Source organism: Nicotiana tabacum, chromosome 8, assembly GCF_000715075.1.
Source record: "Nicotiana tabacum cultivar K326 chromosome 8, ASM71507v2, whole genome shotgun sequence".
Taxonomy (NCBI): domain Eukaryota; kingdom Viridiplantae; phylum Streptophyta; class Magnoliopsida; order Solanales; family Solanaceae; genus Nicotiana; species Nicotiana tabacum.
Window position 1 is genome coordinate 160911821 of NC_134087.1, and position 72089 is coordinate 160983909.

Genomic DNA, 72089 nt, shown 5'->3' on the forward strand with positions numbered 1-72089 from the left:
TTACACAGGTTGTCCTGATAGGTGCTCATGAATTATTCTAACATAATATCATGACCAAACCTGCCAACTAAAATTATTTAGGCAAGAACAGATCAACAAAAGAAACATGAACAGAACCTTTAATGAGAATCATCTATGGAGCTAAACCAATGCAACATAATATCATATGCAGGAAGATCAAGATAGCACACTGTTGCAGGTATGAAGGTCTTAACAGAAATTTAGGAGAAGTTCAAAGATATGATTCAGTTAACTTAGTTAACATATTAGTATAAATATGGCTATTACTTAATCAATAGGGATGGACCACACATATAACTATTAACATAAGGTCAGTTAAACTAACTATGAAGGCTCTACGGGATTCTTCATGAAGATAACAACAGTGTAGAATTATTTAACTAGCTAATCATGAAAAATAAAGTTCAATAACCATCACATATTGAATAACTACACAAAGAATGTATAACTATCAGGAAATACCACTAATCTTAAAAGAACAAAAAGACATGAATAGCTGGACATAGTAAAAGAGCAACATATTACTGGTGTACATCATGAGCAATAGGTGATTAATAGGTAAACATCATAAACAGAAAGTTGTATAACTAGTTTAAGAATAAAAGAGGGAGGTCAGTGTTCACTGACCTTCTTCGGAGTAGCAAATCAAGTAAAAGAGATTAGTAGCCATTTAGGAATCCAACCTTACAACAATCAACTTAAAGCAATTGAACTCGAGCAGGAATGAAAGAAAGGAAAAGATAAATTAGATGAGATCTTATGAATATTTAAACTAACAGAAAACTCTTAAGTTTTAATGCTCTTCTACGTATATGATTAGTGTTTTTCCGGTAAGTTAGGTGAGAATATTCAATTTTCTATTTATAGTAGCATTTAATCCATTAGGGTTCCATTTGAATTCGAGAGATAATGGATGATGATGAGTGATTGATGATGATATCAAAAAGGGGGAAAACATAAGAGAACAAAGGGGAAATCAAAGTTGTTTTACCTTGAGAAGACCAACCATTGGAGACCAAAGAACTGTTGGCCAAAGCCCCCTTGTCTAGAGGTCAATGCGTTTGACCTTTGGACAAAGAATAATGATGATGAGGTCAAAGATCATGGCCATGTATTCTCTGATTTGAACGGATAGAGGAAAGAACGATGATATTCCTATTGCATCGTTAGGTCTAGGGTTTCGGGGATTCGAGATTCAAATTAATGCGGTGAAAATATAAAGAATCCAGTGGGATTGTCGGATTGAAGGGACAATAGGGATGATATAAGTGACATTGCATGATTTTGTGCTAGGTCGGGGATCAACGGGGTCTGTGAGCTTAAGAGAAAATGGAGAGGAAAGTGAAAGAGGGGCGGCGGGTCATGTGAGAAATGATTAGGGTTATGATTAGTTTTAGTGGTCTTCGCTTAAGTTAAAAGTGAGAGATGTGAGATGAGTCGTTGGATCATCTTATCAGCGGCTCCGAATTTTTGGAGGCTGAAAAATAGATAAAAGATTTAATTGTGAAAAAATAAGGACTGTTGGATCCTTTTGATTCAATGATTGAGATAAACAAACTGAAGGATTTAAACAAAATAGAAAAGTTGGTGTTAATTTGTTGACCATTGATGGCTTTAATCAACAATCCAACTTGCTTGTGTTTCTTATGTGAGTGCTGAAGAATGAGCGATGTGGTGCACTGTAATTGGTCTAAAATAGATGGCATGGATTGCCAACTTGGACGGAGACGGGGGTTCCAGACCGAATCATGAAACATTGGGCTTGTGTTTTGGGCTAAATAAGCTGGAGTAGAATTGAAGTCAAAGCCACATTGAGTTAAAATTAAGCAATTGCAATTGTAGCCTATTTATGTTTTAACCCTTTTAATCATTAAATTAATTAGACTTAATTAATCCTAATAAAATTATAACGACCCAGCCATTTTTTGTGTATTGTAGCATTGTTCCTTTATTTATAGCCTCTTCTATGTGTATTTTTTGTTACGCGGCTTGCCGGGTAATTGGTTAGGTTTTGGGTGAGTCTTGTATTAATTTGGGACACTTAGTCCCAAGGTTAGAATCTTAAGCTGAAAAGAGTTGATCGGAGTTTGACTTGTGTGTAGACAACTCTGGAATAGAGTTTTGATGGTTCCAATAGCTTTTTGTGGTGATTTTTGACTTAGGCATATTTCCGAATGTTGATTTGGAGGTCCGTAGGTTGATTTGGTATTTTTTGGCGGATGTTGGAAAGTTGAAGGTTTGGAAGGTTGACAGGTTTGAACGAGGATTGACTTTATTGATATCTAGCTTGGGTTGTGATTTCGGGAATTGGTATAGGTCCATTATGTCATTTAGGACTTGCATGCAAAATTTAAGGCCATTCGGAGTTGTTTAGGCTTGTTTGGTGCAAGTTTTGAATTCGAAAAAGTTCATTAGTTTATTTGGCTTGAATTGGGGTGCGATTCATAGTTTTGATGTTGTTTTGTGTGATTTAAGGCCTTAAGTAGGTTCGTATTGTATTTGGGACTTGATGGTATGTTAAAACGCGGTCCCCGAGCCTGGGGTATGTATCGGGTTAAGTTCGAACTAATTGGAGACTTGGAGGTTTGTTGAATCCTGCTAAAGTCTGGTGCTTTTGCACCTGTGATAGTTGGGTCGCAGATGCGAATTTGGGCTAGGGGGAGTTGGGTTCATAGGTGCAGAGAATCACACGCAAGTGCGCAACCGCATAAGAAGAAATTAGTCTGCATAAGCGGATGTTGGGCTGTTGATAAGGGACCGCAAGTGTAGTGGTTGGTCTGTAGAAGCAAAAGCGTTGTTGTGCCTCTAAGTTTGGAGAAGCGGAAGCGCAGATGCACCTTTGGGTCCGTATAAGCGGTATTGTTGAGTATTGAGTGAGGCTGCAATTGCGATGATTTTCTGTAAATGCGACTATTGGTCTGTAGATGCGGAATACCTGGGCAAATTAAAGCTTGGACGAGGGTTTTATTTCATTTAAATTATCTTGAGTTAGAGAGCTCGATTTTTGGAAATTTTGGAGGGGATTTCACGATTTGGATTGGGGTAAGTGTAAGAGGCTTGGCGTACTGATTTGCAGATTCTCGATTTACTTTACAACATTAGTATGACCGGTGGTATGGATGTGCAGACCTGTCATCTGATGTGGAAGGTTGTGGGAGTGTGTCCCACAGGAAGATTGTATAAGTGTGACATGTTGTCACTTGATTGATTAAAGATTTGAAACCAAGTGTGGAGCTTTTTGGTACTATCGCTAATGTGAGAATTTATACCTGAAGGGCACTTGGTCATTTGGTTATGGACTGTGGAAGTGTTTCCTGGATAATGGATGTTTTTGTGTGTCAAGGGTTATTGTGGATCCTTGAAAGGTTATTTTCCCAGTGCGGTACAATCAAAATCGGCTTAAGGTTCATGGATGGATCAAAAATATGAATGTGGGCTCTATATCATGTTGGATGTGTTCATTTCAGCATAGCGCTCCTTATAGAAGAGTATCTGGACGTTGGATGTTGTTTCTTCGTCGGCTATTTCATGTGAACTATATTATGTCGTGTGGGAATGTGAAACAGCTTGATTAATTACATATATGTTGATGTTCCGCGTAGCGATGGTGTTATGTGAGCAGGATGGCTCTCAAGATGCAGATCATATATCGCGCCTTAGTCGTGCTTGAGTTTGTAGCGTATGGCACTATCTGTCTCCCCAAGAATTGCATTATGCACTTCGCCTGCTTATGGTTGATATTCGAGTATTTCACAGGTATGGGCATTTTAGCTCGGTAAATAATTCCTTTATAGACTATTATGTGAGGATCGGGTGGCACACCTCCACGGGTACATTGTTTGGATCGGGTGTCACACTGCCAAGGGTATCATGGTTGGATTGGGTTGCACGCTACAACAGTATTATGTGTGGATCGGGTTGCATGCCGCAACAGTATGATATTAGGTAACAGTTTCCCATATCTATTCTTGTGGTATTGTTTCTCATTCTCTGAGGAAGGTTCATAACATCTTTTCGGATGCTAATTAGTTACGTGGATTGAGTAGTTCTTTTTGGAGTTCGTTTCCTTATGTATCACATTCGTGTCTGTAGCTTGTTGGCACATTGTGGCATCGTATGAGACTTTTGGTAATGTCTGAGGTGGCTTATTGCTTGAGCAGCTTGTGCTGAGTGAGACGAGATTATTAGACTAAGGATCAGTGAGACCAGGTTTATATGAGGCACATTGAAGAGTAAATATCGATAATTAGTCCAGAATGAGGTAATGGTTCTTGTCAAGAGGAAGAACTCAATGAATTGCCGACTCGGCAGTTGGTTGTACATTTCTACACATCTCTTCCATCGTGGTAGCATTACAAGAGTTGGAACAGGACTTATATGTGTCATGAGGTGTGTTGTGAGCATCGGATTCGTGGGATTTTGGCTATTACTATTAGAGGATGTTATTATGGTCATGTGAATTATGCGGTGCATGGTGTGGATTTGGCAAAGGTATGAAATCAGGTATTGGTGGATCGTGTAGTGATTGATACGGTGTTCGTATGATGGAAACAGGTATGGTAGAGGATTTCGGATGTTGGAATTGGGCTTTAAGTCTTATTTAACTAAGAAAAAGGGATAACCTTCAGACTGGCTCGAGCGAGTGTGCTCAACTGAGTTATGGTAGCACGGGTAGGTGCACGAGGTGTTAAACAGTGGTTTCAAACAACTCCAATGCAGTTCTTAGGGCGTTCGAGGACGAACATATGTTTAAGTGGAAGAGAATGTAACGACCCGACCGGTCGATTTGAGCCCTAACGCGTCGTTCAGTTGTTTGAGTCCATAAGAAGCTTCACTTCATATATAATGACTTGTATGCATGGTCGGAATTAAATTTTGGGAAGTTCGGGGTTGATTTGGAAAGAAAATTCTCATTACAAAAGCTTGAAGTTAGAAGAATTGACTAAGGTTAATTTTTGAGTAAACGACCTCGGAATCGGGATTTGAAAGTTCCAGCGGGTTCGTATGATGATTTCGGACTTAGGCATATATTCGGATCGGATTTTGGATCACCCGGGAGCATTTCGGCGCCTATTGTTGAAGTTAGCCTTTTAGAAGAACTTCATAAATTTGTGTTGATGTGCATTTCAATGTTCTCGATGTATGTTTGGAATTTTGAGCCTGGGGATAGCTCCGTATGGTAATTTTGGAATTAGGAGTGCGTCCGGAAGTGGATTCGGAGGTCCGTAGGTCATTTTGGGGTCATTTGGCAAAAGTTAGAAATTTGAAGGTTTTTGAGAAGTTTGACCGGAAGTAGACTTTTTGATATCGGGGTCGGATTTCGATTCCGGAAGTTGGAGTAGGTCCGTAATATTGAATGTATCTTGTGTGCAAAATTTAAGGTCAATCGGACATGATTTGATAGGTTTCGGCATCGAATGTAGAAGTTTGAAATTCTAAAGTTCATTAAGCTTGGATTGGAGTGCGATTCATAGTGTTAGTGTTGTTTGGCATGATTTGAGGACTTTGGCAAGTTCGTGTTATGTTTTTAGACTTACGTGGGTGTTCGGTTTGGAGCTCCGGGTGCTCGGGTGAGTTTCAGAGTGATTTGTTAAGAAGTTGGATTGCTGGTTCTGGTGTGATTGCATTTGCGATATATTGGTCGGAAATGCGTCCATCGCATTTGCGAGATAGTGTTCGCATTTGCAAACCTGGGCTACTGAGGGAAAAGTTCGCATTTGCGAAAAGGTTGTCGTTGTTGCGATGCTGTCAATTCGCATTTGCGAAGAACCTGGTCGCAAATGCGACCTGGGTAGGGATGGCTTGGCTTCGCATTTGCGGTGCATTTTTCGCAAATGAGACCATCGCATTTGCAAGCCAGATGTCGCAAATGCGACATTTGCGACTGGAGCCAAGGGCTTTTTATTCCGAGACTTAGCTCATTTCCCTCATTTCCTACTCGGATTAGGCAATTTTTGAGAGCATTTTGAGAGGGGTTCCATCATCATCAAGAGGTAAGTGATTTCTACTAGTTTTGATTTAAATACAAGGTTTATATATGGATTTAGACATGAAAAATTGTAGAAGATTTGGGATTTTGAAGAAAAATTTTGAAATTGGTATTTTTGGGTTTTGACCACGAATTTGGGCATGGAATTAGAAATAAATTATATATTTGAGTTCGTGGGGTTGTGGGTAAAGTTTATCTTCGAAAATTTTTGGAATCCGAGCAAGTGGGCCCGAGGGTGATTTTTATCGACTTTTCGAACGGAGTTGGAAATTTATTGTAAATAGGATTATAATGAGTATTTGAGTACATATTTATGGAATTGCTTATTGACTAGTTTTGGAGCATTGGGCATAGAAATTTGGAGCGATGTAAGTCTCCTTTCTAATCTTGTAATAGGGAATTAACCCCGTATGTAAAATAATCCAATATGTGCTTCTATTTGTGGGGGCTACGTACGTACAAGGTGACGAGAGTCCGTGCGTAGCTACTATTATGCTTAAGTCCGGGTAGTCTAGGACCCAAATCATGCTATACTTGCGATATTTGCCACCTTATTGTTAATTTAAATTTCTAAAATCATATTGAACTTGGTAAATGAATTTTTAAAAAGTTAAACTTCGTTTTCTTGACCCTTAAATGAGAATTGACATTTCCTTGGATAATTGCTCCCTAATGAATTTTTGATTGGCTGTTTGATTGTATTTTTCTTTCGTGGAGCAGGCCGAACGCCTCGGAAGACTAAATAAATGCATCTATGGATCGTGTCGCTCGACCCTCGGCTGTGCACATTTTATATTTATATGTTGGATCGAGCCATACAGCCTCGGCATGATTTGCGCATGATTGGATTGATTGCCTTGGAGTTTATAATAAATGATATTGCCTCATTGGCCTGAGATAAATTGTTGAATGATGAGAAATCAATTTGGAGATTTCTTAATTATAAAAGAATTGCTTACTTACTTCATAATATTGAGCTTACAATCGTTCTATATAACCCATATTTAAATTATATCATTAACATTTTAATTATAGCCCATAGTAAGTGTTGGAGTCGACACCTCGTCACTACTTCTTCGAGGTTAGACTGGATACTTACTGGGTACGCGTTATTTACATACTCATACTATACTTGCTGTACATTTTATTGTGTAGGCACATATATATTTAGCAGCCTCATAGGCACAACAGCGTGGTTAATACGGGGACTTAGGTGAGCTGCATTCTGTATTATGACCCGCAACCAGCAGATTCTCCTTCAGAGTATTTACATTTTTCTTTCCTGTCCAAATTGTATTCCGGACAGATGTTGTATTTCATTTTATTTCCTAGTTGACGCTCATGCACTTGTGACACCGGGTTCTGGGTGATTATGGGTTATTCAGTAATGTGATTGTTAAAAATGTTATTATTTACTCTGAAATTTTCATCTTCTACTATTTAATTGAAGGAAATTATGATTTCAAAAATATTAAAATGAGAACTAAATTAACTATTTAGTGTTGGCTTGCCGGACAGTGGTGTCCGACGCCATCACGACCTTTAATGAATTTTGGGTCGTGACAGTGAATGTGCATGAATAACAATGCATGGCTCCCGAATAGCCGCTATTTGGGGTCTTTGGGCGATAGGATGTCGTGGATGGGTGTTTGAATCTGACTTGAACGTTAGTCAGGCTGTGTACCGTTCTGAAGTTGTCGAAGCATTTGAATCTCCATGTGATGGGAGTATTCGACTTTTAATTTCCTCGCGATGGGAATATTCGACTTTGAATTTGAATCTCCACGCAATGGGAGTATTTGAATTTGAATTTAAATCTCCACGAAAGGATTATGTAAATTTGAATTTGAACCTCCGCAGAACTTGAACCAAAATGTTATAATGCTTGTAAGCTACAAAAATAAAACATTAAAACATTCTGTGTAAAAGAAAAAAATAAATGCATGCCCAAGAGGTAATCTTGGCTACAAAACTAATTTGCGCCCGTTGATCGGCAGAACGTGTGGCGAAAATGAATGATCCATCCTTCGATTGGCAAAGTTGGCGACAAGGTTTGCAAGGATCTACTTGGGATCTCTAATTTGGCGATGTGACAGTGCAATATGTACAAATTGCTTTAATCTGCGGGGTAGACGACTTGATATGTACTAAATGCTCTGATTGACAGGGCAGACGGTTTGATATGTACAAAGCACTCCAATTGGCAGAACAGACGGTTTGATATATACAAAGCGCTCCAGTTGTATCAGAGGCTTGGCTCTAGGATAAATTAAAAGTTAGTTCTTAGCTATATGAGAAAATGAAGTGAACAATAAAGGTGAAATCTGGGCTCATGAGGTTGTAGCGGGTCTGGCATTGACTCCGGTGTGATCTGGCGTCCTTCAGTTCATGTGGATCCTGCGTTCAAAGAAAAATTCTTTGTAGGAGATAGGCGTTGATTTGTGTTGATTGTGGACCCGGCCTTGATCAGAAGCTAGTGGGTTATGCCGTGAAGTTCGGTAGATGGAAAAAGTAGAATTTTCTTAAAAGTTGTTTTGAAAGTTTATTTATGTTTATGGCAAACGTCGTCGTTGCGGATTATGACATGTTTAGACGTTTCCTCCGATGCGAGTATCATTTCTGGATGGCTTCGCCTTGTTGATGGTGCTTTCCTGTATATGCCCCATGACGACGTAGTTTCCTGCTGATGCGATTACTTCCTAATTTAGGTAATGCATTACAAAGGCTTTTCCTAAGATGATGACCGAACCCTTCCAGGTTGCATATGTATCCAAACAAAATCAGGTCTAAACGTAGTTGGAGGATATGAAATAATGAAATGATGAATGAAACGAAAGTAAAAATAGCATGGTATAGCCATTTTTCGGACTGGTCCAAAAATAACCAGTGTTTACGAAGTCAATGAAAAATAGTCACTATTTTGCTGCAACAGAGACCAGTCCAGCATAATATACTGGAGTTCGATGCACCTGTGTATGAACTCCAGCATATTATGCTGGACCGATATACTTTGCTGACTCCAGTATAATATACTGGAGACTGGAGCACCGGTGCTCCAAACTCCAGTATATTATACTGGACAATTATACTTGTTGGAACTCCAGTATATTATGTTGGAGTTCTAGTGTAACTTATGCTGGAACTCCATCATATTATGCTGGAGTTCCAGCATACTTATCCTGGAACTCCAGTATAATATGTTGGAGTTCCAGGAACTCCAGTATAATATACTGGCGTATTTTTCGGGTTTTGAACAGTGTTTTCGCTCAGATTTATCTTTACATGAAAAGTGGCTAAATTTCGATTACTTTTGAAATTGAACTATTTTTGAACGATCAGTTGAAATCTGGCTATTTTTGAATTTCTCCCGAAACGAAATGACCGAGCCTGACTCACACAGCCTACGTATCCAAATAGAATCAGGACTCAGACCTCTATTAAGTGCAAACCAATAAGGCCTAAATCACCTAAGCCAAACGGACTCCTAAGGGACCCCAAAACAGATGTCCAAACGGGCTCGTGCCCTTTCCGTCCCAAACTAACACCTCAAATCTCTTTAAAATCCCGCCAATATCATAGCGGAGCAAACATTCAATTTTCGAATCCTCTGCGTCTCATCGTTTCCTCGTTCCACGATGTGTATCCATATTCCATAAAATTAAGATTTCAATCCCACAGAGACTACTTCTTTAATTGTTTTTATTCGGGCCTGATCATAAAAGATATCGCTTTTAGCATCAGATTCTAGGGTTTGCTTTAGGGAAAAAAACATGAATTTGGGGGATCTAAACAAGGTATGGGAAATCAAAGCTCTGAAGCGAAAACCCAAACATGAAGAGGCCACCAAGATTCTTGAGAGAATTGCTAAACAGGTTCAGCCCATTATGCGTAAGCATAATTGGAGAGTCAAACTTTTATCTGAATTCTGGTAATAATAATAATAATAATAATCACTTTACTATTAGTAGTATATTTCTAGTAATAATATTCTTTTACCAAATATTGGTTGTGAATGTTGCAGCCCGAAAAGACCAGCGCTATTGGGGTTAAATGTAGGAGCGGGTATACATGTAAAGCTGAGGCTTCGAAGGCCCAACAATGATGAGCAATTTTACCCATACAATGAAGTTCTGGATACTATGCTTCATGAACTTTGCCATAACACTCATGGTCCGCACAATGCCAGTTTCTACAGGCTCTGGGATGAAATTAGAAAGGTAAATTAAATGCAAAATAAGCATGGTTGGGTTTGGAGTTGTTTTTTTCCCTAAGCACAGCATTCTAAATTTTTGCTAAAGCTTTTGTTGAATCCTCCTATGTAACCAATGTTAAATGTGGAGCACCAGTTTGATTCCTAAATGCAGTAGTGGAGCCAGGAATTTATGCAAGGGGATTCAAAAAACAAATGCTAATTGTCACAGTTGGGATTTGAACCTGTAACCTAAAGTAATTATTTAGCCCCCTTTGCTACTACAGAAGAATTTTCCCAAGGATTCAAAAATATATATTTAACAAATATATTATTCACTCATTTTATGTAGTATATTTGCAGAAGAGGATTCAATTAAACCCTATGGCTCTATTAGCTCGGCCCCTGCTCAAATGCTTGTCGAGCTCATGGCCAATAGAGTTCCTATCTTTTGTTTTATGATGAGAATGGCCAACTATTACAAGTTAAATTAGCCATTTAGCCCTTGTTTTGTCCAATTTAGTGCTTAGATTATGAGTGAGTTCTGGTTCAAAATTAATAACTTATGCTTCTTACAAACTTCGCATATGTTTTTTCTTGTTGTTTTATTTTATTTTATTTGAGTTCATTGTATTCATAATATATGTAAGTACTGTTAGTTTAAATTCCTGAAAATTATATCACTTAACTCTGGTTTAGGTTTTTAAGGACTGGATTTAGCCTGATGAGACACCGGAAAACATGATCTTACTTTGGTTACTTGAGGTTGTAATCTACTTTTTGAAGTTATTGAACATCTAACAAAATTTATTTGATTTTCCTCTTCAGATATGTATTTGAATATTCCAGCTCTATGAATAGAAGGCGAAAAAGTAAAAAACTATGATACATCTATACCCTTTTTTTTGCAAAACCAAATTTAAATTCGTTCCAAAGTATGCAGTCCCTTCTTTGTTAACTTTCACATAGGATAGAATCTTTTTGAATCTTGGTAGTAATAAATATCATGAAGCTGCCTCCTGAGGCATTTTATCATCCATACTATCAAACGGCACAATAACTGTAACCTGACTATAACAGAAAAAGGTTGCTGCCTGGTTTTGTTCATCGTCATGCCTTTTCTCTTTCCCTGTGTAGAATGGTTACATCTGTGGGTATAGTTTCGGAAATGCATATAATACTGACATACAAATTTTTTAATCCTATGGATACAATACCAACTGAGGTACTATTATATATTATACTAATGGTATTCATTATCTAGCAATTATCATCAAAGAATATTGCAATAAGCATTATCTAGTTCAATTATGACATAAAGTAGAAGAAGCATCAGCTCTCAGACTTTGCTCCTGGCCCCTGGCAATTGAGGCTTTGATGATGGAAGCTTCTGCCTTTTAATACAAGTACATCTTTAATGGAAAAAATGCATGTTTATTTTGACTTATCTAAAACATAGTACTTATGCTGCTTTCTTTTTGTGTAATTTTGGCTTATTTTCCTTTGTGTCCATGAATATTTATGGTTTTCTTTATGAGTAGGAATGTGAAGATTTAATGACTAAAGGGATAAGTGGCACAGGAGAAGGGTTTGATCTCCCTGGAAGACGATTAGGGGGCCTTTTCCCACAGCCATCTATATCATCTCTCCGCCAAACTGCAGCTGCTGCTGCTGAAAATAGAGCACGTCTTAAGTTGTTGCTACCATCTGGGCCTAGACGTCTGGGTGGTGACCATTCTATCAAGTCTGCACTTACTCCAATTCAAGCTGCAGCAATGGCTGCAGAAAGGAGATTACAGGATAATATTTGGTGTGGCTCTGAATCATGTGACTTATCTGACATTGATGAAAATTCTAATTCATTGCCTGAGCCTTTGCCACCACAGCATACTTCTGATAGACCCGAGACTCCTAATGGGTTTGATGCACTGTCTTCTAAGGTAACATCTCGTAAAAGAAGTCGAGAATCGAATTCTATATCATCCTCAAGGTCCTTGCATGGCACTAAGCCCCTGCCTAACCACGACAAAGAAATTGCTCGCAAAGTTGGTCAGGCAGAAGGGACTTTTCATACCGTGCCATCAAGGGGTTATCCAGGGTCCTTTGTTGATTTAAGTGGAAATGCTTCAAGTTCTACATCCATGCATGGCCATGATGACTTACACGGTCCCGAGGAACCAATGATGTGGGAGTGTTTAATGTGCACTTTGTTGAACCCAGTATGATTCTCTCTTTCTAGTTTAATTTGAGCTCTTTCGCTTAGTTTTCTTTCGATAAGCATTAACTTTTTTGTTCTAGATGAATTTGCGCTTTTGGAAGTTGTCTAGACAAAATATGCTTATACTGTAGCTTTCCTGCACAAGCTCCTAGCACAATAGTCATAGGTTTACAGTTAAGATCAAGTTACAGTAACAATCAATGAAAGCATGAGTTGCACTGGCATTTAAGGAGACTTCTAATCTTGGTGACTTTTAATTCTGAATATGTGGTTGAGGCATTACGATTATATCAGTGCTGATGTAATTTTTTTGAAGTGTCAAACAAATAAGTATTTCATTCTGAATAAGTATTTAATTTTGAAGTGCATAAAAGTGGAAAAAGCTTGATGGTTGTTGACTTCTTGTTTATTTCAATTACTGTTTAATTCGTTGTAAGTTTGTGAAATTGCTAATGTCTTATTTCTCCTGTTTAGTGGCAGAATATTTAAAAACTTTGTTTTCTCAAAGGTTGTGCACTTCCGTTTTTACTATATATGTTAGGTGTTTCAATTAGTTTCTACAATTTTCTGTTACTTCCTGGAGTTGACGTCCTCCCATTTTTTCACCAACAATATGTGCAGCCATTGGCTCCTGTATGTAAGCTTTGTCAAAACCAAAAGCCCAAAGATGTGGATGACAGAAATAGTATGTGGTCATGCAAGCTCTGTACGCTGGATAACAGTCTGAAGTTGGATCACTGCACAGCCTGTGGAGAGTGGAGATATTCTCATGGCCCTCCTATTGCAACACCAGCACCCAATCTTGGCACCTGAGGGGAACATAAATTGCGTGCTACGCACATTTTTTGTGGAAATTGTCACTCCTGTTTGTGATGCGCCAACAGTTGGCCAAATACTCAAGAGGTCAACTAACTTGATAAATTGGAAAAGCTTTCGCTTATTATGCTAAGGTGGTACTTCTACTTTGTGAATCTCCAACATAAACTTTTTAGACAAAAACCACTTTCCAAACACTTGAAAAAAGGTCAGATTAGGCACAAGCATTAAAACTATGTTTAAGAGCCATATCTCAATTTTCTTCATGTCAATTTGTTTTTATCAAGAATTATTCTATTTGCGTTAGGAAAGAAAGAACCAAAGTATCAGCAATGATTTTGTTCTTTCTGGTAGAATTGAGCTCGTCTTGAAAGCTGTATATAGGAGTATACTCTTTGGAAGATATTCACCTCTTCCCCGCAGCAGATTTGCAATATGTTTCTTGAGCACTGGAAAGACTATAGATTCCTTCTGCAGATAAAGAACACTGCCATTTACCATACTCTGGCAGAGAAATGGATGTGCTGATTTTATCTCAAATTTGGAAGTGGAAGTTATTGGCGTGCCTCCTAAAGAAATGGCTGATTGGAACAGAGCATACGAGGTCAATGGGCGATCGGCAAGGCCCATGGCCTAGGTTGGTGACTTTCATTGCACTTTGAAAGGGTGGCCGCCTAAGGTCAGTCCAAGTGGTCGTGCCTACGTCGATAATTGGGGGCCTGAGTTCATGTGGCACCACCAAAAAAGAAAAAAGGGGATATTTTCCAAAGACTATCGCGAAGGGCCTGCATTCGTGTCGCCCCACCAATAAAGAAAAGAGAAGATATTTTCCAAAGACTCTACTAGTGTTGAGGGTGTGTTCACTATCTTCTCTTTCTAGCTTCTAGTTGCCTATGAATTCTTCCATACGTGTTGTGTTCCCATGTGGGACAGTTAACCACTGATTTGGCCTCCATGTTGTATTCTTGTTGCCTTCTGTCTTCCCTCTGCTATGTGTTCTGCTTAATGCTGTAGAGGAAGTCGTCTTTTGTGCCCATCTACAACTGTAGCAGGGTGTTCTCAAATTGGTCTGGTCGCTTCGAATAATTCTCTTTTTTGTGACATCAGCAGTAGCTCTTCTTGAGAATAAAATGAGTCAGACACATGTTTTTCTTTTGTAAAATTTACGTAGGTTGTCATTTTTGATGAGGAGAGTGCATGTGAGAGACAGTGGTGGACCTTCAAGCCAAGTCCGGAACCAAAATGAGGTTCTTTTGGAACAAAAATATGTGGAAAAAAAACTTAGTGACCAAAATATATATAGCATTTTTTTGAAAGACGCTATACCTTAATGGCCGTTTGACTAGTTTAGTATAGCGTCTTTCAAAAAGATGCTATATTTGAATTAATTTAAGCGGAAAAATATAGCGTCTTTTGTTAAGACGCTATATATATATATATAACATCTTAACAAAAGACGCTATATTTTCCCGCTTAAATTAATTCAAGTATAGCGTTCTCCCTCCCCCCAAAATTTAAAAAACCAGCGCCTCCCCCTCCCCCCATTTTTAATCCAAAAAAGTTTGAGTGGAGCCCACCCGTCCCATAAAAAGTAAAGATTTTTGGTCCCACGTGCTAGCTAAGGCATTATCGGACATTGTTGCTTGTTTCGGCTCCAAATCACAAAATCTTCGACTTTCTAATAACTTTAAATCGAGGTATTCTGACTTAATTTTTGTTAAAACTTGTATAAGAAATGCATATTAGTTGTTTTTTATGTGCTCTATATTATTTTATGATTGTTTTGTTCTATAAATTCCCGGTATTCATCCGGAGTCCCCAAAAAATCTCTCAGAGTTTCATCGTCTTCGATGTTAAACTCAGCATAACAAGCAACCCCTTGCGGAGTCACAAAATATGGATATCTTCCGGTTATTTTAAGATTCACCGAACGTTTACTCATACTCATTTTTTTTACATATCCACGATACCAATTTATCGTACTCCATTGTAAGTGACAACTTAATATGAGACTATGGAGACAAACTATAGCTTGCTGAGTTATTCGCCACCACAACATCACCCTCCAATATAATGAAACCTTAATTCTTCGCTCTTCAGACATTATGACAAAATGAAGAACAACTTATCAAAGAAAAATTTTCAGAAGACTTGAAAATGTTTGTGAATGGATTTTTACAAAATCCTTCACCTCTTTAAATAAGGCAAAAATCAGTCTGGGGGTTCAATTATTTGAGGTATAGCGTCTTTTAGAAAAACGCTATACCCAGTTGAATTATTGTTATGTCAGTTAAGCACAGAAAAATTATTTGTGGGCACACTTCATATGCATAACGTTTTACTAAAAAACGCTATATATATAGCGTTTTTTCAAAAAACGCTATACTTAACTGGCCAAACGGCCGTTAAAGTATAGTGTGGTTCCACAAAACGCTATATATACTTGTCAGGCGTTTACTCTTGTCCATGCTCGATCCTCCGCTTTCTTGTCTTTGGGGCATCTTTCCATATCGGTCAAGGGCTCCATAAACTCATATACCTATAAATACATCTATGATTCTGTCTTCTCCAGTTAAACATAGTGTTTAACCAAAAAATAGATTTATCGGTCAAAGTCTGAATTTAGAAGAAAACAGGCTACTGATAATCAAGTTTCACTTCACTTTCACAATGTTATTTAGGAAAAAATAATAAGAATGGTAGCGAAAATATACTAAAAGAAATAAAGAATAAATTGATGGACAATTTATAAAATCAAGGCTGAGAACGTCGATAAAGCAGAGAAGTAAAGAATATATTTCAATAGTACTTGGAATCTGTCCTTACAAATAAAATTATGTGTCTTTATATAGGAGTTTACAATCATAACGGTTTCCTCACATAATTTGGGTTTATTATGGGCATTAATTTTATTGGTTGCCCAGTACTTCAGATAGTTGTAACTGACGTATTCATTGCTATAAATGTCTTATAACTATTCCGAGTCCCCTTCCTTATTTACTTCTGGTTCGTGTATCTTCCTTCTTTTGGTCCTTATTCATTCTTTGCCTTTTCTTTGGCAATTGTCAGGCCCGGTTCTCTTCTCTGTACTGTCTCATGGGTATTTTTCCCATGCCTTCCTCTCTCAATTAATTCTATTAATTGAGAACGCCACTTATCGTTGTATCACTGCTCCATGCGTCGTGCTTCGTCAGCATACTAACATTCCACGTGTAATGCACTTTTTCCACCAATACAGATAGTCCCCCGACTTTCTGATTATTCTCTAATGAATATTCGGGAAGTGGAAAGCTTTTATGGCGGGAATTATCTGCCACCGCTTTTCAAATATAATCATGTCTCCTTCAGAACCGATGCAACGTACATCACATCTATTTAATGCCCATGCTACGTGGCCTCTATCGATTGGTTCTGCAGTTTCTCAGGGGTTTTTCTGCGGCCGCGTCAGTCACAAAGTGACGGTTCCATTATGACGCTTCATAATGACCAACTTTAACAATGGTGATGCATCTTTATAAATAATCCATTCTTTGTTGATTTCTTGGAGTCCTTCCTTTTCCATATCCATCACTTTCTTCTTGCTTTATATTTTTCTGCATCTTTCTTCTGTATTTCTTTGAACAATCATTTCTTCTCTAGATTCCCGTAAGGTTGTGATTGTTGACGAATTTGTTTCTTCTAATACTCTCACTAGAAGTAGGAGGGGTGATAAGCTTCGTAGTCTTGGTTCAATATCCAACTGTGGTTTCTCTTCCCAGAGTAGTGCTACTAAACCTTCTTCCTCTAAGCCTGGGGCTCCTTTAACCCCTAGATCTTCTTCTAAAAATAAAGACTCAACTGATTCTATACGTGAACCCATAGTTGCAGAGATTGTTCCTCAAGAATTTTCTTTTATAACTAATCGTGAAACCATAAGAAACCAAGTTTCTTCCATGTCCTCCCTTAATCCTGCTGACCTTTACCCGAGTTTGATTACTACTGGTCTTCTTTCCCTTGTTCGAAAAAAGTGTTACTGGAAAACAGATTTTCCAGTTTTAATTCCCGGTGCCAACCAGAGAATTACTTCCTACCATGCAGGTTTTTCTTTTGTTTATACTTACCCCTTTACTTTAGGGTTCAAACCTCTTATTGATCAGTGATCCTTGAATTTTGCCATTATTTCAACGTGTATCTTGCCCAGATTGGCCCCATAGTATGAAGGGTTGTTCCATGCCTTCATTATTTAGCAGAAGTGGTTTCCGTGCCTTTTACTTTTCGGCACTTGCTTCACTTATACACCCCAAGCTATTTTGTGAGGGTGTTTTTACTCTCGTGGCTAGAAGTAAGAGAGTTTTGGTTAGTCCTGAAGACGATCAAGACTATGGCTGGTATGCTCGCTTTATCGCTGCTCCTACTAATGGATTAGTGGGCGAAGAAACATGCCTTTCCCGAAAAAATGGAACTTTGCACGTAAGCTTTCTCTTTCATTTTTTGAAATGTCTCAAAATATTTCATTATAATCAGATACCCAACTTTCCAGCATCCATGGAGGTTTTTGATGAAATTCCAAACTTACGTGCTTGGGTAGAAAGGATGTTGACAGTTGCACCTATGGAGAAGAGATCCTGGAAATACCTTTCTCAAAAATTCGGCTGGAAAGTGAAGACGCACGATAATTTTTATCTTTACTGTCCCTTCCTTTCTCTTCCTTGTTTACTCAATAATTTCTCATCTTTCCCTTTTTATTAGGGTTTCCCATTCATGGCATTAGTCCCACGTCTGTTCCCTCAACTAGGCTTTCCACGAGTCTTGCTCAGGAAAGAATTTTAAGTGCTTCTTCTTCTAAAAGGAAAACTCATGGAGCCTATGGCTCTGAGGGTGAAGAAGAGATAGAGGAAGGTTCTTTAGTGCGAAGACCAAGAGTCAGGAGACGTGTAATTTCTGATGATGAAGCTACTCCTTCTCATGATCCTCCAACAAGTTCAATCCCTTTTAGACTCTTGGATGAGCCAGAGAGTGCTTCTTTAGTGGTTTCTGATGATGATGTTGTTGATCCTTCCCCAGGTTTTGTTGATAGATTATTTGCTCATGGCTTCGAGGGTGATGAAGCTTCCGGACTTGTTTCCGAGGAGTTGCCTCCCTTCCCGCTTAGATTTCCATTACCCCCTCCCCCCATGTCTTTACCTGTTGCTTCTCCTGCTGTTATTCCCGTGAATGTGTCCACTTCGTCTGCTATTCCTATGGTTGTTTCCCACGTAGAGACTGGACCCTCTAGCAACGGGATGACAATGAAAAAAGTTGTTGTTGAGGTTCCTAAAGGTGGGAGTTTATTAAGAAAATCGAGTCAAGCTGATGTGTGGTTGAAGCCCTTGATTGGCCCCGTAGAGAAGAAGTTAGAAAGTCATAGCTCATTGACTTGGATGAATGATATCGTTCATTCTTCTTTGAAGATACAGTCTTAATTATACTTCCTTTCTTTTCTCTTTCTTATTCATAAATCTTCCTACTTTTTCGCAGATCAACTTGATTGGCACAGAGCTTATGAAAAGAATTTCTCAAGCGGAGCATCAAGTTGTAGACTTTCGCACTGAGGCTGACAACTAGAATTCGAAGGTTTACAACTGGAGAAAGAAGTTTTGGCAGAAGAAAAGATTGCTTTGAAACAACAAATGAAGATGATTGTTGTTGAATTAGTAGTTGAAAAAGTTTCTTCTAGCCAAGTTGAAAAGGACAAAGATATACTTGAATCTTCTTTTGTTGAACAGCTTTCCAAAGCAACTGAAGAGATAAGGAGTTTGAAGGAACTCCTTAATCAAAAAGAGGTTTTTGCGGGAGAATTGGTTCAAACACTTACTCAAGCTCAAGAAGATCTCCATGCCTCTACCAATAAAATTCAGTTCTTGGAAAGTTCTCTCGCTCCTTTGAAGACAGCTTATGATGCCTCTGAAGTAGAAAAAGAAGAGCTGAGATTGACCAGTGGGAAAATGACTATGACACTCTCGAGGATAAACTATCATTGGATGATAACTGGGCTTTTTTAAACACTCGTCTTGAGACTCTAATGGAAGCCAACCAGGAGGGTTTTGATCTTGATGCTGAGATTGCTAAGGCTAAAGAAGCAATTGATAAAACTAGCAACGTCCAAGATTTTCTTCACTTGAAGATCCCGCAAGTGATGGAAATGGACTCATTCCTGTTGAGGTTGATGTTCATGCCTCTTCTTCTCAAGTTGATCCTTCTTCTCCCGTTGATGATGCTCCCGTGGATGATGCTCCTTAGTTTTTTCTTACTTTTATGTTTGTTCAACTTTTTGGAAGTTTGTTGTTTTGGGAAGGTTATTTTGTTTTTGGTTATCCCTATCTTGTTTTGGGGTTTAATGACAAATGAACACCTCTATTTTTTCCCAAAGTTTAATATATGTGTTTCGGTTAATTTTACCGTTTACTTTGCTCTTTGATATTTGAGCTTTTTCCATTGCATTTAAAAATGCTCTAATAATCAGTGACTTTGATAAGCACGGGTTTTTATAAAAGATGGCCTTTTTATGTAAACGACACTGATGAAGGTGATGTCTCATCTTCATATTGGTGTGAATATATGAAAGACGAAATAGATAAAAAGGAAATAATTTGAGGAAGTTTCATGCTTTGAACTTTCAAATAAATTTCATACATGATTTTCTCTATTATTCGTACAACACTTTCACAACTACTTTCTTTGTAGTAAATTTTCAGATATAAAATCGAGTTTATTATCCCATGACTAAATTTTGGCCTTAACTTAAAGACTCGTAGGAACTTGGAATGTATATTGTATTCTTCTTGCGAGTTCACACCTTCTCAATGTGGCTTCAAAGTTTTTATTCAGGCTTGATTTTTGGCTCTTTTGATTCTTTGTCTATATGTATAGTCCCCCCCTCCCCCAGTGTTAGAGCTTTGAAGTATGAAATCTTAAATACTGGATTGCTCCTTCTTTTTGGTCCATTCCCTGAAAAGAAAAATACACACGGGACTCAGAGATATACGTTTAGATGATGATTGCTTAACCTTTTCTTTCCATCAGAAAAATTGCAACCTAGACCGGGAATATTTCAATATTTCGCATGTCTTTCGGGTCTAATATTATCATTTGGTACGAGCTAGCTTTTTGCCTATCATCTAAAATTGTTACTAAAATTTAAAAGAATAAAATAAAATTATATCTGAGTGATAACTGACCATGTGTACTTCCTTTGTCTAGAAGTAGTACTTCTTCAAATGAACAGTTCCAGTTTGATGGTAGTATGCTGCCATACATGGTCTCCAACTCATATGCCCCCTTTCCAACGATACCTTAAACCCTATAAAGGCCTTCCCAATTTGGATTTAACTTTCCCGCATTAGCCGCTTTCGTTGATCGAAACACCTTTTTGAGGACGAAGTCCCCAATCTTGAAGTACCTCAGATTTGCTTTCCTGTTGTAATATCGCTCAATCATCTATTTTTGAGCCTTCATCCTTATTACCGCTGTTTCTCTCCTTTCCTCTACTAAATCCAGATTCGTTTGCATTTCTTCTTCATTTGATTCCTCAGTAGCATGTGTTTATCTCGTACTTGGTTCACCTATTTCTACTGGAATTAAGGCTTCAATGCCATAGACGAGTGAAAATGGAGTCTCGCCTACTTGTTTTCACTGTTGTGATAAGCCCATAATACCCCTGGTAACACTTCCGGCCACTTGCCTTTTGATTCTTCTAGTCTCTTCTTCAAGTTATTAATAATAACTTTATTCGTTGACTCAGCTTGCCCATTGGCTATAGGATGGTATGGCGCAGATGTAATCCGTTTAATCTGCCAACTCTGAAAGAACTCTATAATATTCGTGCCTATGAATTGTGGGTCATAGTCACACACGATTTCCTTTGGAACTCCAAAACGATAGATAATGTTTCGCCAAATAAAGTCCCTGACTTCGTTTTCTCGCACTTGTTTGAAAGCTCCTGCTTCTACCCATTTTGAAAAGTAGCTCGCTAAAACTAATAGAAACTGTACCTTTCTTTTAGCTTGAGGCAATGGACCTACAATATACACGCCCCACTTCATGAAAGGCCATGGCGAGATAACTGAATGTAAAATTCTGTTGGGCGATGCACGTTATTGGCATATCGTTGACATTTATCGCACTTGGCTACAAAGTTTTCTGCTTCCTCCTCCATTTTTGGCCAATAGTATCCCGCTCTTATTAAATTCTTTACCAATGATCTTCCCCCGACATGATTGCCGCAGTGCCCTTCATGTACTTCCCTCATTACATATTTTGTTTGTGAGGGACCAAGACACCGTGCTAAAGGTTCACCGAATATCTTTCTGTATACGTTTCCACGAATTAAGCAATACCAGACGGCTTTTGGCGAAGTATCTGTGACTTCTTTTTGTCTTTGGGTAAGATTCTGTACTGCAAAAAGTTAACAAACTCGTTCTTTCAATCCCAAGTTAAATTATTAAAATTTGGTTCGTTCTTGTCTTGGTCGAGCGCCAAATGAAACAAATGTATTACAATAGCTTTTCTGCATTTGTTATCTCCGTAACAGACGCGAGATTGGCCAACGCATCTGCTTCTTCATCCTCCTCCCTTTGTATTTGAATAGCTTTCCACGATTGAAATTGTCTGACTAGTTCTCCTACCTTTTCCAGGTATTGTTGCATTCTTGCCTCTCTTGCTATGTAAGTCCCCTGTATTTGTTTAACTACTCGTTGCGAGTCACTTTTGATTACAATCTATTATATGCCGAGCTCTTGTGCTAGTTCCAGACCTACAATCACAGCTTCGTACTCTGCTTCATTGTTAGTGATGGGATACCATTGTATTGCTTGTCTTATGACTTCCCCTGAATGCAGAATTAAAACAATACCTAGGCTCGCGCCTTTAACATTCGAGGAACCATCCGTAAATAAAATCCAAGTCCCTGGATTAGATCCGGTAAATACTTGTAATTCCTTTTCTGCTTCAGGAATTAAATTCGTGCTAAAATCTGCTACGAAATCTGCTAAAACTTGAGATTTTATTGTAGTTCTGGGTTGGTATATGTCGCGCCCCCTTTTTCTGAAAAGCGAAATCGAGTTCATGACATTTGGGAGGACAACTCGTTCCCTCTTGGGAATTGGATTTTTTGAAGAGTCGCCACCTAATGATTAAAGTGCATTAGGACACTAAAGAAGAGTTCGAATTGAAAAATCAGAGTTCGGGTAAGGGCTAGAAATTATCTTGAGGGGAAGGTGTTAGGCACCCCCCAAGATCCACTAGTGTGGTTCCCAGCCATGCTACAATTGTGACTTTGAATAACAAGTAAGCAAATAGAAGTCTCAAGTAGAAGGGGGTTTTCACATAATATTGCAAGTAAGTTGAGAGTTTGACGAAAGTAAAGAAAGCAGAAATTTTAAAGAAATAGTTTGAGAATAAAATAAACAAATAAAGGAAATGGGGTCCTAGGTTTACAAATAATATGGATTACATCTATGCAATACCCGGTAATCACTCCTCAGAAGAGGGGTTACACGTGGTATTAGCGCACCGGTCATCATATCCATATCTACCCTTTCCCACCCCGTTAAGGTATTAAGCGCAGAATAGTATCGTTACTTATTGCATGCTAGTACCCGCCCCAATCCTATCCGTCTCGGAGGCATTTGGGACTACTAATCCTAAAGGGAAGGGAGATTTGGTTTTTTAGAGTTTTAAAGGGATAAAATTCTAGGGCGACAATCAAAACATATAAGGTAGGTATGGGAGAACACATAACAGCTTAAAGTGCTCAAACGGGCCTCCTCATTTAAAGAAACAAATTATTTAGCATGACTTACATATACTGGTTATGGTCAGAATTAAATTTAAAGCATTAGGGAAGGCTGATTTATCACATATTTCTCATATGAGAAGTCCGAATTAGGCCTCCACTGGTTGTAATTATCAAAGACTGATGCAGTTAATTAATTACCTAATGGCTTGCCTAGGTGAAACCTATAGGCATGATATCTAACGATGCTTACTCTGATTTTAAAGAAGGCTTACTGATTATATATATAAAAAACGATCTGCAGATATTAAACGACATTACTACTGATTTTAGACTTGCAAACGATTCAGATTTGGTTAATTACTCCTATAGGCATGCTTTCTAAGCGTCGTTGGTTTAAAACAATTATGAAAGTGCAGGAGTCCTATAGACATGGTATCTATGATGCATTTTGTTATTTTTAACCTATAAATATTTGCCTAATGATGGAGGTATATGCGGAAGTGCAGAAAACCTATAATCATGATTTCTATATGGAGAAGTGCAGAAAAAACCTACAGACAGGATTTCTATATGATATGCAGAAGTGCAGAAACTTATAGGCAGGATTTCTATATGATATGCAGAAGTGCAGAAACTTATAGGCAGGATTTCTATATGATATGCAGAAGTGCAGAAACTTATAGGCGGGATTTCTATATGATATGCAGAAGTGCAGAAACTTATAGGAAGGATTTCTAATGCAAATGTGCAGAAACTATAGGCAGGATTTCTATATGAAATGCATAAGTGCAGAACTTGTAAATAGTAACACCTATGAGCATGTTGTCTACCTTTTGCATACACAAATGACCCTTCCCTTCTTACTTAGAACCCCATAAGTTATTATAAAATATTACAGACCAGAATGAATCAAGAAAAGTAAAATTACATCAGAAATTTAAGCTATAACCAAGGAGCCTAATTCAGACTTAAGGCCTAACAATATGGGATGAACCAACTTCCAGGATCAGATTTCCAAAGCCTTTCTCTCATTTGGGATATGTCAAAGTTTATTAAGATCCTCAAGTGGAATCCGGGCAGTGCTTACACCCCAAATATATTGCAGACTTAAGCAAGTGCAGTGTGGAAGCGCCAGCCCTCAAATGTCCAAGTTCAGAGGGAACTCAAGGTCCCAAAGCAAGGCTCATAGGAGAGGGGCAGAACTTAGAATCTAAGAGAGAGTGCAAGTGCATAGAGGGGATTTAGAGGAAGGCCATGACAGGCTGGTGGTCATGCCCAGCAATTAGGAGTGCTAGCATACCCCTGACCAGCCTGTTAGCCAAAGTTGGGAGATAGGATCCATTGAGGATCAGGTCCAGACCTAAGCAGCAACTTGGATGTTGTTAGGCCATGAACCTTAACTCAAACACATAGAAGGGAGTGGGGGTATAGGGAATTCATAACAAGCAGCAGATGCAAAGAAAAAAAACAGTTTACATAGTTAACATTAATCACTGAACATGAACAGCAAAGTAAACAAGCTTGCAGAAAGTGTAAATAAACACATAGGGGAGTGAGGCAGAAAAGTTAAATTAGAACATACAAGTTTCAGGGAAAACAAACAAGTAAAAGCAGTCTTGAGAAAGCTAAGTTGCAAGCAAACAGTTCTAAAAGATCTCAGAAAGAGTAGAATGATGTAAGAGTATTGAACTCAAAGCAGTATTGTACGTATGTAAGTAAGTCGAAAGTATTGAACTAAAGGCTCGAGGTATTCAACTCGAAGTAGTGGTGTAAAAGTATTGAATTGGAAGTGTGTTAAAAAGTACGGAAGGGTAGTCCCTTTTATAGTGCAGAGAAGCAAGTAAGAAAGGTAAGAAAATAACTTGCAATCAATCACATAGAATTTCCCTTCAGTTAAGGGATTTGATTTCAAACGGGTAGAAGACATTTAAGGAAAGAAATTTTGATTAAAACCTTTTCAAAGTAGCATAAAAGGGGCAAATATATAGAAGTTTATTTAAGGAAAAGCTTAGTGGTACACGACTTGGGAAAAATAAGGAAAAGGAATCAATCAAACAGCCAGGGAAATCAAAGTTACAGGTTTAATCTCGAATGAACCAAGTCAGGAAAGGTAAAGAAGGTTCAATTAGAGAGAATCAGTAACAATCAGTCAAGACTCATTAAAAGGAATTCGAAATCAATCAATTAGTCGGTAAAGACCTTTTGAAAGAAGAGTTCCCATATATAAAGCACACAAACATGTGAATCAAGAAGTTATATAGAAGAGAATTTACTCAAAGAGAGGTTCAGAATCATGAGCAAGAAAGGGTACAGGTCCAGTTTGCAGACTCACAATGAGTCTGAGAGTTCAGGGTCCCAAAGCGGAACCCTAACTCGAAAAAATTTAAAATAGCCAAGAAACCCCCAAATCCTAGGGTTTCATAGAGATGAGAAAGCAAGTCATTGAAACAGGCTCAGTAGCCTCTTTCAAAGACCTATGAGAATCAAACAGACATGATACAAAGAAAGAAAGCTAATTTGAGGTCATAGAGAACATATTTGAGAAACTCGGAACTTAAACAAGTTCAGAAAAGAAGAGGTGATACAGACTTAAATTAAAACAGAGGAAACATGTTCAGCAAGAATGCAAACAGAGTCTAATAGAGCAAACAAAAATCAAAAAACTCAACAGTAAGCACATATAGTAGAAGAGTAAGGGAAACATAACAAGGATTAACAGGAGTAACAGGTATAGAAGAAAAAGAAGAGTAGGAGAATAGTACATGCGTAGTAAAAGAAGTCATACAAGCATAGCATAGACAAATACACATAAAGAAAGAATCAGAAAGATCTTTTTGCAAACTTTTTCAGAAACAATTTTTGAAAAGAAAATTTGGGGTAAACACTTTAGAAGCCCAGTAGAACACGAACATTCCATAGATCTAAGAAAATAAACAGAGAAGAGCCTCGAACAACTTAGGGTTTCGAAGAAACCCTAGAAATGAGAAAGGCTTGGAAGAAAAGTCGAAGAGGTGATGAATCAGGCTCCTGAGGCCTGAATGTGCCGGAGCATTGCCGGAGAAGCTATAGAAATGAAGATCTGAGAAGATCTGGAAGAACCATCGAAGTAAGCCTTCAAAACCTCAAACACCCAAGGTATAATGATGTAGAGGGGTGAGTACAGACCATCCATGGCCTGAGAAGCCATAGATTCCGGTGAATACATGATGAAATAAGGTAGGAGGAGGCTAGGGTTTCGAATAGCTGATGAGAGGATTTGAGAGCGTTTGGGATTCAAAGGTGGCGGGTCAGGTGAGAATAAGGGAGATTAGGGTAGGTCGTATGGTTTAATTATGGAAGGGTGAGTTATGGACGTTGATCTTGTGTGATCAATGGCCTAGATTCAGGAGGGTAGGTGGGAACCGGGTAAGGGTCATTTGGATCGGGTTGTGGGTTTGGTCAAATTAAAAATTGTGCCGGCCCAAATGGGTTAAGATTGGGTCAAATAATGGTTAAAATTGAAAGGTAAAAAGGCTGTATTTGAAATGGAATGAGGCTAGATGTTAAATAGCTAGTTTTCCCTTTTATTTTATAAAAATAGTAAAAAATAATTTTAAAAGCAAACTAAAAGTACTGAGCCAATTAATAATATATAAATTTTAATTTAAAAATACTGGAAATAATTTTACAATTGTAAAATACTATTAATCTTAAAGTAGGCTAGAATTGCAATTATATGCAATTTAGCTATAAAAATACCAAATAAAATTTGTAAAAATATACAAAAATCACCGTAATTATATTTTAGTATAAATATGATAATAAGATAAGTTATTCACCAAAATGATAATCTTGGGAATAATTATTGGTTTTTGTACTGCTAAAGTGGACAATAAATTGATTTTAAAATCTTTTTAAAAAAATTAGAAAAAATACCAAAACACTTGGACATGCTTATATATGCATATCTATGCTATTTCGAAAGTATTTTGTATATAAAAATACATAGGAAAAAATTGGGCATCAACAACTGCCCCTCTTTACCCAGGAAGGATGAAAGAGTTGTCGGGTAAAGATATGATGGCCAATTTTGACCGAATGAAACGATTGTGAAGAGTTTTGACCGAGCTATGGTTTTTGAGCTACCTACGTATCCCTGGTATTAGAGGAATCAGGCCATATGTAGTTCGGGATCTATCGGCGGAGTATGCCGATGGAGATTTTCGAAAAGCGGACGCGATGTTCAGGTTGAGAAAGGATGGTCAGTGTCTGATAGGCTGCGGGAAATAGAGACGGCCATTGCTAGATGGTGTACCTGCGAATGAACAATACCAGCATATATATATTGTGCATAAATTTAAACGTGATGTAAGTTCCCGCTGGACCGTGAATGCTGTCTTTGGACAGTTAGGATGACGTCCTCGGACCATGATGTCTTGGGCCATGGCATGGCGTTCTTGGGCTATGAAAATGGTGCCTCCGAAAAATGACGCCTTTGGACAAATTGGCGATCTTTCAGCCCATGAAAATGCATAAGGTTGCGATCTTTCAGCCGATGCAAAACGTAAATAAAGGGTGGCGGTATTTCATCCATGCAAGAGAAATAAGATGGCGGTATTTTAGCCATGCAAGAGGAATAGAGTGGCGATATTTCAGCCGTGCAAGAGAAATAAGGTGGCGGTATTTCAGCCATGCAAATGGAGGTAGAGCTTAACCTCGGAAGGCAGAAAGGTAGTCTTATGCAATGCAGGAGATGCAGATGGAGGTAGAGCTTAACCTCGGAAGGTAGAAAGGTAGCCTTATGCAATGCAAAAAATGCAGATGGAGATAGAGCTTAGTCTCGGAAGGCAGAAAGGTAGCCTTATGCAATGCAGAAGATGTAGATGGAGGTAGAGCTTAACCTCGGAAGGCAGAAAGGTAGCCTTATGCAATGCAGAAAATGCAGATGGAGACAGAGCTTAGTCTTGGAAGGCAGAAAGGTAGCCTTATGCAATGCAGAAAATACAGATGGAGACAGAGCTTAGTCTCGGAAGGCAGAAAGGTATCCTTATGCAATGTAGAAGATGCAGATGGAGGTAAAGCTTAACCTCAGAAGGCAGAAAGGTAGCCTTATGCAATGCAGAAAATGCAGATGGAGACAGAGCTTAGTCTTGGAAGGCAGAAAGGTAGCCTTATGCAATGCAGAAAATGCAGATGGGGGTAGTAATGAAATCTCTTAGCTAATAGATGATAGCTGATAGCTGATTGCTATATTGTGGCTGCTGTGGATGTCGTGTACGGATAGCAACTGTAAATAGGTGATGATTCTGAGAGTTGTATTCCCGGGAAGTATGAGTGTATAGATATATCTGATGATTTTACAACTTGAGTGCCTGCATCCAAAGAAAAATCGTGAGTTTTGTAAAAGGGGGGAAGGTTAGTTCGTTTCCCCATGAGCTTCACTTGTCCTGTTTGGCATTGTGTATCATTGGGGTAAAGTTGCTAAACAAACCAATTTTGATACCAGACATGCATGATTCAGAAAAAATGTAACATAAATACATAATTTAAAATATTTTTCTTTAGATGAACCGACGAATGCGACGCGGTTCAAGACATTGCAACCTCTCTCGCTCCGGGATTTTGAGGGTCCTCCTTAAAATTCTACCCCAGTTTACTGGGCTGGTGCTTCTAACAGCTGCGTGTGATAAATGGCTGAAATCAACTTCAGAATTTTGAGGGTCCTCCTCACAATTCTGCCCCAGTTTCCAATAGCGGGGGGAAATGAAAATTTTATTGAATTGTTACCGAACCCATAGGGCTGCCTACGTATCCCCTCTTAAACGGGAATCAGGTCAGGCGTAGTTCAAATTACATCATATAGGAAATCGTAAGAGTTACACATAGTATCGCTTCACTGCATCTGAATTGATCGGCTTCAGCCAAACTTCACCGTCCATTTCTGCAAGTATGAGGGCTCCTCCAGTTAGAACCCGGTGAACCATGTATGGACCCTGCCAGTTGGGAGAGAACTTCCCTTTGGCTTCATCTTGATGCGGGAAAATCTTCTTTAACACCAGCTGCCCCAGTGTAAACTGTCTCGGCTTGACTCTTTTGTTGAAGGCTCTAGACATTCTGTTCTGATAGAGTTGACCATGGCAAACTGCATTCATTCTGTTCCCATCTGTAAGAGCTAACTACTCGTAGCGACTCCTTACCCATTCTGCATCGTCAAGTTCTACTTCCTGTATGATTCTCAAGGAGGGAATTTCTACCTCGGTAGGAATGACTGCTTATGTACCATAAACTAACATATAGGGAGTTGCCCCGGTTAATGTGCAAACTGTGGTGCGGTATCCCAATAAAGAAAATGCTAACTTCTCATGCCACTGCTTGTGCTTCTCTATCATCTTCCTTTATATCTTCTTGATATTCTTATTGGCGACTTCTACAGCTCCGTTCATCTGAGGTCTGTTAGTTGTAGAATTCTTGTGTTTGATCTTGAAGGTTTCACACATGGCTTTCATCAGGTCGTTGTTGAGATTGGAACTATTATCAGTGATGATTGACTCCGGAATTCCGAACCGACAAACAATACAATCACGGACAAAATCTGCTACCACTTTCTTAGTAACTGCTCTATACGATGCTGCTTCAACCCATTTAGTAAAATAATCAATTGTCACTAGGATGAACCTGTGCCCGTTCGATGCGGCAGGTTCGATAGGTCCGATAACATCCATTCCCCAAGCGGCGAACGGCCATGGCGAGCTTGTTGTAGTAAGCTCGTTTGGAGGCACCATTATCCTGTCTGCATGTATATGACAGCGATGGCATTTTTGGACATACTGGATGCAGTCCGTTTCCATAGTCATCCAAAAATAACCAGCTCGAAGTATTTTCCTGGCTAAAACAAAGCCATTCATATGTGGTCCGCAGGTCCCTGCATGAATTTCCTCCAATAATCTGGATGCTTCCTTTGCGTCGACACACCTTAGTAATCCCAAATCAGGAGTCCTCCTATGCAGGATTCCTCTGCTATGAAAGAAGTTGTTAGATAATCTCCAAAGTGTGCGCTTCTGAGTAGGATTTGCGAGTTCTGGATATTCTCCCTTCGTCAAATATTCCTTGATATCATGAAACCAAGGTTTTCCGTTTGCTTCTTCTTCTACATGAGCACAATAAGCTAGCTGATCATAGATCTTTACCGAAATAGGATCAATGAAGTTCTTGTCTTGGTGCTGTATCATGGACGATAGGGTAGCCAATGCATCGGCAAACTCATTCTGAACTCTGGGAACATGTTGGAACTCTGTGTTTGTGAACCTCTTCCTCAACTCCTGTACATAATGCAGATAAGAGAGCATCTTGGAGTTCTTGGTTGCCCATTCTTCTCGTACCTGATGTATAAGCAGGTCTGAATCTCCGATCACTAGTAATTCCTGAATATTCATGTCAATGGCCAGCTCGAGCCCTAAGATGCAGGCTTCGTACTCGGCCATGTTGTTGGTGCACGGGAACCTGAGCTTGGCAGACACCGGATAATGCTAGCCGATTTCTGATACTAGGACCGCTCCTATGCCAACTCCTTTGAAGTTTTCTGCTCCATCGAAAAACATTCTCCAACCATTATAGGATTCTGCAATATCTTCCCCTACGAGAGATACCTCTTCATCAGGAAAATACGTCTTTAGAGGTTCGTATTCTCCATCCATGGTATTTTCAGCTAGATGATCTGCCAGTGCTTGTCTTTTGATTGACTTCTGAGTCACGTAAACAATGTCGAATTCACTCAGCAGGATTTGCCACTTGGCTAGCTTGCTAGTGGGCATGAGCTTCTGAAAGATGTACTTCAAAGGATCCATTCTTGAGATGAGATAAGTAGTATAGGCACAGAAATAGTGCCTCAACTTCTGAGCTACCCAAGTCAGAGCACAACAGGTGCGTTCCAATAGAGAATACCGAGCCTCGTACGGGGTGAACTTCTTGCTGAGATAATAGATGGTCTGCTCCTTTCTTCCCGTTTTATCATGCTGCCGTAGAACACAACCGAAAGCTCCATCCAATACTGCAAGGTAGAGTAATAGAGGTCTACCCGGCTCTGGCGGGACCAAAACTGGCGGCGTTGACAGGTATTCCTTGATTTTGTCAAAGGCTTTCTGACAATCATCAGTCCATTTGGTAGCGGCGTCCTTCTTCAACATCTTAAAGATTGGCTCACAAATGACAGTGGATTGAGCTATGAACCGGCTGATGTAGTTAAGTCTTCCCAAGAAACTCATAACCTTTTTCTTGTTCTTCGGTGGTGACAATTCTTAGATGGCTTTGACCTTTGACGGATCTGGTTCTATTCCTCGGCGACTCACAATGAACCCAAGTAGTTTTCCGGCAGGAACCCCAAATGCACACTTGGCGGGATTTAGCTTCAAGTTGTACCTTCTTAGTCTGTTGAAGAACTTCCTCAGATATTCCATGTGGTTAGTGGCTCTCTTGGATTTGATGATAACGTCGTCTACATACACCTCAATCTCTTTGTGTATCATGTCATGGAAAATAGTAGTCATGGCCCTCATGTAGGTGGCCCCAAATTCTTTAACCCAAACGGCATCATCTTGTAACAATACACCCCCCATGGCGTAATGAAAGTCCTTTTATCCGCGTCTTCCTCATCCATCCATATTTGATGATACCCAGCAAAACAATCAACGAACAACTGCAGTTCATGCTTGGCGCAGTTGTCAATTAGAATGTGTATGTTCGGCAAGGGGAAGTTGTCTTCCAGACTGGCCCGGTTGAGATCCCGGTAGTCGACACATACTCTAACCTTCCCGTCCTTCTTCGGCACTGGAACAATAGTGGCTAACCATGTTGGATACTCTACTACCCTGAGAACCTTGGCTTTGACTTGCTTGGTGACTTCTTCCTTGATTTTCAAACTCATGTCGAGTTTGAACTTCCTAAGCTTCTGTTTTACTGGTGGACATGTCGGATTGGTTGGCAGTTTATGAGCTACAATAGATGTACTGAGACCGGTCATGTCATCATAAGACCAGGCGAATATGTCCTCACATTCCCTTAGAAATTCCGTGTACTTTTTCTTTTCTGATGGTGACAGATGAACACTGATACGCGTTTCTTTGACATTTTCTGCATCTCCCAGGTTGACAACCTCAGTTTCGTCCAGGTTAGACTAAGGTCTGTTCTCAAAATTCTCAACCTCTTTAACAACCTCTTCTGGTATATCATCTTCTTCTGAGTCTATATCTATTTGTTGCGTTGTCTCGTTGTATGTCACAATCGTCGGTTCATCAAGATAAGTAATAGTAATGTTGTGTAAATAAAGTAAATGATAAGAGCAAGATTTATAAGAAACTAAAATGCTTTGATAAATTTCATAATTATTTTGAACATTGGAGCTCTTATTTCAATATTAAAATGCGGAAAGAAAGTCAACTAGCGAAAAATAAAGATAATGCATGGTGCTTTGTTCAGCCTTGCTACCCCGAAGATTTTCGGGCCTTGGTGGTTCTGATGGACCAATTGTTGAGGCATACTCCTCGGCTCACAGCTTGTATAGAAGGGCCTTCCTCCCCCTCCTCCTCGAAAATGACGTAACAGTCCATGTTATCATCTTCCCAAAACAAATTGCTCATTGCTGCCAGTGCTTCCTCTTCTTCCGACCCATAGATAACATCGGCTGGTTGAAAAGTCTGTTCCAAGCGGGGTATCGGCTGCTCTAGTGGATAGTAAGGACCGCGCCAAGGTGGCAACCAGTGGTTGAACTCCTCCCAAGTGCATTCATATCCCAAACTGAAAGTGGTACCATGTTTTTTCAACTTGATAGGCTTAGCGATCCCTTGGAGATTCTTGCCAAGTCCCTTGCCAGGTTTGTATCCACACCAATTCAGTATACTTTCAATTTTGTTATCCCACCATTTATCCTTGTCCACGGCGTTGACTCGCTCAATGTGATGGTAGGTTTCTCCACCTATCTTCCTTCTTCCTCCGATTGCTGGGATGGTCTGGCGACTGTATATGGGATTGCTACCGTCGCCGTGAATAATTACCTCTTGGTGATTCCACTCGAATTTCAATACTTGATGTAGGGTTGATGCTACAGCCCCAGCGGCATGGATCTAAGGCCGTCCCAATAGCAAGTTGTAAGATGTTGGGATGTCTATTACTTGAAAATCAACGTCGAACCAAGTCGGCCCCATTTGCGCAGACACAAACTGATTTCCCCAATAGTGGACCTTTGGGACCCATCGAAAGCTTTGACAGTGATGGCTCCATCCTTGATCTCATAGAGGCTCTTTCCCAATGTTCTGAGAGTCACCAATGGACAAATATTGAGGCTAGACCCTCCGTCAATCAGGATTCTGGTGATGAAATAATCTTCGCATTTCACAGTGATGTGCAATGCCTTGTTATGGCTTAGCCCTTCAAGGGCAGCTCATCTTCGTGGAAAGTGATTTTGTGACTCTCCAATACTTGACCTACCATGTTTGACATTTCTCTTCCAGTTATGTTGCTGGGCACATATGCCTCACTTAGCACCTTCAATAAGGCATTCTTATGTGCGTCAGAGCTTTGTAGCAGAGCCAAGATAGAGATTTGGGCTGGCGTTTTGTTCAACTGATCAATGACCGAATACTCTTTGGCTTGTATCTTCCTCCAGAGATCATCGGGCCCAGTTTCAGTGACGTTTGGTCGTCCAGAGGCCTGCTTACTGGACTCAGCTAGATGTTCTAGAGTATAAACCCTACCGGTTCTTGTCATACCCTGTGTTGCAATTGCTTCTCCAGATTTGGTTTTCCTTTTCCTTCATGCCTCGGCGGTGTAATCCCACGGTATGGCCTTTGGGTGGAACGGTGTTACGACTATCATGGCCACCGGAATGGGCACCCTTGCTTTGGGAGGTAATACAGCAACCTCAAATGGTACAGGTGCCTTTGGGAACCCAAAATCGACCTCAATAGGCCCTGACGTCTTTGCAGAAGAAGGTGCTTCGAACTCAAGTGGTATGGACATGTTCACTTCGGCATCTCCAGAAGGTTACATCTGGACCACAATCGGGTTAAGGGTCTTGTATGCATATATATATATATATATGCTATTTTGAAAGTATTTTGTATATAAAAATACATAAGGAAAAATTGGGTATCAACAGTATATGATATTATACTCACTGGGTTCTATTGCCCATTTAGCTAACCTACCGGGTAGTACTTGTTTATGCAATATATTCTTCAGGGGAAAAGCAGTTATTACAAAGATATGATGACATTGAAAGTAAGGTCTCAACTTTCTAGATGCCATGATTAATGCTAAAGCAAGCTTTTCTAGATGAGGATATCGTGTCTCGGCATCTAATAAAGATTTACTAACATAATATATTGGAGATTGTTTACCTTTATCCTCTCGTACCGACACCGTTTACTTACAGCCACTTCTGACACAACAAGGTGGAGAAGTAACCTTTCTCCGTCTTTTGGTTTGGCTAGCAAAGGCGGATTTGACAAATACGATTTTAGGTCCTTGAGGGCTTGTTGGCATTCATTAGTCCATCCAAATTGATTCTGCTTTTTCAATACTGAAAAGAATTTAAATTTTTTTTTGATTATTTTGAAATTAATTTCCCCAGGGTTGCTATTATTCCTGTTAATCTCTGCACTTCTTTTTTGCTTGTGAGTACATCCGGTATTTCCTCGATAGCCTTGATTTGTGCAGGATTTACTTCAATTCCCCTGTTAAAAACAAGAAAACCTAAAATCTTACCTGAAGCTACGCCAAAAGCATATTTTTCTAGATTTAGCTTCATATTGTATTTGTGGAGAATCTCGAAAGTGTCTGACAGATGTTGAAAATGATCTCCCGTCTCTACTGATTTGACTAGAATATCATCAATGTAGACTTCCATAGTCTTTCCCAGATGTTCTTGAAACATTTTAGTTACCAATCTTTGGTACGTGGCTCCAGCATTTTTTAGACCAAAGGGCATGAATTTGTAACAATAAGTCCCGCTGCCTGTGATAAATGAAATTTTCACTTCATCTATAAGATCCATCTTTATCTAGTTATATCCTGAGTATGCATCTAAAAAACTTAACAGCTCATGTCCTACGATAGAATCAATTAGTTGATCTATATGCGGCAAAGAGAATGAATCTTTTGGACAAGATTTATTTAAATTAGTATAATCTACATAAACTCGCCATTTCTTATTCTTTTTTGGAACTACCACAATAGGATATTTTACCTCTCGTATTAACCCAATTTTTAAAAGTTTTTGTACCTCATTTTGGATTACTTGATTTTTGAAGGATCCCTACTTCGTCTTCTTCTGCTTGACAGGCAGATATGATGGGTCCTCATTTAGTTTGTGGGTCATCACCTCCGTTGGTATACCTATCATATTTGAATGCGACCAAGCAAAGCAATATGTGTTAGCTTTTAAGAATTCAATTAACTTACCTTTCATTTATGTGCTCAGGTTCACTCCGATGTAAACTTTTCTGTCTAGCCAGTGTATAAATAGCACTATCGCTTCGAGTTCTTCGGTAGTTGTCTTAATATTTTCATTTTCTTCTGGCTCTTGAATAACATCGGGTCTTGAATCAATATCAGTTTGCCCTAGAATGCTTTCAGTTGAGGTTTGTATTATAACATCCTCAACTGAATTTTGTAACTACTATTTCTCGCATGCAACTTCGTTTACCATGCTAGTAACCCCTACTGAATTGATACTTCTAGAAGCTTGTTGATCTTCACGGATTTGACAAATTCCCCACTGTGAAGGAAATTTGATAACTTGATGCAATGTGGACGATACAACATCTATATCATGAATCCATGGCCTTCCTAAGATTATATTATAAGCCATATCTACATCTATCACCTGAAACTTTGTGTCCTTGATAACCCCTTCTGCAAATATAGCAAGCATTACTTCCCCTTTTGTGATAACACTTGAATTATCAAATCCAGACAAATACCGTGCCTTTGGTATCATTTTGTCGTTAGATTGCATTTCATCCACCACTCTTAGTAAAATGATATTCACGGAGCTACCTGGGTCAATCAAAACTCGTTTTACGTTAGTATCATGTACAAGTAAAGATATTACCAGTGCATCATTATGATGAATCATCAAGCCGTCAGCATCTTCGTCATCAAATGTTATACTTTCTCCTTCCAAGATTTGGTGTATTCGCTTCCCATGAGTGACTGTGACTTTTGATGTCTTCTTTGCAGCTGTATAAGTCATACCATTGACTTCGTCTCCCCCGGTTATTACATTAACTGTTCTTTTGGAGATGAGGGTTTTAGGGGTTCTTGTATGTTCTTCATATATGATTGTCTACCCTTCTCACTAAACAAGTCAGTTAGATAACCTTGCTTCAACAAATGCTCGACCTCTCCCTGTAATAACCTACAATCCAATGTTCTATGGCCATGATCGTTATGAAATTCACACCAATAATCTGGATTTCTTTTGCTCGGGTCTGATCTCATTTCTTTATGTCACCGCACCTTATCTCCCGTACATCTTAAAACTGCCACCAACTCGAAGGTACTGATATTAAAACAATAATCTCTGATTGTCGCATGTGTGCTGGAGTTATCACCTCGTGTATCCCATTCCTTTATGAATCTAGATGAAGAACCCGCATCTTTTTGTCTTAATCTCAATTCAGATCATAAGTTTTCTTGTTTGGACCGAGAATCTCGACATGCAGGACCCATGTAAGGTTCATACCTATTTTTCCCGACTCTTTTTTCTGATTCTGAACATCTTGACCCTACTCTTTCATCAACCTTGGTTGTGCAACAGTATCTTCTTCTATTCACAGCTTCGTGTTGTATCTATTGTACACGTCATTCCACGCTGTTGCTGGAAATTCTTGCAAACTTTCCTTAAGACTCCTCATGGCTTCTGAGCTTTTCTCGTTTAGGTTTCTCGCGAATGCCATGGCTTCCCAATTGTCTGGAACTCGTGGTAACATCATCCTCTCTTGTTGGAATCTATCCACAAATTCTCTGAGTAATTCTGTGTTTCCTTGTTTTACCTTAAAGATGTCTTCCATCCTTTTTTCAACTTTTTGAGCTCCCGAGTGTGCTTTTATAAATGAATCTGCAACTCATCAAAATAATCAATAGAGTTTTCAGGTAAGAGAGAATACCATGTTAATGCTCCTTTCGTGAATGTTTTACAAAATATTTTAACCAAAACCGATTCGATTTCCCACTTGGTTAAATCATTGCCTTTCACGCCAGCTGTAAACATAATTATGTGATCTCGAGGGTCAGTTGTTCCATCATATTTTGGAATGTCAGGCATTTTAAATTTCTTAGGAATCAGCAAAAGTGTTGCACTTGGCTTCCAGGGTTGTTGTGAATATTTATCAATATCTACTCCTTTAATCACGGGAGGTACACCAGGTATTTGTTCTATGCGATCATTTGCTCTTTCAGCTGTTTCTGCAAAGTTAGTACCAAACTTTGAAAAATAAATAGTACCAAACTTTGTAAATCAGAGTTATTTGGTGTACCTGACCTTCCATCACGAGATTCATTGGGATTTCCTCCGCTTCCGGAATTGGCGAGCCCCGAGCGTGGGTTTTCCAGGGTTGCGGTATTGTACGGAGGAGGAGTTTGCGGCGCAGCTAGCAATCCCCTAACAAAGTCTTGAAGAGCAATGTTCACGTGTTCTGCGATCAATTGTTTTAAAGCGTCACAGTCTGCTCGTCCCCTTGATGATCATTCACGTGTGACGTTGACCTTTCAGGTGACCCCTCATGGGACTGTTGAGGAGATCCTTGTAGAAAAGGGAGTGGTGGAGTTTCTCCCTCCCGTAGGTTCGGCTGGTTATTTTCGTTGACAGTCGACATGGTTGGTTGTCAGAAAGAAAATTCGGAAAGTAAAAAGATTATTAGTTTTCCGGTAACAGAACCAATTTGTTTAACCAAAAAATAGATTTATAGGTCAAAGTCTAAATTTAGAAGAAAATGGGCTACTGATAACCAAGTTTTACTTCACTTTCACAATGTTATTTAGGAAAAAATAATAAGAATGGTAGAGAAAATATACTAAAAGAAATAAAGAATAAATTGATGGACAATTTATAAAATCAAGGTGGAGAACTTTGATAAAGCAGAGAAGTAAAGAATATATTTCAATAGTACTTGGAATCTGTCCTTACAAATAAAATTCTGCGTCCTTATATAGGAGTTTACAATCATAACGGTTTCCTCACATAATTTGAGTTTATTATGGGCATTAATTGTATTGATTGCCCATTACCTCAGATAGTTGTAACTGGCGTATTTATTGCTACAAATGTCTTATAACTGTTCCGATTCCCCTTTCTTATTTACTTCTGGTTCGTGTATCTTCCTTCTTTTGTCTTCCTTCTTTTGTCTTCCTTCTTTTGGTCCTTATTCATTCCGTCCTTGCCTTTTCTTTAGCAACTATCATGCCCGGTGCTCTTCTCTGTACTATCTCGTGAGTATTTCTCCCGGTCCTTCCTCTCTCAATTAATTCTATTAATTGAGAATGCCACTTGTCATTGTATCACTGCTCCACGCGTCGTGCTTCGTCAGCATACTAACATTTCACATGTAATGCCCTTTTTCCCACCAATACACATAGAGGTCCCTCATAAAGTCAAAAACAACATAAAAACGAGAAGATAACTAAGGTTCAAACATCTAAATTTAGCTGAAGTTTATCATGTCAAGCATTTGTTCAAGGGATTAAACACAAAGTATTAGTTGTGATGACCATCGAAGTTTTGTGATTGATAATATCATTTCATGTCTAAACTATCAAGCCTTTGAATCAAACAATCCTGAAATCAAGTACGCTATTCATCGCTATATGAACTCGAAGTTATTATTCATCGCGAGAAAATCCAAATTATGTTCGTGATGGTGTTCGTGCTAAATGGTTCACATTCAATATTATGCTCTCAAACTTTTGAAAATTTGAATGATTCTTCGAAAAGAAGAGTGAAATGATATTCCATTTAAAATTTGATTCCAGAAATTTGTGATTGTATTATTCAGTGAAATCAAATAGTGTTAGTCATACGCATATTTAATTGTGGACTACATAAGTGAAAGATATTGGGAAAATACAGTGTCCGTTTCACTTGGACAAACAATCTCTTTATGATCAGGGTCTTTTGACTAACATAAAACTCCAGCAGAAGTAAATAACTTCATCTTTGAGAATCTTAAAGTATAAAGGAAAATGGAAGAACTTGGAAAAGATTGAAAAAGGAGTTGAAAGACTATATTCTTTAATATAAGTATAAATATTCAATTAAACATTTTTTAAAAATAAATAAATTAGGATCACATGAGTACCACTTGTTGGCGGTTTAGCAGATTATCTTTCTTAAATACTTCTATTAATTTTGGGTCTAAAGGACGCATGCAACATTTGGTCTAAGTGAACGTCCAATCGCTTAAAGGCTAAATAACAATTTTGATACGACTTCTTCGCACGTCTAACGAGTATAACATCACTACCATTTCATATCTATAGTATCTTTTATTTTTGAAGCTTCCTACACGGAGGCGGATCCAGAATTTTAAAATGATTAATAAAATTAATACTTGTCATATTGTCAGTAACGTAAAAAATTGATATTTTATGACTTATTTTTAGTTTTAGAAAATATTATTCAAAAGAGATCATTAATTGTAATCTTACTAATCTAAATTTATTTTTCATTAATATTATTAATTATAATTTGTACAAATATTAATGCCACTAAAACTAAAACCTGTTCAAGTTTTAGGATAAAAAGAAGCACGAAAAAATCAAAACGCTTTGGAGTATATGATTACTTCTTTTATGTGAATTGCTTGCCAAAAAACGAAAACTACATTTCGTTCTAAGAGAAATTGGAGATAGAAGTTCAACTATTTTGACTGAAAGAAAAATATGATTAAGAAATAATTGATTGGAATAAAAATAATTAAGCAAGTGTCTTCGTATAACTTATAATAGATCTTACACTCATATAAATTTTTATTTTTTGGTAATTAATTAATAATTTAACAAATTTATAGTAGTTTAAAATAAAAAATAGATCTTAATTATAAGTAATCAATAGCTAATCTCTAAATTCTTAAGTTATTGTATACCATAGAGCCTTGAAGACTTAATCAGCTTGGATGCAATCCAGGAGAGAATCAGTAAGAAAAAAATAATAATAAGAAAAGTCAAAAGAAAAAAAAATAGAATGAAAAAATAGAAGAAAAAACGAGCTAAAAACTTAATAGTACATGTGGCCATAGGTCTCAAACTGAGGCACCAAATGCCAAATTTGACCATGGGTGCCTTCTGCCTTATATAGCAAAACATGAAAAATTTTACACTGAAATTCTACTTTTATTTACAAGTAGAATGGGTTCATTAATTCTTAACGTGGATACGCCCATGTTGCCGCATAGGAAGCCTGGAAATGTCTTGTTAATGCATGTGCTAACATGTGTCCATCCAAAACTAAAATAAAACTAAAAGAATCGTGAAAAATATTTTTTTTTTAAATAAAAAAAGGCAAAATCAGCGGTGAGATGAAGATGAATTAAAACATTTGACTCAGTCATACTTGAAAGTTGAAACTCACACGTAGGTACTATTAGTATCCTGTATTTGTAAACTAATTTTGAAAAAAATAGAATAACATATAAATAGAAAATATAAACGAAACAAAAGTTAATTCAAGCCCACTGAATTCACAGTATTTCTTTAAGGAATTTAATCCTCTCCTAGTACCCAAGGTTATGAATTATTTCCTCCCAAGATAGAACAAATTACACACTGGTGTAGTGGTACTTCAAACCTCAGTGTTTCAGCGAACACAAAGTTCGGTAGCAAATCACACTTACTGTTGTTTTATTTGAAGTTAAAAGTATGCAGAAGAAAGGAGGAGAACTCAGAAAATCGTATGGAAATTTTGAGAGAATGGGTACTTGTATTTATAGCCAATGTTGGGTTGAAAACTGAAGAGGTGCAACTCTTCAGAATGGTTGTTTATGCAAAATGGTCGTAGCATAAATACCATAACATAAATGGCTATATGCAATAATAAACTGGGAATTGAAGAGGGAGGTTAATTTTCAGTTACACAATTAAAAAACGGAAAACGGATAACGGACAAACTTTTAATATTCCGTTTGATTTAATATTAATATTAATATTCTGTTATTTAACATGAATATTTAATAACATTTCTATTAATATTTTCTATTAACAAATAAATTTGGTCCAAAAAATAATTAATCAATCATTTGACCAAATCCGAAGTCGAAGTTGAAGCCGAGCGACGACGACGGCGGCGCGAGGTTTTCCTTCTTCTCAACTCTTTAAGAGCTAGAAGAAGAGCAATTGCTTATATACCCATCAAAAACCTCTTCCTCTTCCAATATGTGACAATGTCCGTTTATCAGGGGGGAAACTTAAAATTTCACTTAAAAAATTCATTTCCCTCCATTTCCCATTCACCCCCTTTTAAGCCATATTAATTGTAAGGCCCCATGAAATTTTACTCCAAAACCCGAAATCTCGTAGTGCCAAGTTAGGAATATGTGTTAGAAATTTATCAGAGCCGCGGTTCGGACTTTTGGATTGATCTGTGCATTAAAAAGTTAAGGAAAAATATTTTTCAGAAGAGCGCGTTTCTGCGGCCCATTATGCGGCCACATAATAACTATGCGGACCACATAGTTGTCGCATAGTGAGGCAGAAGGTTGGCTAATTTTGAGGACAACCATGCGGCCAGTTATGCGATCGCATAATCGATATGCGGGTCGCATAACCTCCTTGGGCTATTTGCGAAGGGTAGTTCTGTGGTGCATTATGCGATCGCAGAACAGGTATTCAGACCGCATATTGGTCGCATACCCCGGCAGAATATCCAAGCCCTTGAGGGCTACTTTTGCGGTCCCTTTTGCGGGCCGCATATCAGTTATGCGACTGCAGATTGAGTGGAGGCTCCTATTTTGAACTTTTAAAATCCGACCTCATTCCGTTAAAAATACCCCATTAGACCCTATTGTGCTATTTTCTACTACATTTAGAGTGAGAGAAAGAGTTCTAGAGGGAGAAAGTGATCCTCACAAAGTCACTATTCAATCCTTGCACAAATCTTTGAAGATTATCAAGTAAAGTTACTAAGCCTTCATCCTAAGAGGTAAGAACTTGTACCCTAACCTTTGATTTCGAAATTCCTACTAAAATGAGTAATTAACAAGTGGGTTCATGGGTATAAGGATTGATTATCTTACTTGCATGTATGATAAAAGGGTATGAGAGATTGTGAGCTAAAAATGTAATGAATGGGATGTAGGATGCTAGAATCTTTCACAAGAAGGTCTTAAAATCATAAATGCACACTTAGTGCTTGGTAACATGCTAAATGAGCAAGAATCTTGATCATCTCTCTAATTTTTGGTTCAACTTGTAATGCTCATAAAATAGATCGAAGTTGTTAAGAGTTCCGGAATTTTTGTAAGAATTTAAGGAAAGCTCTATTGAGGTATATATGGCTAAAACCCCTTCTTTTTAGAAATTGAACCCCCTTGGTGCACATGCAACTGACGTATGTTCCAAAATTGATTGATGTAGTGATTGATATTCAAATGAAATTGTGATGCAAAGAATACATACACCCCATGCTCTCATTATGCTATCTTGTTATTTGAAGATGTGTGAAGAATATGGAACATGTGCTAAAATGCTTAGACTCCAAGTCGAATTTGAATTAAGATTGTTATGCCGAACTATGTGAAATCCTCTTTATGATTACGACTTGAATTGCTCTCGTATGTGCCTATTATCTTGAATTGCAAGGTTAATGTTGAAAGTGGAAATGTGGGGGAAAAAGAGTTTGAGTTATGAAATGTGGCCTAGTGCCAAGTATGATGTGATAATTGTGGCCCCAAGTGTCGATGAATTGATATATGTGAAATAAAAATTGAAATGAGATGATTGATGGAAATGGAAAAATGTCTTGGTAAGACGGCTTAGTCGATCGGGCAGTGATCGGATGCCATGCCGCACACATGGTGGTATTGTGCTGATATTGAAACCGGAAAGTGAGAATGAAATTGTGATTGAGATACATGTCTCAAATGAGGCAACCTAGCCGATCGGGTCGTGATCGGACTTCGCGCAAGAAAGCGGTGGTATTATGGATGATGATGTAACAGTATTAAATGTCTCAACCTAAAGCTATGGAAATTATTTAAAAGCTATGTGATCCCTTTATTTGATGATGTGGTGATTTTTAATGCTTTTGTTGATTTTTATGATTTCTTTATTCTTGTATGGTTGTTCTTTCTAATGAGATGATGTTTAGTTATACATACTAGTACTATTCCACGGTACTAACGTCCCTTTTGCCAGGAGCACTACATCGTTGAATGGATGTAGGTGGTTTCATAGCAGACAGCGCCGATCGTAGATAGCAGTGCATCCTCCTCTCAGCAGTCTTGGTGAGCCCCCTTTTCTTCCGGGGGTTATGCAGTATATCTTTTGTTATAAATTACCATATTTTGAGGTATAGCCGGGGCCTTGTTGCCGGCATTATCATAATTGTCTTTGGTATCTTTAGAGGCTCCATAGACGTTTGTGTGGGTTATGTACGAGTGATGGATGGGTCACCGGATTGTGTTGTAATTCTGAACTCATGTTCTTCTAAACTGTAACTGTATGAAATTTTGGGAATCTAACTATGGTTTAAGGGTTGTAATATAAAATGGACTAGCAACGTTATATGTACGATCTTTCCTACTGTCTAATTAAATTAAAGCATAGTTTCTTAATCATAATGAGTTGGGTAGAAAGTGTCCAAAAAAGCTTGCTTAGTCGGGTTCATTCGATTGAGCGCCTGTCGCGCCTTCCGAGATTGGTGTGTGACATTAATGCTTAAAAAACCCAATAGGTACCAACTGCCAAGTCATCCATCATATGCGAAGCAAGGCCAACCTGGTGCCCTTTGAGTGTAATTTTTACTAGTCCCTCGCTAAATCTTGTCTTTATGATGAATGTGGGACACAAAAGGATTATAAGCACTTAAATGTACAATCCAGGTTTGGTTTATTTTGTCTTACCTACTAAAGTACATGCAACCGAAATGCATCGGTTAATTAAACTAGTAGTACTATTTTCTTTCTCTTATATGGTGGAGTATAGATTGCTTTGGGCGCGGAGTTACATATGTCGAAGTATGATTAGTTGAATATTATTGAAAAAATCTCACTTTATACCCATCAATTCTAAACTATTTATCCTTTAATGTCCAGGCCCAAACTATTTACTACTCATATCCATACGCCCTAAACTATTTACCCGCTTTTTGTATAAACTCTTCTACAAGTACAGTGAAACAAAAAAAAACAAGAAATAGCAAAGAAAAAGATAGCCATGGATGCGGAAGAAGGAACACAACAACCCCAGCTAGTTCTTGCACACAAACTCTTCCTTTTGACACACCCAGATGTCAATGACTTGGATAAAGTTCGCCTCCGTGAAGAAGACTTGGACAAACTCTTCCATTTCCCTTATATCCTTCTTCAAAAAGAAATTAGATCTGATTATCCGAGAAGTTGACCTTTGGGTAGTTTCAATTTTGCTCCACTTTTTCTTGATTGTTCTTTTCCTTGGCCCTTGAATTTAAAATTTTTATTTTGAAGATTTCTTGTTTGATTCAAAGTGGGTGTTGTTAAATATTGCTTATAGTACCTTCTGGAAGTTCATACTGAAATTTGATAGCGTTTGGAGCTGATTTGAGGTGATTGAGATCGAATTTTTCAATTGAAAATCGAAGAAGAACACAGCTACAATATACCGCTACGGTATACAATATGATGTAGGATTATATAGCTATACTGCAACAGTATACTATTATAGTACAATATATTGTTATAGTATACTGTAATAATATGCAATATATTGTAATAGTATGCTATAATAGTATACAATATATTATAATAGTATACTTATTACACGTAAATTCACTTGTCTTTTCCCTTTTAATTTGCTTTAAGCTTTTACCCAGCGTGAGGGGCAAATTGAAAATGCAAAAAAAAAATTATTATAGTATGACATATAATGTAACGGTATACTCTTACAATTAGATCCTTTTAGAATTTTTTGAATTTTTTATCGACAAATGATATTATTTCAGTTTAATAATTAAATTAAATTTTTTTTAACTCTTTGCGTACAATTGTATACCCTGTTGGTATAACTATATATTATACTGGTATCATATGTTAGTTAATATTTTTTGATTGTATAGCTACATTTAATTGGTACACAATTTGATTTTCCTTTAGTAATAATATAAAAAAGAATAATAAAAAATAGTGAAAACATAAATGAAATTAGATTACGAAGAGAAAACAAATATAAAAAAGAAGCTAAATGAAATTAGAAAAGGAAAAAAGAAAAAGAAAAAAAAACCGAGAAAAAAGAAAAGGAGAAAAGAAAAAAGAAAAAAGAAAAGAAAAGAAGTATAGAAATAAAAAAGAATTGGAGAATAAAGAAAAAATTCCGTGCAAAAACTATTATGGGTAGAAAATGTAATTAATTTATGGGTAGAAAAACAAACTGGTAGACAAAGGTAAATAGTTTTATTTTTGTAAGTAACTGTATCAAAACCCCAATATTATTTGCGAAAAATTATATTATATATATATATATATGGATAGTAAAAGAGGGAGGGAGGTTTATGCAAATAATTCTGTTTTCTTATCGCGTATCTCAAAATGTAATAGCAGTGCATGTTCTTTAAAATATTGGACATAGTTTTAAAAGCTGACTTATTAATTTAGAGTTGACTTAGGAGTCATTTGGTAGGGTGCATAAGAATAATATTGAATAGGGTGTATTAATAATGCTGATATTAGTTATGCTTGCATTAGTTATGCTGGTATTAGTTATGCTGACATATTTCTTATCCACTGTTTGGTTTGATGTATTAAAGCATTGCACAATTTCTAAAAGAATTGTTTGTTTACAAAAATGCCCTCAAAACTAGTTCACACTCTAACTTTTTAAAAGAAATATATGTTGAGAAATATTTTTATATGAAAAAGTTTACAAAAAATTATTTGATTTGTCTACTATTGTAAAATAAAATTAAATATTTATTTATAGAAAAGAAAATATGCTAAGTATTTATTTATTTACTAGGGATATAATTTTATTTCTCACTATTTGGATTATTTTGAACTTGCATTAATATACTAACTAGCATATTTTAATCAAACATAAATTTTGAAGGACAATTTTGTCTTTAACTAAGCTAATGCATGCATTAAAACTCATTGCATTGCTAATACCATTGTTTTCTATGCATTAGTTATGCATAGGATAATACCAAATAGGATGTATAGCTAATGCTTGCATAACTACTGCATAGGTTTAAAATGTGTAGCAAACAAGGACATAATTTTTAAAGGCTGACTTATTATTTTATAGTTGACTTAATGTATTACCCTTCTTTCATGGCACTTAGCAGGGTAGTCTAGCAGAATTCTTGCTACCCAACTCATAGTTTAACCAACCATCTCCGTGAAAGACTGAAGAACATACATCAAATCTTGATCTCTTTTTCTCATCTTTTTGGCTTTAGATTGTGAACTACATACGAGTTCATATTCTATATAATGCAATGGGGGAGGCATCCAGCAGCTTCACCCAAATGGTGTTATCAAACACCGTTTCACCTATATCAATGAGTATATAATTTTAAAAAATTACGTAAATATTATTAAATAATATATTTAAGTTATTGAATAAAAATTTAAAAAATAATTTATTTATTTTACATTCGGGATTCGTGCCTTTACAATGATATAGAAAATAGAGATACTTTTTTAAACTCCTTCTAACTCGAATAACATCTTTTTCTCTTCATCGATGTTTTCGCATAATATTTAAATATTATATTTAATTATTAGTAAATAGTTAATTAAGTACATGCATCTTAATTTAGTAGTAAGAATATGTAGTATCCTCCCCTTAGAATTATAAGTTCAAACATATTTCATATAGAAGTTGGCGTAAACAAATATAATAAAAAGACAATGTAATAATGTTATTTCTCCCAAACAATATTTATGTTAAGACAATGTAATATTGTTATTTCTCCCAAACAATATAAATAAATGATAATAGATCTTTGTGGTCCGGCCCTTATCTGGATCCCGTGCATATGAGAAGTTTAGTGCACCGAGCTTTCTTTAATATTTATATTAAAGTCCTAAATAGTAGGGCTTCCTACATAATTCAAAACAAGAAATATTTTATAACCAAATTAGTTGATTTCAAAATACTGTATATTACGATAATAACTAAATTACGATTTTGTCTAATGTGAAGTTTAATTTTAAATGGTAAAAAAGACGAAGGATATTTCATTAAGGGCCTTTGTGCATTTAATATAGAATTATAGATAAATAGATAGATAGATAGATAGATATGTAAGTTATTATGTATTCTAGAAATTAATCAATTTAGTAGTGTACTTGATTAATCTTCTCTTCTTTTTTTAACGTTTTAATTTAAAATCCTACAAATGATATGGAGATTAGACGTGGTAAAAAGCTATAGTATTGTTTTTCCTTTTGAAACACAAGTCTTTATTGTATTAAAATTACGTCTTCCTACTGCAAATAAAATTGTAATACAATCTAATAGGAAAGATTAACAAATTAATTCTAGTTGATTTTAAAGTTCTAACTTTAGGAAATTTAACATAAATGGTAATTGAATGTTTATTCTTAAATATTAGGAAGGAAACTTAAATTACAATTTTATCTAGTGTAAAGTCGATTTCTAAGGGTAAAAAAGGCGAACGACATTTCGCTAAGGGCCTTCGTTCTTTTAATATAGTACTAGTTTCTATGAACGTGCGTTGCACGTTAATATTAGGACATAATGGTTCAGTCAATTATTTATGTGAAGCAATACCAAGTTTTATTAATGAGATAATTATATGTGTTCAGGAAGAAAAGATCGTGGTAAAGAAATTGGCATAAAAAATACAATAATCAGTTAAATATTGATAATCAATGTTACTATATTATGTTAGCATAATACTTGAACTCAAAATAATTGAACATCTTCTAAACGAGCAAAAGTAATTAATTTAACTAAGGTAGATATATTATTATGTACTTATAATTTAGAAATATACAATATGATCTTTCACAACCATTTATGATGTAGTAGCTTTTGTTTTGTTCTAATATATCTTGCCACTTCATGTTCATCGAGAAGTACCGTCTAGACAAGTTACCAAACAGTAAATACTGACAAGTTAAAAATATAATATAAATGTACAAAAAAATATTATTTCTTCGCCCACAAAAGCTTAATTGCATACGCAAACCTTCACCTCTTGCGTCTTCATATCCTATTAATGATCAACTTCCAATGTCATTCTCAAAACACCTGTAATAACTAAAAAAAAAGCTACGAAATAATATCTAATCAACTTTCTATTATCTATTGAAATTCATTTAATTTAAAGGAAAAATCAAATAATTTTTAATCAAAAGTGGCAACTTGTGCTGGCAATAGCAATAACAAGGAGTTAGAAGATCTAAACGGATAATAACATAGATTAGAAGATCTAACGATTCTATAATATAAACAAAGCTACCAAGATAACCTTTGCAATATTAGGAGATTCAAAATATTTTTTGAAATCGGCTAATCAAATTGAACTATATAAAAGCCAACAAACCTACGCGTCTTGATAAGTTGACCATAATTTCTGGATTAAATAATCTAAACAATCAAGAATAGGCTACCCATAATTTATGAACGTTATTTTTCTCAGTAACATAAAAGAAATATTTACCACGCAATCAGGCCTCTATAAAAAAAACAAAAAGTTAAATACCTCCCGAGAAGTTTGTCGAACTTTCTTTTCTTCTTCTACCAAAGCTAAAAACTAATACGTCTTAAAAAGTTTATGATCTAGCATTTGGAATACGGGCTACTTTTATAGAAGTATTCACTCTTCATTTTTCAGAATCAGATTAAATTGTAAATTTGTTTCAAAAAGAAAAAGGAAAGGATATCAAAGTTATCTAAACCAATATGGTTATTCTCAATTTTATTCATATCTAAAAAGTTGAAATATACCAACTACTTGAAACTTGATAACCCCAACCACTTGGGATTTGCAGCGTGCAATTGTATAGAGTTTGATATAACATAGATTGTAGACTTCACATAAAATATCAGTATTTTCTGAAATCAAAGAACACCTGAATTTTAAGATTTTCGGTAGGTGGCAGCAATTGTCTTTTACCCTCTCGGTTTGGTACATGATGGAAATATTAATCTCACATTACAAGAAAAAGCAGAATTTTCCGTTTAGTTCTGGTTTTGTATTTCCCGTGAATGTGTATTCTCATAAAAGTACCATGTTAAGTTATCAATATTATAGAATGTGATTCTGTAAAGACTAATTTTATTTTATGCAAAGATTAATTTGATCTTATAAGATATCAATATTACAGAATGTGATTCTAACTTGGACTGTCCAAAAACAAAAAAGGATTCGAATAGACTAATGTGTTATGTAGATGAGTTAATCATAGATTTAATTGTACGATTTGTGTACTACTCATTGAAAGCGAGTTCTAATTACTCATTATTTGAGGAAGTTTTTTTATTATTCGCTACTTAAATATAGGAATCAAGTCCCAATAGGAAAAGGTTTACTTGGAGTACTTTCTATCCAATATTACATTTATATCCTTCATTGAATTGCTTTAAGTAAGAAATATTTGAGGGATATTTTTGTCCACCAACATCACTATTCGTGCTTTTATAATAATATAGATATAGATATAGATATAGATATAAATATAAATAGATATAGATAGATATAATAAAATGCACTGGGAGAGACATCCAACAGCTTCACCCAAATGGTGTTATCAAACACCGTTTCGCCAAAATTTAGTTAAATGTTAATATGTAAACGTATTTTTCTAAAACAATTACGTAGACATACGATACATCAACATGGTAAAAACTTATCAGCAGCCACCGTTTACATTAAACAATTAAATGCAAGACAAGTGCCATTATACATTTTTATTACTTAACCATGATTAAATGATATATTTTTTACTTTAATTTTAAATGTTAAGGTTAAACTATTTAGTTTGGTAAAACTACCGAGTGCAGTAAGTATTTACCCATCTATCGACACTGCTTGAAAAAATAGTTCGAACTAAATATTAATCTGGGATAGGATGCTTTTGAGCTCCAAATCCAAATCCATGTACAAGTTGAATTGTGACAATAGTTCGAGATCAATTGTGAAAAATCTTGTGTAAGCCATTAACAATATATTATATATGAATCCATAATTTTAGAAGTCTAATAAGTTACAGTGCTAAGAAGCGTAAATGCCGATTCATCAAGTTTAAATCATGTATCCGTTGGAGTTTATACTACCTGTCCATATTTCATCTGTTTCGCGTAAACTACTTGGGAAGACCAAATGAGAAAGGTTGATTCTGCCACTAACAAGGCAAAGTCCACCAGACAGACTGTCCTTGTGAAGTGAATTCGATACACGCAAAGCTGAACATGGCCAAAGCTTCATAGGCAAATTTCATCCTCATGACGTTCTATTTATTTTATTTTAAAATATTTCCTACGTTCTGAATTTGCTAAGATAGTTCCTACAAGTGCTCCTATATATACCAGTGTATGCGATATAGCTTCCTCGTCCTGATCATACAGAAAGGTAGCAACTAAACACCAAGCCAAGCTGTGTGTATTAAGCAATGCTGGTAAGAATTCAATTTCCTACAATTTCAGTACATATAATTTTTTAAACAGCAATGCTATTTAGTTAAGCTCAGACAATTTTTCATGCAATACTGCAGCAAAAGATTGTCATTAGAGTGAAGCATAATTGCCAGAAATGTCAATCAAAATCCTTGATGATTGCTGCTATGTCAACTGGTATTGCTAATTTCCTATAACATTCACACTAGCCCTGGTTCCATTGATTTCCCACCTTCATTTGCTCTTCGTTTTCTGTAGGAGTCAACTCGGTGGCATTAGAAGGGGAGAAGAAAGATGAAGTGGTGATAATAGGAGAACAAGTAGATGCTGCTGGTATAACCAGCTTGTTGAGGAAGAAGGTCGGCCACGCCAGCTTGGTGCTTGTTGATGAAATCAAGTGAAGAGAAAGTCTGAAAAATGAGCTGCATTAAGAATAAATGTAACCATGGAGTGTAATAAAGAGATATGTTTCTGATGTCATATGTTCATTGTCAACAATATCTTTATTTAAAATTTATGATGAATGATCATTTAGTGTGATACTTTTAGCTTCAAGATCAATTCTATTTACCTATACTTGAACTATTCCAACAAGTTTCAGACAGGACAACTATCAAATAATGCTTTTAGTAAGATAATACTCACATTCAAGAAAAACTATGTAACAGAATCAGGAGTCAGATAAGAGCAGGGTCCATAGTTAATTGCTCAAAGCTCATATGTCTAAGGTATGCAGCCAAATGAGCATCTGAAGCACGAATTTGCGTCAGTCTTTCTTGCATATTCTGGAATGAAGGACTATTCAACACATCTGATATTCTATCACCCAGTGATGGGTCCTCTGAGAAATTGACAAGAGCTTCTGCTGCATTATCTCTCATTTCCTCTGACTCGTCCTGCAACATATCTACTAATCGCGGAATTGCTCCAGAATTTGCAAGAGCAGCTCTATCTGCTTCACTGTAACTCAACTGGGCGATAGCTCCAGAAACCTTCTCCCTCACATCAATGTTTTGGTCTACTAACAGCTGAACCAGAATCGGAATTGCACCTGAATCCCGCACAACAGATGGCAAATGCTTGTAACCTGCGAGATCCCATAGTACATCAGCAGATGCAGCTTTAGCTTCGACACTGTCACCTCTAAGAATTCTAACCAAGTGTTCAATAATAGCTACAGCATTCTCCTCTACCACTGCTAGAATGCAAAATACATCCTCAGCAATCTCCTTACCCATGGGTTCAGTTCCTTGCAGAAGCTCAGCGTACAAAGGAATTGCTCCAGCATTAGCAAGTGGTCTAATGTAATCAACATGAGATGAGATCACACCAAGTGCATTGGCAGCTACGAGTTTGGTGGAAGTATCCCCAACCTGAACTAGTTCTAAAAGCACTGAAAATGTGCCCGAGTCAACAAGCGTGCGCCTTGCTCTCTTAACCAATCCAAGCAACCCAATTGCCTGAGCAGCTCTACATCTAGATACCATGCTGCCACATCTAGCAGATTCAACAAGAAAACCAATGCCCCCTGAAATCAAAATGGTCCTCCTAACCTCTCTCAGAAGAGCCAATGCACTCAAAATTTCTAGCAAGTACCGCTTTAGATCATCCGAGCAGGTATTCAACAAATTGAGAATGATTTGCAGCCCACCATGTGTAGCTACAATCACACAATTATCAGCAGCGAATGTGACAATATTTCTCAGGCATTTCAATAAAGCCCTTCGCAAACTCCCATCAGAATGCGTTAATAAACTCAAAATAGAAGGGATGGCACCTGATTCACCAATAAGTACAGCCAATCTCCCTTCCCCTTGACAAGCAACACTTTTCAAGCACTGAGCAGCAGTTTCCTGAATTGAAGGACTCAGATCAGTGGAAGGGATTCTTCTAAGAAGCTCTACAAGGATCGGAACAGTGCGTGCTAATAGATCCTCAGGCGCGTGTTTTGACAATTTGGCAAGCTTACTTGTAGCTTGGACCCATAAAACCTCATTGTCACATGCGATTGCGTTTAAATAAAGATCAAATGCTCGTTCCCAGTTTATGCAAAGCCTTTCAGTTTTTCTACCTGACTGTGCCATTACAAACTAGAATCTCTTCTATGGTCACTCTGTACACTCTCAGTCTCAGCGCTGTAAACATCAGAGGAAGGAAAGTTAACCTCTAACATACATTACCATTTGTTGAAAGATTATGTTGTAAAAAAAGGCTCGCAAAACGCTACACTTACTAGACATAATTGTTTTGATAAACCTACTTTACCACATATATAGAACCGTAATTTGGGATAGTAATAATTTATGCAAGTTTGCAAAAAGCTCGCACAAATCATATTCAAACACTACTGTTATGCAAACAAATTTCAACAATTTTCATAAAAGATTGTGATCTCAATCAGAATATCAAGAACAGACACATACGGAAGACGAATGAAGTTAGGTTCCTTTACAGCATAGAACCACTGTTGATATCCAAAAGTTAAAAATATGCATGTTGTCTCTCTAGTACAAGTATACTAAAGGGGCAGCCCGGTGCACTAATCTCCCGCTATGTGCGGGGTTCGGGAAGGACCGGACCACAAAGTTGTATTGTACGCAGCCTTACCCTAGTGAATGGAATAATGAAATGAAGAATGCAAAAGTAAAAGTATTCAACCCCTGTCATGGTTATTGTATCATACCATATACTAATAGCCTAATTAGAAAACAAATTTATCTTTTAATTTTATTATAGTGTTATCAGCATCCTTGCTCACGCCTCGACTATCCCACTAGATACCCGCTACCTTCAACAAGTATATATATACCAAAGCTCAAACAGACGAAAAGCAAACCCTTTTCACTAATTAATATGGTTGTCTTTCGATTTCCTTATTTCAAGCGATTGAGGTTAAAATAAAAATAAGAGAATTTAGATACAGTTATATTCTCAGGCGTAGAAGAATAGTAAGCTGGCAAATAGGTGCAAGCATCAAAATCATAAATAAATAAATAACACAATAATTCCAATAAAGAGCTTGCCTTTGGCGATTTGCGTCAAACCTATTACATGTCATGGAGAACCGAGTTGGGAATTTCAGGAGTATGCAAATGGGAAAATGAAAATAAGGACGACAGACGAATGAAAAAGAAGATTGGAAAAGAAAATCCATAAATACGAATTGATGGTTGGGTCTTTGCAGTTTAGACGGACTGTGATTGAAATGGATTAGGCCCATCAAATTTGAAGTGATAGAAAGGTAAGTGCACGGTCAGGCACTAATAATATCTGTATTTACTCTTGAGCTATTATTTAAAATGTCTTTAGTTTTTACCCACTGCTTTAATAAACTTTATCTGCCCGGACGAAAACACCCTTCTGCTCATAAAAGTTAAGGATCAAGTGTCCTTAACTTTTGAACTTGCAACTCTAAGTTCAGGACTTCAGGACTACATGTCCTTAACTTTTGAACTTGGAACTTGAAGTTCAGGACGACATGTCCTTAAGTTCTGTGCTTGTAACTATAAGTTAAGGACTATTTGTCCTTAACTTTTGAACTTGTAAGTCTAAGTTCAAGACTTATTGTCTTTAACTTTTGAGCTTGTTAGTCTAAGTTCAAGACCAAGTGTCCTTAACTTTTGAACTTGTAATTCTAAGTTCAGAACCAAGTGTCCTTAACTTTTGAACTTGGAACTCGAAGTTCAGAACCAAGTATCCTTAATTTTTAAACTTGTAACTGTAAGTTCAGGATCCATAACGTAGCAGAAAACCAAACGTTCTATAGCATAAGCTTTAAGTCCATCAACGAATAATAAACATTTCATAAGAGAAATAATAAGTTTGCAAGAGCTAACAAAATTGTGTATTTCAAGTAAAATATACATATGTAGCAAAATTTGCAGAGAAGTTTGCATGACTAGTTTGAGTGCATTTTTTTGCCCAGATATGGAGTACACCTTAGGGACTGTACTTTTCTGAATTTCTATCATATACTATGCACTTTACATTTGGGTGACAAGCTGTAATGGTTTGAGCGTTTGACAGATTTTTGTGAGATTCGTTGCTGGTGAATACTGCATAGTGTAATATGCATTACATTCTATCTGAAGAAAGGGTGTCGTCGTTCATAGTTTTTCTCCCTAACATGAAAGAGATAGAAGAAAGGGTAACACAGTCTTTTCATATTAATTTTAATAGACTAGTGGCTACTATTGCTAAGCATTAAAAATGCTGGATTAAAAGTAAATACCACTTTAAAAAGTGACTATCCCACACAATTTTTACTGATAAAAAGTGACCGTGGAGGTCAAATGGGGCGAAGTGCATAGGTAACCACTTTTAGGATCTCTATTTAAAATACAACAAAAATTTACACTCTTTAAAATTTAGTCATTTTTGTTAGGAATCAAGCATCAGACCTATGTTTTGAAGTTTGATGTCATGTCCTTAGTCTTGAACTAAGCGCACATGCGGCACTTGACAAGTTGCTTACGAACTTGCATAACTCGGTCATGATCTTGCTTTGCCAAGTCAACATAAAATACTACACTCAAGATCGCTAAAGGGATGTTAGATAAGAAAGACAAGAGAAATTTGCCAAATGAAGCTTTTTATTGTAGAGAACTTAATTTTTTTGCTTGGTGATTTACAAATAAATGCCCCCTATTTATACTTGTCACCTAGGGGCTAGTGTGTAAATAAAAATTGTTCCACAAGTCCTTCCATATTTATAAATAAGTACACCCTCTAAAAGTTTCTACATGACTAGAATATTTCAAGGCTTTCCAAAAGAGTCTTCTCAAGGAAACTCTCCATAGTTCTAGAATATTCAACTAAGAGTCAGTCTCTAACTTATGTAACCCTTACACATGGCAAGTATATGTGCCAAATGGATCCTATGTGGCATGCTGACATGGTGGGTCATCACACTCTCCCCACCCAATTGTGTGCCGCCCTCAGCACAAAACATCGATACATATATACGCACCTCGCCTTGCCGTCGTCGGAGATCTTTGTCCATTAGCCATGATGCCATATGGAGCGATTCACCTTTCTATGTCACAAGGTACTGGTCACCTTTTTCTTGCCCCATTTGTACTTTAAACGGCTAGCAAATGATGGCCTCGATCCTCTGTCCATCGGATGCCTCTCCTCGCTCTTAGACTGAATCTCCCCATGACTCGACCAAGTCTAGCAGCTTCTTAAGCATCGGGTTCTTTCTTCCACTCCCTATTTGGTTGCGCTCCGTGGTCCCAGCCTTGTTAGTAAACTTGACCCCTCTGTTGGGTGCATCGTCTATGTCCGATAGTGTGCCATCGCTTTGTAACTTGTCATTCTCTTCAACTATGTTCGCACCACTTTTCTTGTTGCCACCATGCTCCATTTTTATGGTGCCAAGATAGGTATTGGAATCCCCTAATTTCGGCTTAGATTCCAAGAGCATCCCCCCAGAGTATGCGACCTTCCTATATCACCCTTGTGTGCCTGAGCAAATTTTATGATCATTGATGCAAGCTTCCCTAACTCTAGGCATTCACTTGTCCAATGTGATCCTTTACATAAGTAGCACCCTTCCTTATGCACGCACTCGCTACCTTTTTTCGATCTCTTGTCATTTCTCTTGGACACTTGGCCGTTATGTGATGGACCCTTGCCATTTACCTCATATACTTTGTTTATGCCTTTTCCTTTGTCCTTGTTATGATCTCCCCCACCCCTTTCGGTGTTTCCTTCTTTGGACTTGGCAAGCTCCATCTTGAAGTCAATGAGCGACTCGGCTACCGCTATGGCCTCATATATATTGGCTACTTGATGTCTTCTTAACTCCTGCTTTTCCCAGTTTTGCAACCCATCCATGAAGTAGAAGAAGAAATCTTCCTTGAACTACAACAGGATTTGTAGCATTAAGGTAGTGAACTCGTGTACATACTCCCGAATTGCGATCGTCTGTCGGAGCTCCCTTAGCTTCCACCTGGCCTCCTACACCACATTCATCGGGTAGAATTGCCTCTTCAACTCCTTCTTAAACTGATCCCACATCTCAATCATGCATAGCCCATTCTCCATGCCAGCATACTCTCAATTCTACCATAACACAACAATCTCTGAGAGATACAATACAACAGTGTTAATCTTAGCCTCATCGTCCCTCACTTTCTCATGCTTGAAGTAGTTATCCATGTGCCAAATAAAGTTTTCCACTTCTTGTGCATCACAAACACCTTTCAACATCGGCAGCTTGGGAGCCTCGATCTTAGCCTCCCTCGTCACGACAACATTGATGGCTGCCTCGTTCATGCCTGCGTCGGAATGCTCCTTGAGTGAATTTATCTTTGCCTTCATGGCATAGATAGTGCTCAATTCCTCCATGAGTTTTCACTGCAAGGTAGTGATAGTTTGCCTTAACTCCATCTCAGCCTGCGTACGTCCCTCCAAGTCATTTCGGATACTCTCAATCTCCTCAAGAGTATGCCCTTCAAGAACGCTAAGGGTGTATTTTACCTTCCCCAAGCATTGGCCAAAGATCCCCATGGCGTCCATTCGCGTGTTCACCTTTAATAACCACTTTTTATTGAGCGAAACACCCTCGGGAAGGACCTTCACTTCATCCTCGCTTAGGACGTGAGCCCTTTATTTGACACAACCTCGGGCGACACTTCCTGGATATTGTTGGTAGCATTCCTTTCTTTTTTGGCTCTTCTTGCCAGCAACATCTTGGATGACATTGGCTTGGGTGTTGGCGGTGTTAATTTCCCTGTTGTTCATCATTCCCTTAGTTACAACTTGGCTTTAATACCACATTGTCACATCCTTAGTCATGAACTCATCGCACGTGCGACACATGACAACTTGTTCATGAACTTGCACAACTCGGTCACGATCTTGCTAGGCCAAGTCAGCCTAAAATACTGTACTCAAGATCGCTAAGGGAATATCAGATAATAAAGACAAGAGAAATTTGTCAAATGAAGCTTTTTATTATAGAGAACTTGATTGTTTTTCTTGGTGATTTATAAATGAATGGGCCTTATTTATACTAGTCACCTAGGGGCTAGTCTATAAATAATAATTGTTTCACAAGTCTTTCCATATTTATGAATAAGTACACCCTCTAGAATTTTCTATATGACTAGAATATTCCAAGACTTTCCAAAAGAGTCTTCCTACCAAATCATAAGTATCTAGAATATTCCACTAAGATCTAGTCTCTAACCTATGTAACCCTTACACATGGCAAGTATATATTCCAAATGGATCCTCTGTGACATGATGACATGATGGGTCATCATATTGAACTCTAAAATTAAAATCAAGTGTGAAGTTTAATTTTTATAGTTCAAGCTTCAAAATCGAGGACTTGAAGTTAGGTTGTGGTAGTTTAAAATTTCAAATCTTAAACTTTCGCCAAAAGACCTGACAACCACCCTCAGCTCTTTTTTAAAAATTATCGAACATGATGAGTTATTGACATGGGGCTTCTTTACTTTTCAAGCTGAGTAAAAATTTCATAAGAGAAGAAAAGTTCACAGAAGGTTCTTCAATAGTATGCTCGGTTCACGAGGTTCTACCACTACAGGGCCCAGTTTCCATTCTCTCATTACTCAAGTCGTCCAAGGACAGGACCCCCGTACCGGGATGGGCGAAGGGGAAGGCAAAGATGGGTGTTCCAGGAACAACAACGAGAGAGGGCTTGTAGCCCTTGTCTCACTCTTCCCCACGCCTATTTGTTCACCTGAAAAACTCAGCTTTTCGGAGCAAACCAATCTTCCATGCGGCACCCTACTCTCTTTATATAAAAAAGCCTATGGGAAGCACGAAGAGCTAAGCCACTAATGTTGCGGAGAAGGTTAGATCTTATAAAGTTAGCGAAGATAAGGTTTTATATGTGTTATATCCTTTCGATCGAGCGAAAAATGTATCAGACTGCAAATCCTTGAATGACGGTTCGACCCCGTCCTTGGCCTCGAGGAGTCGTGAGCAGCACAGAACTTGTTTCAATCAAATGACATAGTATTAGGGTAGGAAGCTTTCCTTTGTTATATAAATCCACTGACAACATTCTGGAACTTCCAAACCAAAGAAATGGAAGATGAGAAGGAGCTTTTTACATTGACTAGCGCCCGACAAAGGAATGATTTTTTCCCAAAGCCGACATCCTTTATCGAGCGGCTCTCTCTGTTGACGATAAAAGCAAAAGTAAAGATTACGTGCAACCAGGCGTATCGTGTCAAAGGTCACCAAGCTGCCGTAAAGGGGAATAAGTTACTTTGCACATCCAACAACTGAAAGAAGTTACAAAGTCACTTAGTCGAACTAGAAAACTATAAAGAAAGGGAAGCTAAGGTTACGAAGTAAGGTCAGATAGTTAAGGAAAGCTCAGGTTATGAAATCACTTAGCCGTTAATTAATTTCAAAATAAAAGAAAAATAAAAGTAGTAATGAGGCATCGGCACAGAGTTGCATCAGCTGTGGATATAGACTAGGCTAAGGATGAGTAAGATATGCAGAAGATGGGGGGCTTGCCTCCTTGTTCCCTTTTACCTATGCCATGATGCTCATGGACGGCGCAAATTGGTTGAATCTTTCTCATTCATCCTAGCCGGAACTTGTATTGCAGCACTTGTACCTAAAATACATAGATATGATTGGCGCCTAACCCTTCACATTAGGTGAATCAAAATCACATAATAACAATAGACATCCGTAAAGATAATAAGTCTAATAAGGATAATAATATTGTGGAATTATATTGGATTTGTTGTTGTCGTAAGGATATTAACATAAACTGGATAAAATATTTACTACACAACGAAATCTAAAAGATAAATCTCAAAATTTAGTAGCACAAGCTACTAGAATTAAAAATATAACCATGTCTTTGAATAATACATAAATCGTCTGAAGCATAATAATGAACCTAAGCTATCGCGAACTAAGTTGGTGGCTCATCTTTAGAATCTCGAACAGGTCTCGATCTGCTCACTCACATTTGGTACTGGCTCAGGATCATATTGATATATAGTGGAAAAGTGTAGCATGAATACGAGAAGTACTCAGTAAATATCATCTACAATTAACAATAAAGTAGTGGCTAAGGTTGCACTGAAAATACTTTCTTTCATAAACTTGTGTAGTTATCAATAATAATAATAATAATAATAATAATAATAATAATAATAATAATAATAATAATATTAAAACACAAAAATAATATAAATTTAGATAAGCACAAAGTCATACCCCAAAATTATGTGACTGACACTCGGCACCTATACCGGAGCGAACCAACCCATAGTATAATACCCACCTATATGCCTAGTAGAGAATATGAAAGCTTTTCCAAAGTACAATCATTGTACAAATAAAATAAAGAATGAATATTATCTTTAGAACAACCTTTTCTTTTAAATGAAAAAGCATAATGATAAAGAGTTTCATTCATGCATGTCATAGTAACGATAGAATTTCAACTCAAAATAAACACTATCATTGTTTGTGGAATCTCTGTGATAGAGAATGAAATAATCAAACAAGACATACTCCGGGACTCAAAAGAATAGTATTCTTTTATGATATCATGGTTTATATCTTGACTACGCCTGAACAATTAAATTAATAACATCGAACGAATGATTTCAACTATTTATTTTTTTATTTATTCGAGACACATTTTAGATTATCTATTAGCATGCCGATTTTATCGTTGGCTTGCCTAAAAATAATGTTAGGCGTCATCACGACTTACGATGAGTCTTTGGTCGTGACAAATCATCTAATCTTGGACAATTCAACAGATTTATGCACTCACATAGACAATTCTCGTGGCAAATATCACATATCAATGTGAATCATATATGTAAACTGGTATGCATATATACAATGCATGACTAAAGTAGTTATATCATGTAATTCGACATACATATCTATATTACATAATTTTGTTGACAAAACTTTTAAGGGTCTTTTGATTTGATGTATAACAAGAAATAATCATGGTATAAAGAAATTGTAATAGCTATACATTGTTTGATTTATTTTTCTATTCATGTATAGTTTCTTTGTATAGTTTTACACCAATTTTGGTATACTACTATCAATATGAAATAGCTAATACATGTATAACTTATACATGGATAAAATATCAAAAGGATAAAATTGTCTTAGTCTTTTTTTTTTTCTAGAAGCCTATGAAAGTCAAACGTCAAAGGATGTTACTGTATACTCATTGCTTTTTAGTTTATAAAATAATATTTTAAATGATATCTTGCATATCAAACTTTAATGCAATAAATTAAACATGCAACAAGAAATAATCTACACATATTATTAATTCATTTATTACAATTCTTTGTGTTATAATCCATGTATAACTTATTTTTCAATAAAAACGACCCCCGAGGACTGTCACGACCCAAAACCGATCCGGTCGTTATGGCGCTTATCGTAAAACTAGGCCAGCCGACACAACTCCCGAATCAACTATTTTCCAATAAAAGTTGTTTTTATACCATTTATAAACCAATAATCTCATAATGAAAATTTAAAAGAAAAGTGCGGAATAATTACACAAGCCCGACATCGGGGTGTCACTAGCCATGAGCATCTATCAAGGTCTGAATTCAACAAAACAGTCAAAGTGTACTAAGTACAAAAATGAAAAATGAGAGGAAGGAAGCAGTGTTGCGAACGTCGTGCAGCCACCTTGATAACTCTGATGACTCCGCGTCTGAGCAACCAACACCCGCTACCGGGTTCCGAAATACCTGAATCTGCACACGAGGTGCAGGGAGTAACGTGAATACTCCAACCCAGTAAGTAATAAGAGTAAATAAAGGCTGAGCAGTAGGAAACAATAAATCCACATTTATGATAAACTCAATAAGCACAACAGGCTTTCAAATCAGAATACGAGTCAATCGTCTCATTTAAAATCCAGCTTTTGGTAAAAGTCATTTAAAAATACCTTTCAACAGTTTCAGTAGGGGTTCAATACCATTTATAATAAAAGAGATAAGAACCATAATCGGCCCCTCGGGAAAAACATAGTTCGTAAACAGCCCCTCGGGAAAAACATGATTCATAAACACCTCATAAAATAAAAATCTTAGTGGAAATAATAAATAATCCAAATCAGTGATTAAATACCGAATATCTCATAAAAACTCAAGCTTAAATGAAAGTTGTTTAAAAATATTTGTTCAACATTTTTAACAGAGGCTCAGTATAAAGAGAAGTGAAAACAACAATTACATAAAAACAAGCCCCTCGGCCAAAGCATCACTCATATATGTATACGGCCCCTCGGGCAAGCCTCTCAGTCACTCGAGACTCAACTCTCATCAGTCAGCACTCACACTCAATAAGTACCATATAGTAACCGCTGCGGCGCGCAGCCCGATCCATATATCGTTGCGGCGTGCAGCCCGATCCATATATATAGTCGACTGCGCTCACTGGGGGTGTGCAGACTCCGGAGGGGCTCCTACAGCCCAAGCGCTCGCTGCGGCGTGCAGCCCGGTCCAACATATCACTGCGGCGTGCAGCCCGATCCATATAAGTATCGCTGCGGCGTGCAGCCCGATCCATACACACACACACACACACATATATATTGTTGCGGCGTGCAGCCCGATCCATAGATATATAATCCTCACAACTAGGCCCTCGGCCTCTCTCAGTCATTAACCTCACCATCAGACTCTTAGTCTATCTCAGTCATCAACCTCACAATCAGACCCTCGGACTATCTCAGTCATCAACTCACGTTCACTCGGACCATCAGTAAAACAGGGAACTCAGCCCAAACAGTTTTCACAATTTTAAGAAATATAGTGATAAAACCAGATTTAAACAATAAACAGTTAAAACATGACTGAGGATATGCTTTCAAACAAATAGAGTGAGGAAAAATAGTAAAAATGCCCCTAAGGGTCTCAACAGGTCGACTCAAGGCCCCAAACATGGCATACAACCCAAAATATAATATCAATCTCTAGAACATGGAATATCGTAAGATTGCAAATCAAATACGCGACTTAACAGTCGTACGGGATGGACCAAGTCACAATGCCCAACAGTGCAAAACTCAACGCCCGTCGTCTAGCGTGTGCGTCTCCTCAAAATAACACAACGATGTGAAATTCGGGGTTTCAAACCCTTAGGACAGTATTTACAATCATTACTTACCTCGATCCGGTCCAAATTCTTTCCCGCGATGCCTAGCCCGCGCAAATCGACCTTCGGATGCTCCAAATCTAACCACAATCAGCGCATAACTATTAAAAGATGCTAATGGAACAAAGCTCACTCGAAAATATCCGATTTACATCAAAAATTCCGAAATTGCTCACTGAGATCTCCTAACAGTCAACATAAGGATCACATAACTTTAGAACACTCAGCAGGAGATAACCCCACATGTTTTGCCTCAAACTAACATTTATGTATAGCTTTCACCGTCATAAACACTACGCAGTCACTTAATCTTTCTGAGTCTGAACTCATACCGTAACATGAAATTTACTTCACTCCCAACTAGAACACATGAAAAGATTCTTCACGTGCCCATAACTCGGGGCTATACCTCGAATCAAGATGGAATTCAAGCACTTAATAGTTCTTCTATCCTCCAACAGACCCTTCTCGTCGTTCCCGAATCATATGAATACACCTCGCAGTCATAACATACTCATCATGTAGCTATCTAGTCCTTACTTATACCAATAGGGCACTACCGAACGTATAAGTTCAAAAAACCTTGCTCACAAAATCAACACCTCGGTGCTCAAGCTATAGGCAAAAATCCGGCCTCAAGTCCACCAGACTGGACCAACATCAACACATAGAGACCACGTCTCGCCCCTCGATCAGGGAATCACAAGCCATCGATGCACATCTGATACTGAGCGCTCATGCGCACATACGAACGCGTGGAAAGAATTCAAAGAGTTACTTTTCAAGCTGAATCAAGGACACGCGATAAGAATTCCAAGAATGTGAAGTTTTTCCTAAAGGTTCTGCAGCCTCTCGAGGATAAATACAGACGTCTCCGTACCGATCCACGAGACTCTACTAAACCTGCTCATGACTCATGAGACCTATGTAACCTAGGCTCTGATACCAACTCATCACGACCCAAAACCGACCCGGTCTTGATGGCACCTATCGTAAAACTAGGTTAGCCGACACAACTCCCTAATCAACCATTTTCCAATAAAAGTTGTTTTTATAGCATTTATAAACCAATAATCTCATAATGAAAATTTAAAAGAAAAGTGCGGAATAATTACACAAGCCCGACATTAGGGTGTCACTAGCCATGAATATCTATCAAGGTCTGAATTCAACAAAATAGTCAAAATATACTAAGTACAGAAATGAAAAATGAGAGGAAGGAAACAGTGCTGCGAACGTCATGCAGCCACCTTGCTAACTCTAATGGCTCCGCGTCTGAGCAACCAACACCCGCTATCGGGTTTCGAAATACCTGAATCTGCACACGAGGTGCAGGGAGTACTATGAGTACTCCAACCCAGTAAGTAATAAGAGTAAATAAAGGTTGAGCAGTAGGAAACAATGAATCCACATTTATGACAAACTCAATAAGCACAACAGGCTTTCAAATCAGAATACGAGTCAATCGTCTCATTTAAAATCCAGCTTTTGGTAAAAGTCATTTAAAATACCTTCCAACAGTTTTAGTAGGGGTTCAATACCATTTATAATGAAAGAGATAAGAACCATAATCGGCCCCTTGGGCAAAACATAGTTCGAAAACAGCCCCTCGGGCAAAACATGTTTCATAAACACCTCATAACATAAAAATCTCAGTGGAAATAATAAATCCAAATTAGTGATTAAATACCGAATATCTCATAAAAACTCCAACTTAAATGAAAGTAGTTTAAAAATATTTGTTCAACATTTTTAACAGAGGCTCAGTATAAGGAGAAGTGAAAACAGTAATTACATCAAAACAAGCCCCTCGGCCAAAGCAACACTAATATATGTATACGGCCCCTTGGGCAAGCCTCTCAGTCACTCGAGATTCAACTCTCGTCAGTCAGCGCTCACGCTCAGCACTCATACTCAATAAGTACCATATAGTAACCGCTGCGGCGCGCAGCCCAATCCATATATATAGTTGACTGCGCTCACTGGGGTGTGCAGACTCCGGAGGGGCTCCTACAGCCCAAGCGCTATATCGATGCGGCGTGCAGCCCGATCCATATATATACACACACACACACACACACACACACACACACAGATATATATATATATATATATATATATATATATATATATATATATATATATATATATATATATATATATATATATATATATAGATACGGCGTGCAGCCCGATCCATAGATATATAATCCTCACAACTAGGCCCTCGGCCTCTCTCAGTCATTAACCTCACCATCAGACTCTCAGTCTATCTCAGTCATCAACCTCACAATCAGACCCTCGGTCTATCTCAGTCATCAACTCACGATCACTCGGACCATCAGTAAAACAAGGAACTCAGCCCAAACCGTTTTCACATTTTTAAGAAATATAGTGACAAAACCATATTTAAACAATAAATAGATAAAACATGACTGAGGATACGCTTTCAAACAAATAGAGTGAGGAAAAATAGTAAAAATGCCCCTAAGGGTCTCAACAGGTCGGCTCAAGGCCCCAAACATGACATACAACCCAAAATATAACATCAATCTCTAGAACATGGAATATCGTAAGATTTCAAATCAGATACGCGACTTAACAGTCGTATGGGACGGACCAAGTCACAATCCCCAATGGTGCACAAATCAAAGCCAGTCGTCTTGCGTGTGCGTCAGCTCAAAATAACACAATGATGTGAAATTCGGGGTTTCAAACCCTTAGGACAATATTTACAATCATTACTTACCTCGATCCAGTCCAAATTCTATCCCGCGATGCCTCGCCCACGCGAATCGACCTTCGGATGCTCCAAATCTAGCCACAATCGGTGCATAACCATTAAAAGATGCTAATGGAACAAACCCCACTTGAAAATATCCGATTTACATCAAAAATTCCAAAATTGCTCAAACCCGACCCCCCGGGCCCATGTCTCGGAACTCGATAAAATTAACATCAATGGAATCCTCATCCTCTCACGATTTCATACATACCAAGAACATCAAAATCCATCCACAAATGACCTTCAAATCCCAAATGTTTGGTCTCCAATTTAAAGCCCTAGTTCTTCAATTTTAGGCTTAGATTTCATGATTTTCTAGGTGGAATTCTCATAATAATCAAGTTTTAAGTCCGAGAATCTTACCTCCAAGCGTTTCCCCTTGAAACCCTCTTCAATCTCCTTCAAAAAGCTCCAAAAATGATCAACTATGGAGGAAATAAGCTTCAAAATCGCGGACAAGACGAGTTTAAAACATTCTGCCCAGGCATAATTTTTCTTCATCGCGATCGCGGGAAAACCTTCGCGATCACGAAGCACAAAAATTCAGCTCTCAAAATTTACCCTACATGAACACAATAAGAACCCTGCGAACGCGATGCTATGCCCTTTTTACTCACTGCGATCGCACACATGCTCACGCAATCGCGAAGCTGCAACTCACTGACCTATGCAATCGCATACTACCTCACGCGATCGCGAAGAACAACTACTCCACCTCACGCGCCTCAGATCCTTACGCGATCGCAACCACTCTAAGGCGATCGCATAGAAAAAAAATCATGCTGCCCCAAATAACCCTATGCGATCGCATAGAAGGACATCTGAACTGAACACCAACAGCAATTTCTGCAATTCTCCAAGTCTGAAAGGTCCGTTTAACCACCCGAAACTCACACAAGGCCCTCGAGACCTCAACCAAACATGCCAACATATCCCATAACATCATTCAAACTTCTTCCAACCTTCGGAACACACAAAACAACATCAAAATACCAAATTTGCATTGGATTCAATCCTAAGAATCCCAAAATCTTCTAGGTTACGCTTTTGATAAAAAAATCCAATCAAACCAAGTCCGAATGACCTGAAATTTTGCACACATATCCCAAATGACACCACAAAGCTATTGCAACTTCCGGAATTCCATTCCGACCCCTATAACAAAATCTCACCTATCAACCGGAAAACGCCAAAATCTCAATTTTGCCAATTCAAGCCTAAACCTTCCACGGACTTCCAAAATGCATTCCGATCATGCTCCTAAGTCCCAAATAACCTAACGGAGCAAACCAAATCATAAATTTTTTTGATCCGAGATCATATACTAACAAGTCAAATCTTGGTCAAACTTTTCAAATTTCAAGCTTCAAACTGAGAACCGTTCTTCCAAATTCATTCCGATTACCCTGAAAACCAAAACCAATGATTTACATAAGTCATAATACATCACACGGGACAAGCCATGCCCGAGAACCGACGAGCAAAGTGCAAAAGCTCAAAACGACCGGTCGGGTCGTTACATCCTCCCCCACTTAAAGATGCGTTCCTCCTCGAACGTGTCCTGAGTTGTTCCAAAAGCCAACCAATCGCTGAATAACCTTACCATGAATATACCTGGGGGTGATCCCACGTCACCCTATCTCATATAGGTCAGGTAACACATTGTAACTGAAATTTTCACAATCCAACCTACCCTATAAACCTCAGAACCACATTTCCACTTCTGAAATCATCCACAAGATCTGAATCTCATATCTATACTCTAAATAAGCCCGAACAAGCTGTATTAACCCATGCCTGCAACCTCAGGTGCAATTACATGATATACCACATACCTCAAACACATGTAGCGATAACTTCCTTTCACAGCAACTGCACACAACAACCGCATACCGGTAGAAAACCTCTTATCAACCAAAGTCTCATTCCAACACTTTCATATACTGCCAATGATAAATAAACCACACATTAGCTATAACCATTTCTCAGATCAACCATTCATGAAGCCACTTCTCCTTTGGTAAAGACCATAGCAAATTTCCGAGTCGAACCTCGATATTATCCTTCCAACATGCTGAAATCGAATCCATTAAAGACCCCAACGATTTCGTCTAATCCAACACAATTACCATGGTGACATGACACATCAATACAGGCTAAATCCACAACTTGTGCAATTCGTGCACCAATAAGCAAAAATCCGAACATACTCAAATCATGAAAATGACTCAAAAGACAGAGCTGTACCGCAAGCTCACCGATACCACCACACACAATGCCGAGAACCTATCACGCATCATAGAAACAGAACACACGAATTTAACCCGCAGGATCATACCTTCACATAGCTTCGCTCCACTGTGCGACCTCACCCAAACACTAGTCCATATGAAACATCTCAAGTCACTATACTCAAAATCGACAACCATGCACGATAAGCAATTGACATGACATTACACATACCCGAAGGGACACGACCGATACGCCGTCCATCGAGAAATACCCAGTACTCTTCCCGCTTGACTTCCACTAGGAAACCCCAATGGAACCGCACCACATGGGCCTATAACCCACAACTACTAACATCTCACAACAGGGAAATATAACTCATAGATTCCCCCGATTAATAATAGCTCAATAACAACCAAATCCACACATCTCTCATCAATAGCAACTTAAAGTCAACAAGTCATCTTGATGCAGAACACACATCCATAAAGGTCTACCGATGAACCACACATCAACTCTAGTTACCCACAACAGATAAATAACCCTCCGAAGGTTCACAATGATTAAATCATAGCACATACTATCATCTGACTAACTTACCCGCATCTTTACCGTCCACAGCCACGAGCTAACCTGTATATGAGAACTTCTAGTCTCCAAGCCTATAAAGCACACAAATTACTATATCTGATTCCAATTCTGCCGCTTGCATATATAACACACCTCTAGTACTCCATCATTCCACGAGAGATACTCTAAAACTCTTCTGTGCTGTCAAGCAACCTCGAATATTAGCAGCCGATCTGACAAGAAGTGCTGCAATACTACCGAAGTACCATCAACTTAATCGCATTGCCTTTTTCTAAAACATATACCTTCGTCAAATCACCTCAATTAGCATTACCATTTCCTTAATCATCTGAAGATCATTTTCCAAATCATCTGAAGCTCATTTCTCCAATTATTTGAAACTGCCCGTGCTGCCTAAAAATTGTGACCTTCCTTTTAGAATTGATCCGTGACCTTACATATGCAAATCTAAGTCTTGTACAACACACCGCCTATACTACACCATCCTAAGGTAAACATGAGAACTTCATATCCATTCCGAGCCACACGCAACTACGTACTCAACTAGCCAAGAACTTTTCTATTTGATCTCATCTGGGAGAAATTCATTATACATCCCATGCTCCTCATGCTAGTAGAAAATATACATCTCTAACCATGGTAGAAATCATCAAGAACTCTCCGAAGTCTAGTTGCACAATACCGAACCGTCATGACTGAATCCTTCTAACTCAACCAAGCTAGGCAGACCACTAAAACCCAAGAGCATTACCGCGAAACACCTGTAGAAACTCATTACCTTGTAAGCATCCAAAGAACTAATCCTATCCTTACCATACCGACTCAGCCTACTACCAAGCTATCCCATCTATCTGAGTTCCTTTTGATTTACCTTCAACTTGATACTCCTTCTTGCTATAACATCACAATTCCTCAATCCAGACTCACCACACAAGACCCAAGCATAAACCACATCATCTAAGGCTCATACGCCGCTGGATACTTTCTCAGATATTCCCACGAGCGCCACGATCAGAATACTTTACTCTGAAGAGACTTCATGCGAATCTAAATCCATTACCGTTACCTTCATGATACTGATATATAGAATCCTTTAATTGAATATAGAATATACCACAAGTCTTGACATCTTCCAATGAAAACTCAATTTCTAACCACATATACAACTTTAAAATACCCAATTATTATTTGTAAAATCTTGAACATATTAGAACCATTCTCGATAGTCATTCACTCTATTCAAACTGCAATTAGCTTGATCAAACGAACAGAACCACCGATGCCTCAATAGAACTTCGACACCGTAGAGTGAAATCTCGTCCTAGAACAACCAAGCCACTTCCTGCTCTATGCACCAAGCACCCGTTACCAACAACAACTCAAGACATTCCGTGATTTTCATACACCTATGAAGCATGACATGACCTTTGGCAAAATTTTCCTTTACTTGAGACATCCTCGATCTCAATCTCCGTAAGCCATAACTGATTCACCAGTACGCCTCAAACTGGAACCAACATAGCACATAACCGCACCATCGACTAATCAATAGCAGATACCCCCACTTGACTCGAAGCCATAGATCAACACATGCTCAATAACTCATAACGCTTGTAGTCTATTGAGGCCATAATATCATAGTGACATTAAACTCAAATCCTTTGTAAGCTTGTGAAACACAGACCATCTGGTACTTTGAATCTTCTGCAACTCTTGCATTCATCCTCACAATAGTCAAGCCCACTCTCTTAAGCTGCCCAAATTTAAATTGCAACACATATATTACACTTGTAAATGAGATCTCCTAACAGTCAACATAAGGATCACATAACTTTAGAACACTCAGCAGGAGATAACCCCACATGTTTTGCCTCAAACTAACATTTATGTATAGCTTTCACCGTCATAAACACTACGCAGTCACTTAATCTTTCTGAGTCTGAACTCATACTGTAACATGAAATTTACTTCACTCCCAACTAGAACACATGAAAAGATTCTTCACGTGCCCATAACTCGGGGCTATACCTCGAATCAAGATGGAATTCAAGCACTTAATAGTTCTTCTATCCTCCAACAGACCCTTCTCGTCGTTCCCGAATCATATGAATACACCTCGCAGTCATAACATACTCATCATGTAGCTATCTAGTCCTTACTTATACAAATAGGTCACTACCGAACGTATAAGTTCAAAAAACCTTGCTCACACAATCAACACCTCGGTGCTCAAGCTATAGGCAAAAATCCGGCCTCAAGTCCTCCAGACTGGACCAACATCAACACATAGAGACCACGTCTCGCCCCTCGATCAGGGAATCACAATCCATCGATGCACATCTGATACTGAGCGCTCATGCGCGCATACGAACGCGTGGAAAGAATTCAAAGAGTTACTTTTCAAGCTGAATCAAGGACGCGCGATAAGAATTCCAAGAATGTGAAGTTTTTCCTAAAGGTTCTGCAGCCTATCGAGGATAAATACAGACGTCTCCGTACCGATCCACGAGACTCTACTAAACCTGCTCATGACTCGTGAGACCTATGTAACCTAGGCTCTGATACCAACTCATCACGACCCAAAACCGACCCAGTCTTGATGGCACCTATCGTGAAACTAGGTTAGCCGACACAACTCCCTAATCAACCATTTTCCAATAAAAGTTGTTTTTATAGCATTTATAAACCAATAATCTCATAATGAAAATTTAAAAGAAAAGTGCGGAATAATTACATAAGCCTGGCATTAGGGTGTCACTAGCCATGAGTATCTATCAAGGTCTGAATTCAACAAAATAGTCAAAATATACTAAGTACAGAAATGAAAAATGAGAGGAAGGAAACAGTGCTGCGAACGTCATGCAGCCACCTTGCTAACTCTAATGGCTCCGCATCTGAGCAACCAACACCCGCTATCGGGTTTCGAAATACCTGAATCTGCACACGAGGTGCAGGGAGTACTATGAGTACTCCAACCCAGTAAGTAATAAGAGTAAATAAAGGTTGAGCAGTAGGAAACAATGAATCCACATTTATGACAAACTCAATAAGCACAACAGGCTTTCAAATCAGAATACGAGTCAATCGTCTCATTTAAAATCCAGCTTTTGGTAAAAGTCATTTAAAATACCTTCCAACAGTTTTAGTAGGGGTTCAATACCATTTATAATAAAAGAGATAAGAACCATAATCGGCCCCTTGGGCAAAACATAGTTCGAAAACAGCCCCTCGGGCAAAACATGTTTCATAAACACCTCATAACATAAAAATCTCATAGGAAATAATAAATCCAAATTAGTGATTAAATACCGAATATCTCATAAAAACTCCAACTTAAATGAAAGTAGTTTAAAAATATTTGTTCAACATTTTTAACAGAGGCTCAGTATAAGGAGAAGTGAAAATAGTAATTACATCAAAACAAGCCCCTCGGCCAAAGCATCACTAATATATGTATACGGCCCCTCGGGCAAGCCTCTCAGTCACTCGAGATTCAACTCTCGTCAGTCAGCGCTCACGCTCAGCACTCACACTCAA

At 37.8% G+C, this 72089-nt stretch overlaps 3 protein-coding genes across 4 annotated transcripts; 2 read left to right on the forward strand and 1 right to left on the reverse strand.

The window, feature by feature from the left end:
- Positions 1-9585: 9585 nt before the first annotated feature.
- LOC107783049 (uncharacterized) lies at positions 9586-13566 on the forward strand. Its single transcript, XM_016604010.2, has 4 exons — positions 9586-9938; positions 10032-10227; positions 11741-12418; positions 13039-13566. Exons 1-4 carry the CDS (start codon positions 9781-9783, stop codon positions 13228-13230), a joined length of 1224 nt encoding a protein of 407 aa, XP_016459496.1. The 5' UTR covers positions 9586-9780; the 3' UTR covers positions 13231-13566.
- A 37097-nt stretch (positions 13567-50663) lies between these two features.
- On the forward strand, positions 50664-51333 carry LOC142162847 (heavy metal-associated isoprenylated plant protein 47-like). Its single transcript, XM_075219831.1, has 3 exons — positions 50664-50793; positions 50890-50968; positions 51050-51333. The coding sequence occupies exons 1-3, from the start codon at positions 50788-50790 to the stop codon at positions 51190-51192; spliced, it is 228 nt and encodes a 75-aa protein (XP_075075932.1). The 5' UTR covers positions 50664-50787; the 3' UTR covers positions 51193-51333.
- LOC107783048 (uncharacterized) lies at positions 50756-53974 on the reverse strand. Of its 2 annotated transcripts, none has more exons than XM_016604008.2 (3): positions 53815-53974; positions 51437-52926; positions 50756-51201 (listed from the first exon to the last, which is right to left on the reverse strand). In XM_016604008.2, the coding sequence occupies exon 2, from the start codon at positions 52873-52875 to the stop codon at positions 51469-51471; it is 1407 nt and encodes a 468-aa protein (XP_016459494.1). In that variant the 5' UTR covers positions 52876-52926; positions 53815-53974; the 3' UTR covers positions 50756-51201; positions 51437-51468. The 2 variants fall into 2 exon arrangements, with proteins under 2 accessions (XP_016459494.1, XP_016459495.1); XM_016604009.2 differs by having other exon boundaries at positions 51078-51213.
- Between the last annotated feature and the right edge of the window lie 18115 nt (positions 53975-72089).

Bases quoted from the DNA above. Each gene is read 5' to 3' on its own strand.
- LOC107783049 (XM_016604010.2), top strand. From the start codon at position 9,781: ATGAATTTGGGGGATCTAAACAAGGTATGGGAAATCAAAGCTCTGAAG. The intron at 9,939-10,031 runs GTAATAATAATA...TGAATGTTGCAG, and splicing joins AAACTTTTATCTGAATTCTG to CCCGAAAAGACCAGCGCTAT. The intron at 10,228-11,740 runs GTAAATTAAATG...CTTTATGAGTAG, and splicing joins TCTGGGATGAAATTAGAAAG to GAATGTGAAGATTTAATGAC.
- LOC142162847 (XM_075219831.1), top strand. The intron at 50,969-51,049 runs GTATTGCTAATT...CGTTTTCTGTAG, and splicing joins GATTGCTGCTATGTCAACTG to GAGTCAACTCGGTGGCATTA.
- LOC107783048 (XM_016604008.2), bottom strand. From the start codon at position 52,875: ATGGCACAGTCAGGTAGAAAAACTGAAAGGCTTTGCATAAACTGGGAA.